A 72,089-nucleotide genomic window follows, 5' to 3' on the forward strand; every position below is an offset into this window, starting at 1 on the left:
CACCGGCAGCAACCACTCGTCGGTCTGTTGTTCTATACCCCGCCACAACTCCTGTGCGGTGTGGGGCCTGTCCCCCAAACATATGAGTTTCAGAATGGCCTGCTGACGTTTACCCCGTGCTGTGCTGAAGTTGGTGGTGTTGGTGTGTGGCTGACTGGATGAGCAGGTGGAAGAAGAGGAGGAGGAAGCTGAGTAGGAGGAGGAGGAGACAGGAGGCAAAGAATGTTGCCCTGCGATCCTTGGCGGCGGAAGGACGTGCGCCAAACAGCTCTCCGCCTGGGGCCCAGCCGCCACTACATTTACCCAGTGTGCAGTTAGGGAGATATAGCGTCCCTGGCCGTGCTTACTGGTCCACGTATCTGTGGTTAGGTGGACCTTGCCACAGATGGCGTTGCGCTGTGCACACTTGATTTTATCGGACACTTGTTTGTGCAGGGAAGGCACGGCTCTCTTGGAGAAGTAGTGGCGGCTGGGAACAACATACTGTGGGACAGCAAGTGACATGAGCTGTTTGAAGCTGTGTGTGTCCACCAGCCTAAATGACAGCATTTCATAGGCCAGTAGTTTAGAAATGCTGGCATTCAGGGCCAGGGATCGAGGGTGTCTAGGTGGGAATTTACGCTTTCTCTCAAATGTTTGTGAGATGGAGAGCTGAACGCTGCCGTGTGACATGGTTGAGATGCTTGGTGACGCAGGTGGTGGTGTTGGTGGTACATCCCATGTTTGCTGGGCGGCAGGTGCCAACGTTCCTCCAGAGGCGGAGGAAGAGGCCGAGGCGGCGGCAGCAGCAGAAGAGGCCGAGGCAGCAGCAGCAGAAGAGGTAGCAGGGGGAGCCTGAGTGACTTCTTTGTTTTTAAGGTGTTTACTCCACTGCAGTTCATGCTTTGCATGCAGGTGCCTGGTCATGCAGGTTGTGCTAAGGTTCAGAACGTTAATGCCTCGCTTCAGGCTCTGATGGCACAGCGTGCAAACCACTCGGGTTTTGTCGTCAGCACATTGTTTGAAGAAGTGCCATGCCAGGGAACTCCTTGAAGCTGCCTTTGGGGTGCTCGGTCCCAGATGGCGGCGGTCAGTAGCAGGCGGAGTCTCTTGGCGGCGGGTGTTCTGATTTTGCCCACTGCTCCCTCTTTTGCTACGCTGTTGGCTCGGTCTCACCACTGCCTCTTCCTCCGAACTGTGAAAGTCAGTGGCACGACCTTCATTCCATGTGGGGTCTAGGACCTCATCGTCCCCTGCATCGTCTTCCACCCAGTCTTGATCCCTGACCTCCTGTTCAGTCTGCACACTGCAGAAAGACGCAGCAGTTGGCACCTGTGTTTCGTCATCATCAGAGACGTGCTGAGATGGTATTCCCATGTCCTCATCATCAGGAAAAATAAGTGGTTGTGCGTTAGTGCATTCTATCTCTTCCACCCCTGGGGAAGGGCTAGGTGGATGCCCTTGGTAAACCCTGGCAGCAGAGTCTTCAAACAGCATAAGAGACTGCTGCATAACTTGAGGCTCAGACAGTTTCCCTGATATGCATGGGGGTGATGTGACAGACCGATGGGCTTGGTTTTCATGCGCCATCTGTGCGCTTTCTGCAGAAGACTGGGTGGGAGATAATGTGAACGTGCTGGATCCACTGTCGGCCACCCAATTGACTAATGCCTGCACCTGCTCAGGCCTTACCATCCTTAGAACGGCATTGGGCCCCACCAAATATCGCTGTAAATTCTGCTGGCTACTGGGACCTGAGGTAGTTGGTTCACTAGGACGTGTGGCTGTGGCAGAACGGCCACGTCCTCTCCCAGCACCAGAGGGTCCACTAACACCACCACGACCATGTCCACGTCCGCGTCCCTTATTAGATGTTTTCCTCATTGTTCCCGTTCACCACAATTTTGAGAATGGCAAATTTGGGAATGGTTTTTCTGAATGACACTATCACTAGCTTCAATGTAAGATATTCTTTTTGGGATAGATTTCAAGTAGGCCTCAAATACCAGAAACTAGTTATTTTGAGAATGGCAAATTTGGGAATGGTTTTTCAACCCAGAAAAAAAAGTGTGCTTTTACGGTCACTACAAATAACTTGACCAGCTAAAACAGTAGAGATTTGGTTAAATAGAGATGTGAGGCCTGTTTTTTTTTGCGCTGTGTGACAGGTATAGGTTTAATCACAGAATCAGATTTCTATCAGCACGCTAGCGTGTGTCTTAGGTTTTTCTGAATGACACTATCACTAGCTTCAATGTAAGATATTCTTTTTGGGATAGATTTCAAGTAGGCCTCAAATACCAGAAACTAGTTATTTTGAGAATGGCAAATTTGGGAATGGTTTTTCAACCCAGAAAAAAAGTGTGCTTTTACGGTCACTACAAATAACTTGACCAGCTAAAACAGTACAGATTTGGTTGAATAGAAATGTCAGGTCTATTTTTTAGGCGCTGGGTGACAGGCTCAACTTGCCCCTGATGTAATATATGGCCAAAAAATAACCACACTGTTGATGGTTAAATGCACTTGGGTGACACAGGCTCAGCCTGCACCAGATGTAGTATATGGCCTAAAAAATAATCAGACTGTCGATGGTTAAATGCACTTCGGTGACACAGGCTCAGCCTGCAGCTGATGTAGTATATGGCCAAAAAATAACCAGACTGTTGATTGTTAAATGCACTTCGGTGACACAGGCTCAGCCTGCAGCTGATGTAGGATATAGCACAAAATAACCACACTATCAATGGTTAAATCCACTTGGTGATAGCTTGTGCTGGCGCACCACAAGTCACAAAATGGCCGCCGATCACCCCAGAAAAAAAGTGATCTAAAAACGCTCTGGGCAGCCTCAAAAAAGTGAGCAAGTAAATAATAGCACTTCAATGATCCACAGCTGCAGATCGATCACAGAATGAAGTCTTTTGGAGGAGTTAATCTGCCTAATCTCGCCCTAACGTCGCAGCTGCAACCTCTCCCTATACTGATCATAGCAGAGTGACGTGCGGCGCTACGCGACTCCAGCTTAAATAGAGGCTGGGTCACATGCTGCACTGGCCAATCACAGCCATGCCAATAGTAGGCATGGCTGTGATGGCCTCTTGGGGCAAGTAGTATGACGCTTGTTGATTGGCTGCTTTGCAGCCTTTCAAAAAGCGCCAAGAAAGAGCCGAACACCGAACCCGAACCCGGACTTTTACGAAAATGTTCGGGTTCGGGTCCGTGTCACGGACACCCCAAAATTCGGTACGAACCCGAACTATACAGTTCGGGTTCGCTCATCCCTAATGATAAATAACAATACAGGACTCTTAAGATGCCCTGTTATTGAAATGATTAATAAAAAATTATAGGGAATGTCACTGTGGTATTTTGGATTTGGAAGCGTTAGCCAGGAGAGGCCCTGCTGCCACTTTGTTGACTCTATATAACTTCTGCCTGAACACACGTCCCTGTGACGTCCACCATCCATTTGGATATTGTAATGACCGGCGTCACGCACAGGGAGGGAAAAGGGAAAGCCCTGCCCAAGGGAGAGGGAAAGGTGGTGACCCCTGACTCACCTTGCTGCTGGCACCCGACTGCCCTGACGTCCCTAGACGGGTTCCTCACCCGTGCGGCGATCACGTGCCCAAACCCTGGCTTTCCCTAAAATGAGCCCTAGATAGTGAACGGGCCGGTGGGATCGCTAGTCCGCACCACTGACACCAAGAGGGAAACACCAGGGAGAGGACAGACAATACAGACAAACACATACACCCAGGTGGGCGACCGCAGCAGACCACAAAGGTCCAACAGGGATCCGGAGGGCAGCGTTCTGGACCAACAACCAGAGAACGCAGCAACACAGCTCCAGTGGGTCAGAATAGATGTCCAGGCAGGAAGCTCTATATCTGGCAACCAGAGAAGTGTGAGAGGGGAATATAAGGAGGTTGGGACTGCTGGACAAGGAACATCTGAGGAGAAGGAGCTACGGATCCCTGAGTGAGCCAAAAAGGGTTGCAAAGCAAACCCAGAAAGCTACCATAAGGAAACAGCCCTATCTTACATAGAGCGCGCAGCCAACCGCTGCGACTTCCTGACCCCGGGTATAACGGAGTCAGGCGTGGTTCTTGACACCTTCGTGACAGATATCTTCTCTATCAACATTTTGATGTTCTTTTCTGAGTCTACCATGTTGATCACGGTTATCGGCGAATAGAGGTTCCACGCCGGAGAGGGAGCGAGAGAAAGAGAGACCACATCCAAGGGAGATAAATGTAGGCGCAAATGTGGGACAATTTTCTGTAGCGCAAATGTGGGACAAACTATTAAAGCGCAAATGTGGGAAAAAATATTGAAGCGCAAATGTGTGACAAATTAGTAAAGTGCAAATATAGGACAAATTATGGAGGCGCAAATGTGGGACAAATTAGTAAAGTGCAAATATAGGACAAATTATTGAGGCGCAAATGTGGGACAAATTAGTAAAGAGCAATTGTGGGACAAATTATTGACGCGCAAATGTGGTACAACTTGTTAAAGTTTAAGCATTGAATGAATAGAGGTGGCGCGCATCAATTAAAGAAGAATTTCTGAAATTTTATTCCCTGTCACCTATGCAGAGCAGGGGTTTATTCATGTCCAAAATTGTAAAATGTCAACCCAATATTGTAACAGAAAAATTACAGAAATTTATTAATCTGTCTACTTGGTAGAGCAGGGGTCTATGACATCAAAAAATTGTTTATTTTCACCCAAAAATGTAAAAAAAAATTGAAATTTATTAAGCTGTCAACAAGGTAGAGGAGGAATATATTGCACCCAAAATTGGTGAATTACACCTGAAAATTTAACAGACAAATTTTTTTTCTTTCTTTACCTGTCTACTAGGTATAGCAGTGGTACATCGCACCCAAAAATTGGTGAATTTCACCCAAAAATGTAAATAAAAAAATGTGTATTTTTTTTTACCTGTCTACTATGTATAGCAGTGGTACATCACACCCAAAAATAGGTGAATCTCACCCGAAAATGTAACAGACAAAGTAGTGAAATGACATAAAATAAAATATGTAAAAAATAATAATAAATTTGATTCATGAGGTGGAGGTCCATATGGAGTAGGAGTTTGAGGAGGCGGTGGACGTAGCGCTGTTAGTGGACGAGGTAGCCAACACTGGTTTTTGGTTTTAATTTTTTTATTTTATTTAGGGTACACTCCTAAAGAGTGTGAAATATCCAAAATACAAAAATGAGCAATTGCGCTGTAGTATAACAATGGCTGGTTAAGGCCGGTATACATGTCTATTCTGCACAAGGTACGGATAAGTCCTGTGGGATCCATGCCTGGTTCATTTTAATGAACGTGAGCTTGTCCACATTGGCTGTGGACAGGTGGCTGCACTTGTCTGTGATGACGCCCCCTGCCGTGCTAAACACACGTTCAGATAATACACTGGCTGCAGGGCAGTCCAGCACCTCCAAGGAGTAAAGGGCAAGCTCAAGCCATGAGCCCAATTTGGAGACCCAGAAGTTGAAGGGGGCAGACCTGTCATTCAGTACGTGTAGGCATGTGCACACATACTGCTCCACCATGTTGGTGAAATGCTGCCTCCTGCTAAGACGTTCCATATCAGCTGGTGGTGCTGGTTGTTGTGGCGTGCTGACAAAGCTTTTCCACATTTCGGCCATGCTAACCCTGCCTTCTGAGGTGCTGGCGGTGCCCCAGCTGCGTTGGCGACCTCTTCCTCGTCCTCTGCCTTCGCCTTGTGCTTCCACTGTGCTCCCGCTGTCAGGTGGGAATGCGACCAGCAGCGCGTCTACCAGCGTGCGCTTGTACTCACGCATCTTCCGATCACGCTCCAGTGAGGGAATTAAGGATGGTACGTTGTCCTTGTAACAGGGATCCAGCAGCGTGGCCACCCAGTAAAACTTACCAGGTAAAACTTACCAGGAAAGGTTAAAAGACCTGTATAGCTTGGAAGAAAGAAGAGACAGAGGGGATATGATAGAAACTTTTAAATACATAAAGGGAATCAACTCGGTAAAGGAAGAGAGCATATTTAAAAGAAGAAAAACTACCACAAGAGGACACAGTTTTAAATTAGAGGGGCATAGGTTTAAAAGTAATATAAGGAAGCATTACTTTACTGAGAGAGTAGTGGATGCATGGAATAGCCTTCCTGCAGAAGTGGTAGCTGCAAATACAGTGAAGGAGTTTAAGCATGCATGGGATAGGCATAAGGCTATCCTTCATATAAGATACGGCCAGGGACTATTAATAGGATTCAGATATATTGGGCAGACTAGATGGGCCAAATGGTTCTTATCTGCCGACACATTCTATGTTTCTATGTAATCAGCACAAGTTAGAATGTTGGAAACTCGGCGGTCATTGTGGAGACACTGCAGCATGTAATCGCTCATTTGTGCCAGGCTGCCCAGAGGCAATGAAAAGCTGTCCTCTGTGGGAGGTGTACCGTCTGTGTCCTCTGAATCCCCTCAGTCACGCATCAGTGATGGCTATGAGCTGGTCTGGGTGTTATCCTGCTGTAAACATGGTTCCTCCTCCTCCATCTCCTCCTCCTCATCCTCCACCTCGTCATACTCCAGAACTGTGCCCTGGCTGGACAATAGTGTACCTGGCATTTGTGGGTGCAGGAACCCACCCTCGGAGCCACTAGTGAATGACTGGCCGTAAACCCTACGAAATGATCGCTCTTCCTGTTCCTCCTCCTGTGCCACATCCTCTTCCATCATCGCCAGCAGCGTTTTTTCAAGTAGGCATAGAAGTGGGATAGTAACGATGAGAACGGCGTTATCGGCACTGGCCATGTTGGTGGAGTACTCGAAACAGCGCAACAAGGAACACAGGTCTCACATGGAGGCCCAGTCATTGGTGGTGAAGTGGTGCTGTTCCGCAGAGCACCTCACCCGTGCGTGCTGCAGCTGAAACTCCACTATCGCCTGCTGCTGCTCGCTCAGTCTGCCCAGCATGTGCAAGGTGGAGTTCCACCTTGTAGGCACGTCGCATATGAGACGGTGAGCGGGAAGGCCGAAGTTACACTGCAGCGCTGACAGGCGAGCAGCAGCAGGGTGAGAACGCCGAAAGCGCGCACAGACGGCCCGGACTTTCTGCAGAAGCTCTGACATATCGGGGTAATTTTTAAGGAATCTCTGCACCACCAAATTCAGCACATGCGCCAGGCAAGGGATGTGCGTCAAACCGGCTAGTCCCAGAGCTGCTACGAGATTTCGCCCATTATCGCACACCACCAGGCCGGGCTTGAGGCTGACTGGCACAAACCACTCATAGATCTGTTGTTCAAGGCCCGTCCACAGCTCCTGCGCGGTATGGGGATTGTCCCCCAAACAGATACGTTTTAAAACTGCCTGCTGTCGTTTACCCCTGGCTGTGCTGAAGTTGGTTGTGAAGATTTTTACGCTGACCGGATGAGGAGCCAGTAGAGGATGAGGAAGCGGAGTAGGATGAGGAAGCAACAGGAGGCAAACTGAAGTGCCCTGCAATCCTCGGTGGTGGAAGGACATGCGGCAAACTGCTATCCGCCTCAGGCCCAGCCGCCACTGCATTTACCCAGTGTGCTGTTATTGAGATATAACGTCCCTGACCGTGCTTACTGGTCCACGTATCCGTAGTGAGGTGCACCTTGCAACAGATGGCGTTGCGCAGTGAACACCTGATTTTGTCCCCCACTTGGTTGTGCAGGGAAGGGATGGCTCGCCTGGAAAAGTAGTGGCGGCTGGGCACGACGTACTGTGGGACAGCCACCGCCATAAGTCCTTTAAAACTATCCGTCTCCACCAGACAGAATGACAGCATTTCAAAGGCCAGTAATTTAGAAATGCTGGCATTCAGGGCTAGGGATGGCGGGGGGGGGGGGTAGGGGGGTACTTCCTCTTCCTCTCCAGTGTTTGGGGGATGGAGAGCTGAACGCTTCCGTGGGACATTGTGGAGATGTTTGGTGACCTAGGTGGTGGTGTTGCTGGAAGATCCTCTGTTTGTGGGGTGGCAGGGGGCACTGTAACTCCAGAGGTGGATGAAGAGGCCGAGACTGCAGCAGAAGAGGAAGCAGGAGGAGCCAGAGACCTTTCTTGGTTTTTTAGGTGTCTACTCCACTGCAGCTTGTGCTTAACATTTAAATGCCTGGTCATACAGGTTGTGCTCAGGTTGAGAACGTTTATTCCTCGCTTCAGGCTCTGATTGCACAGCGTGCAAGCCACTTGTGTCTTGTCGTCAGCACATTGTCTAAAGAACTGGCACGCCAGGGTCCTCCTTGGAGCTGGCTTTGGCGTGCTTGGTCCCTTGCTGCAGTGGGCAGTAGCAGGTGTTCTGTCTAGAGGACGGCTGCTCCCTCTTCTGCTGTTCTGGTGGCTTTGTGCGACCACTGCCTCTTCCTCCGAACTACATAGGTCACTTGCATGACCTTGACTCCATGTGGGGTCAAGGACCTCATCATCCTCCACTTCATCTTCCACCCAGTCTTCACCCCTGCCCTCCTTGTCGGCCTGCACACTTTCAAAAGCCCCAGCAGTAAGCACCTGTGTTTCGTCATCATCCGAGACGTGCTGCGATGGTCCTACCATGTACTCATCTTGAAACATAAGTGGTTGGGCATCGGTGCACTCAATCTCTTCCACTTCTGGAGCAGGGATAGGTGGATGGCCCTGGAAAACCCTGCTAACAGAGTCATCAAAAAGCAGAAGAGACTGCTGAGTGACTTGGGGCTCAGACTGCTTGGCTATTTTGCAAGGGGGTGAGATGAAAAACTGATGGACATCCGCTGCAGGTGCCAACTCTGATCTTTCAGCAGGAGACTGGGTGGGAGACAATGTGAAGGAACTGGAGGCACTGTCAGCCACCCAATCTACTATCGCCTGTACTTGTTCAGGCCTCAACATTCGTAGAGCTGCATTAGGCCTGACCAAATACCGCTGCAGGTTCTGTCGCCTACTCACACCTGAGTAATTGCAAAACTAATAGACCACAGCACTCTTTCAGATACTGGCAAAGTTGGGTGAATTATGTTCTTAGGCTCCACCTCAAGAACTTTAGAAATCACACAAGTATGTAGACAGCACTCCGGGATAATGATGTAAAATACGTGGTAGTTTATTTCATTTCAGCCGGGCACAGTGGTACACAAATTGCAACGTTTTGGGCTATCACAGGCCCTTCATCAGGCATTAACAGGACCACATTCAAAGTATAGTGCTGTCTACATACTTGTGTGATGCCTACTCACACCTGAGGAAGGGGTTTCACTTGTGCATGTAGCTGGCACAGATCGACCACTTCCTCTCCCTGCAACAGAATCTTCACCAGCAGTCCCTTATTGGACGCCCTCCTCATATTTCTCAAATTTAGGATCTTGCCCTAAATGGGTGTTTAATTAATAGCAGAATAGAACGACAGTATATCAAGGTTGGATATCACACCTACAGATGCAGACTAGTCCGCAATTAAAGTTTTTTGCCAAAAATGGGTGTTTGTTTATTAACTGAATAGAACCACAGTATGTAAAGTGTGTATCTCACACGTCCTTATAAAGACTAGGCCGCAATTAAAGTTTGTTGACCAAAATGGCTGTTTTTCAAATAACTGAATAGAACCACAGTATCTAAAGGGTGTATCTCACACGCCAAGATCCAGACTAGGCCGCAATTAAAGTTTTGGGCCAAAAATTGCTTTTTTTTTCAAATTATTGAATAGAACCACAGTATGTAAAGGGTGTATCTCATACACCCTGATCCAGACTAGGCCGCAATTAAAGATTATTGCCCTAAATGGCTGTATTTCAAATAACTGAATAGAACCACAGTATGTAAAGGGTGTATCTCACACGTACAGATCCAGACTAGGCCGCAATTTAAGTTTTTTGCCCAAACTGGGTGTTTGTTTAATAACTGAATATGACAGCAGTATATAACCCTTGAATTTCACATGTGCTGATGCTGCAAGGGCAGAAAAATTGTGTATTTTTGCCCAAAAAGGGTGTTTTATTAATAGAAGAATATAACCACAGTATGTAAAGGGTGTATCTCACACGTCCTGATACAGACTAGGCCGCAATTAATGTTTTTTGCCCAAAATGGCTGTATTTCAAATAACTGAATAGAACCACAGTATGTAAAGGGTGTATCTCACAATGACATATGCAGCAAAGGCTGCAAAATTAACTTTTTGCCCAAAACAGGTGTTTGTTTAATAACTGAATATGACAGCAGTATATAACCCTTGAATTTCACACGTGCTGATGCTGCAAGGGCAGAAAAATTGTGTATTTTGCCCACAAAGGATGTTTTATTAATAGAAGAATATAACCACAGTATCTAAATGGTGTATCCCACACCGACTGATCCAGACTAGGTCGCAATTAAATTTGTTTGCCCAAAATGGCTGTATTTCAAATAACTGAATAGAACCACGGTATGTAAAGGGTGTATCTCACAATGACAAATGCAGCAAAGGCTGCAAAATTTTTTTTTTTGCCCAAACGGTTGTTTGTTTAATAACCAAATATGACAGCAGTATATAACCCTTGAATTTCACACGTGCTGATGCTGCAACGGCTGTAAAAATTGTGTATTTTGCCAAAAAAGGGTGTTTTTAAAAACCCAGAAAATTATGGCTGTATTTCTAGCTTAAATTGCACACTGACTAATCCAGATGTTGGATATTGCCAAAAAAGTGTGTTTTTTTTACTAACTGAATATGAAAGCTGTATATAACCCTTGAATTTCACACAAGCTGATGCTGCAAGGGCTGTAAAATTGTGTATTTTGAAAAAAAAGGGTGTTTTTAAAAACCCAGAAAATTATGGCTGCATTTCTAGCTTATGGATGGAGTAGAGTTAACACTCCTGTTTTCTGAGATTTCTGAGTTGTGTTATCTAATCTAAGTAAACACCTTCAATTGCTTTTCAATGGCTTTTGTCTCAAGATAACGTGATGAGTTAAGAAATTTGAGTTAAGAGCTGGAGTGCTAACCCTGCTCCATCTGTAAATTGCACACTGACTAATCCTGCAAATGCACCAGATGTTGTATATTGCCAAAAAAGAGAGATTTTTTAAAACCAGATTATTAGTGCAGTATTTCAAGCTTGGATTTCAATGTCAGAAAAGCTCAGATGCAGTGCTGGTGCACTGAGCTTGCATAAAATGGCCGCCGCCACCGCCCATCTAACTAACAGACGGATAAAAGTTATTTTTTTCTGTCACTGGCAGGATAAAAAGATTGTGCACTGCACCCACACAACTAAATGTATATAGATTGCTGAGTTAGATTCGAGTTCTGATCACAGATTCTGTCCTATTCTCTCCCTGAAATCACCAGCAGCATCCTCTCCCTACACTAGTAACAGCAGAGTGACATGCAGCGCTACGTGACTCCAGCTTATATAGAGGCTGGGTCACATGCTGCACTGGCCAATCACAGCCATGCCATTAGTAGGCATGGCTGTGATGGCTTCTAAGGGCATAGAGTTAAACGCTTGTTGATTGGCTGCTCTGCAGCCTTTTAAAAAGCACCAAGAAAGCGCCGAACACCGAACCCGAACCCAAACTTTTACTGAAATGTTCGGGTTCGGATCCGGGGTCAAAAAATACTAGAGTTCGGTACGAACCCAAACTTTACAGTTCGGGTTCGCTCAACCCTACCAGCGAGTGCAGGATAGACTGCCAGATTTGCAGAGTGGCAGCAGAGCAGGAAAGGATAGTTTATTTATGTTATCTCTAATGGGGGTCTGACATGGGTGTCTGATCTGAGGTCTGATGGGGTTCTTATCTGAGGTCTGATATAATGGTCTGATTTGAGGTGTGATTTGAACGTCTGACATGGGAGCCTGATCTGAGATGCTATACGGGGGTCTGGTCTGATGTCTGATATTTTGGTGTCTGATCCGATGTCTGATATGGGGGTCGGCTCTGAGGTCTGATATGGGGGTCTGATCTAAGGCCTGATGGGGGTCTTATTTGAGGTTTGATATGAAGGTCTGATCTGAGGTCTGATATGGGGTGTAATTAGAGGTCTGATGGTGGTTGGATTCATAGGAGAGCTTAATAGAACCAAACATGACATTAATTGTGTGAGTTGTCATGTGACTTTCACAAGTATTATGCGACCTGGCTTTTAGTTAACTGCCCAGTAATCAGTAACAAAAAAGTAGCATAATAGGGAGCAGAATAAATGCAGTATTACTACCTGAAGCAGTGTCTCATCATATATGTCTGTGTAGAAGCAGAGCTCTAGGTTTGTTTTTTTAACAATAAACTTTATTAACAACATGACAACATCACCTAGAGACAGGCAGACATTTTACATCACCAGGAGTCAGGCTGCCATGTAAATAAACATAGTGATGTGGCTACTGTAATAACATTACACAAGACTGATACATGGGCTATACCATTCTATGGCATAAAGGGATCAGCTGCCTGATATAAGAAAGGAATGTATGCAGCGTTTTAAATATATGTATATTAGAAAATGGTATGACCTAATATTATATAAGCAAGTTAAAAAAATAAAAACTGGAATACCCTTTTAAGGTAAGGCCCCTGACCTTCATGGCCTCCTGAAAGACTCACACTTACATGTCACCTCCTCACCCCCTCCAGTCTTGTGCGCTGTCTCCTGTTCCTCTTTCTTCTGGTCTGCGGCTTTTTTTTATGGATATGGCTAGGCGTTCCCCTTCAGCCACTCAAATGAGTTATTGGCTGCAACAGTGCATTTGACCACTGGAAGAAAACAAGATGGGAAACCAGAAGATGGAGGGAAGGGAGCCAGCACAGATCCCCCTAGCAATAACAATTCTGGAGCACCCACTTGGGTGTTACTAGTTGAGGGTATGTTCCTTCACAGTCAGACCTGGCACAACTAATTGGATATCTGACTGTTTAGGGACCCCCCCAACTGGTAACAGCCATTTGGACCTGCTTTGCAAACTGCTGACAGGAATTAGAGATTAACCACATTATAAATTTGATTTGGCTACTTCGCTGAAGTTCACAAAGAAATTAGATTTGTGACAAATTATTTCATCACAAATCACATTCAGTTGTATGTAGCGGGTGCAAAAACTGGGAATGGCGATCGCGCCGCACCACATCATTGAACCCCTCAGATGCCTCATTCAACACTGTTTGCAACATCTGACAGTCACAATGAGGCCTTTCAAGGGTTAGTACATACTCACCTCATCCATTTGCTCGTGGAGAGGCCATTTTGTCCATCTTGATTGAAGAAAACGCACCAAATCTTGCACGCGCTGATGTCACCTCGTCATCATGCTGGCCGGGTGCAGTGACATCATCACTAATGATGTCACTGTGCCCAGCCAGCGTGATGACGTGGTGATGTTACATGTCCACAAGCGCGAGATTTGGCGAGTTTTCTTCAATCAAGATGGCCACAACAGCCTCTCTGCGAGCAAACAGATGAGTATGTATTTTTTTGTTTTTTTACAATCATTTCAGAAAAAATTTATTTGTTACCGTGAAGCATAAGGAAATTCGGCTTCATGCCAAATTGAATTTTTCTTGAAATTCAGATTTAAGTCCACTTCGTTAACTTCGATTCGCTCAACACTAGCTGGATAAATAAAGGAAAATTATTGTACAGTGGCTCACCAGTTTTGTAATATAGATATAGGTGCTCTATAATCAGCATACCCAGAAGCCGTTTAGTGAATGAAAGTGAATAAATAGATGTGAGAAGGCACACTCACATTTGGTGTTGCGCGGAATAAAAATAGATACAAGCCGATTGTAAAAAAAAAATATATATAGGGGCACAGAGATGGACAATGTATTATAAAAGGATAAACTTTTATTTAACAATAGTACTATTAAAATGCAATTTTTTTTAAATTCTGGTTATGCATGGTACAATTAGTACAATATTTTGAACTGATAAGACTTACAAATGTTACCGCTTTAGATACCTATTACCATAGGCGCCTAAATGCAACAAAAACACCAAATCCAGTCCGGAATTTCAGGAAGACATAATTAAACAAATGTACCACCCTCTTGAAGAACAACCACTAGTTCCAGTATACAACTATAAGTCACTGAGGAAGGAGCAGAAATTAGCTCCGAAACTCATTTGGCAGAAGGAACAGTGAGGAATCAAGATCCCTGGAGATATTTATAATCTATCGCTGGACTATCAACAAATCGCTCGATTAAACAAATTGCTGCATTTCCCACAGCCCGGAACTAAGGACGAATCACGACTCTTTTAGTGAGTGATGTACCGCCCCGCCTCTGTCGTGTGGGATGCCATGTGGAGGTGCGACTGACCATGTGGGGTGCCGCATATGTCCTTGCATGGCAAAGAAACAACATACGATCCGGATGATTAAAGCGGCGTGGAGTGGTAAAGTACTGAACCCCCAATTGTGATGCAACATAATGTTTTAACTTTTAAGCATCAATGATCGTAAGAATTCCTGTACACTCCAATTGTATACTCCTACAGCATGAACATTTGAGAGAAACATAGCCTGACACGCACAGTAACTAAGTACTGAACTAAGTGACTAAGCACTAAAATACTAACTCTAACGTATTCTGCGTGCATTTTACTTTGGAGTATTCAGGGTGCATCAAACCGTAAATATCAAACCGTAAATATCAACATGGAGAAATGTTGGACTCCGGCCAAATACAATTTAATGGTATTGAAGGACAGCTTGAGATCAATATGACAGTAGGCTATGAAAGCTGTGATGTACGTGGTCTTGTCAGTGTCTTGTCTTGGATGTAGGCCCCTGAACCTGTTGAAAGTGTTCCAGGCGGTCCTGTAGTTCCTGGCAGTGTTATAAGATAAAGACTTCTGCATCAAGGATTTTGCTGAAACAATGAAAAGGTTTAATCCATCACTAGATATTGATACATCGGAGGAGGTAGCCCCATGCGGTCTGCCTCTGGCATGACCTGAAAGAAAGTTTTGAAATTAAAATGGGACAAGGCGTCTGCGGCCACATTATGAACTCCCTGAATGTGCCTGCATGCCACATGGAAGTTGTTCTCCAGCGAGAGCCAGACCAGCCTGCGGACAAATGACATTATCTGGTGTGACTGCGACCTGCCCTTGGTGATAATGTCCACCACTGTCTGATTGTCAGTGACGAACGCCACGGAAGAGTTGGCCCACTGGCTGCCCCACACCTGGGCTGCCGCTACGACTGGATAGAATTCCAGCAACGGGGATGATTGTAAAGCGCTTCTGGCTGCTGAAACCTCGGGTGGCCAGGGGCCCGCGAACCATTGATTTCCACAGATCGCCGCGAAACCTCCGGAGGCGGCGGCGTCTGAAAAAATCAAGGTGGATGCTGGCCCCAGCTGAGGAACGAACAAAGAGACTCCGTTCCAAGATGCCATGAAGTCCTTCCACATGGCCAGATCGGCCATGGCTTGGGCGTCTAAAGTGATGATGCTGTCTTGCTCGGGGGCTGAGGGGAGTAACTGGAGGAGCCTGGACATGAAGGCCCTGCCCTGGGGCATGACTTTGGTGGCAAAGTTGAGCATGCCTAGTAGGGACTGCAACTCGACCTTGGTGCACGTCCTGCTGCCTGCTGCTGTTGAGATGGCCTCCTTGATTTTTGCTAACTTCTCGGCTGGCAACCTGGCCTCCATCTTCCCTGTGTCCAAGATTATACCCAGGAAGGTAATTACCGTCGCGTCCATTTTCGAAGTTGCCACCGGAACATTGAGTTGGGCGAACCGCCGCAGCAGAGCCTGGAGCTTGCAAGGCTGGCGGTCTGGGCTTTCGATTATAAGAAAGTCATCCAAGTAATGGATCCTGGTCAATCGCAGTGGTTGACCAGGATCCAATGCAATGCCTGAGCGAACTGGTTGAACAGCCAGGGACTGCTCTTGGACCCGAACGTCAGGCGATTGGCAAAGAAATACTGGTCTTGCCACTTGATGCCATAGAACCTCCAAAGCTGTGGATGAATGGGCAGCAATTTAAAGGCATCGGCGATATCCGCCTTGGCCAACCATGCCCCCCGACCTACTTGGAGGATCAGTTGGATGGCCTCGTCTATGGTGGCGTAACTCATGGAAAACTCCTCGGATGGCACTAAGGAGTTGAGACTGGGTGTGCTGGAGCCATGAGGTGCCGACAAGTCATAGATGAGACGTTTTTTATTTGTGAACTGCTTGGACACAATACCAATGGGGTTAATCCTCCAGAGGTCGAATGGTATGAAGGGAAAGGGGCCGATGAGAAACCCCTTCTCCAATTCTGACCTGATAAGAGTCCCCACCGGCTCGGGATCCCTGGTTGCGGACAGCAGATTGGGCCCTTCCCAAGAAGTTTGTGGGAGAGCTACCAGACCCATGTGGAACCCGATAGTGAACCCGGAAATCAGGAACTGCACCAACTGAGGGCTGTGATGCTCGCGCAACAGGGATTCTAGCAGAACCACATTGACCCCGCTTAGTCAGGATGGCCTTGCTCTTTGTGGACACGCCGTCTGCGGGTGAGCCCTGAAACAGCCTGCGCACACGTGAAGGGCCCTGCATTTGTTGTAGTAACAAGCCTCCTGATTAAAATTATTACACACCTGGCTGTTGCCCAGGAAGACTATTGGCCGACCTAGTTTGTCCGTGGTTGAGCCAGGCCGTTGGAGGGACCCGGAGCTACTACGAAGGGATCTGCCCTGGGACGTGGAGGGACCTGAGTTGGGGCACCAATCAGCGGAGTGAGCGATGGACTGGCATGACGCACATGCCGGGGCCCTGAGGCCCGCGAAATGTCGGCAGAAAAGCTCCATGTCCATGGCCGCCCAGTTCGTGATGTGCTGGAATTGGACCAGTGAGGCGGCGGCTTTTGCTGAAAAGGAGCGATGGTAATCGTAGAATGCCTGCCCACCGTACTTGTGGCCCAAGTCCGTGACCCTGTAAAGGTATGTGTCCAACTCCTCCCGCCTCTCAGGATGGACAGAGCAGATGACGTCCCTGAATAAGCTAAACGCGAGGACAAACTCTGTGATGGTTAGCTTTTTGTTTAGGCGGGGATCCCTAGCTTTGAGGATGATGGACATGTCGCCGCAAGCTATGGTTTTGCTCTCTACCGTGTCATGGGTAGCTATCAGGATGGACGCCAGATTGATGTCCTTGCCCTCTAAAATATCCTTTTTGATGTTGCTGGGGATAAAGTGGGCTGGAGCTACCTCGGGTGCGCAAAGGACCCTACCTGGGGGAACGAGCCCTGCTGTGGAGGCTACAGGCAAAGGTGAGGCGGCACGTTCGGATGCCAGCCCCTGGTGGGACTCGACGGCCAGGAGTCTGGACTGCACGTCCGAGACTGAGGAGGCAATGGTGTTCATCATGGCATGTAACTGTGTCAGAGACACTTGCAAAGTGGACATGGAGACTTGCTCCAAGTCCGGGGCCGCTGGTTCAGCCATGAGCAGTCTAAATAATTCTGCTTTCTGGGCGGAAGCGGGGTGTTGGATCCCTCTCCTGATGAGTTCCGCAATCAGCTTCGCAATTGTCCAACTCCTTAGCGATGAGGAGCTGGGCCGCTCGGATGTGGGTGTCTCAGGAATGGATAGGGCTTCCTCGATGTTTGAAATATGCGACATACTGTGGCTGCGAGGTGACAAACAAAATTAATAGCTGAGCTGGAGGCCCCGTATAATATGAAGACGACACCCGAGCCGTGAATGGTGGTAAAAAAAAAACTAGGGCGGGCGAGTGCCTAGTGCTGTGAAACGGGTGCTACTGTGGAGGACCTTACCAGACTAAGGCGTGAAAAGGCGTAAGAGCTACAAGGACGTGGCTTCCGACAGGGGGTTTAAAAACATGGAATAGAACATCAAACCTGGGGTCGTACCGTAGGAAAATAATATGGATCACATCTGGAAATAAAACGTGACAGCAACAGAAAATAGTAATTAACAGCGTGAACCTGATCTGTAACAGGTAACAGATGAAATGCTATAAACGTAAGCCCGAAGCGTAACGGGAAATAAATGCAAAAGAGAAACGTAAGCCTGAAACGTGACAGGCAACAGACGTGGTACAGTGGATATGTAAGCCTGAAACGTAACAGGCAACATGATATATTAGAAACGTAAGCCTGAAACATAACAGGCAACAGAAAAAGAAAACGTAAGCCTGAAACGTAACAGGCAACAGTCATGATATATTAGAAACGTAAGCCTGAAACGTAACAGGCAACAGTCATGATATATTAGAAACGTAAGCCTGAAACGTAACAGGCACCAAATGGCAAATAATACGTAAGCCTGGGCGTGACAGGCAACAGACATGGCATGGTAAAACGTAAGCCTGTGGCGTCACGGGCAACAGATGGTAATAAATAATACGTAAGCCTGACACGGAACAGGCCACAGACATGGAAGGATATGAAGTGAGCCTGAAGCGTAACAGGAGAACAACATGATATGACATACGTGAACGTGAAGAAAAAAACGGCAATGAACATTGTGGTATGACATTGATGCGAACCTGCAGCGTGACTGGTGACAGATACGGTGACTGAAAAAGAAGTATTTACCGAAACGTCCGCAGATGTAGCAGAGGTATAGGCGGCGGTCGACTCGGACGGAACTGTTTGAGAAAACCCTTGGCTGACGATATGTGGCTAGAACAGCAGAGTACCCAGGGTCTGCAACAATAATCAGTATCGTAAGGGGGGCCCGTTAATGTCCATAGACTGCGCCATTTATAGACCCATGACCCAGGGATCCTTGTATGTCCCTGTGATCTAACGGAAATTTCTGGTGGGCTGATGATGACCTGCATCAACGAGAGGCTTGATGCATGGCAAGCGGAAGTGGTGTTGTTTTAATGAGTTGATTGTATTGTAGGACCTGATGCGGAGGGTAGCGTGTATTGCTACCGTGCGGTGTGAAGGGTTAATTTATTTAATGATTATCTATGTTGTGAAAAAGTGTTTTATTGAAATTTTATTTTATTTTTACAAGGTGGCACTCTTCCCTGCCGGCGAGCCCGAACAGCCCCGTTAAGCAGCGCCCCCCCGCCGCACCACCGGCACCGCCCCACCCCCACCGAGTGTGCAGGGCAAGTGAAGGACCGGCGATTCGACAGGAGCCAGAAAGGGGGGCGCAGATCGGAGCCTGGAAGAGGGAGCCCGAGGCAGCTAGGCCATGTGACAGCAGGGGGGAGGACGCCAACGGCGTTGCCGGGCAACAGGGACGCCGCGCAGACCGGGCCCGGGAGAGGGAGCCTGAGAGACAGCCGGCCACGTGACAACAGGGAAGGGAGGACGCCAGCGTCGTTGCCGAGCAACGGAATGCTGCGCACACCGGAGCCTGGGAAGGGAGCCTGAGAGGCAGTCGGGCCTCGTGACTGCAGGGGGGAGGACACCAACGTCGTTGCCGGGCAACAAGGACGCCGCGGCTAACCTCAAACCCGGCGTCCTACGTGACCCCCCCCCGTTCCCCGCACCGGAAGCGGGACCTAGAAGCGGAGGCCAGTCGGGAGTAGGTGAGAGACGCCGGATTGCGCTGTGCCTTGGAGGGGGAATGAATGCAGTAGAGGTAGTTGTACTTACCCGGCCGTCCAGTGCGGAAGACGGAGATCCGGAGGCACCTGACAGGACCTACTTACCTGTCGAGCTGTGATGCTGCAAGGGGCGTGACGTTCGTGGCGGGAATAGGCACCGAAAACGCACTCACCTGAGGAGAGGGCGTGCCTCCTTTTAAGTGCGCCTTCGCCCCTCCCACAAATGCAGGCTGACATGTCAGCCTTAAGCTACTAATTAGATTTTTACATTGAAGAACAGGGAAGTGACAATTGTAGGGTAATTTATGCTCTACTCTGTGCTATATAGGTTTATATAACTTGGAACAAGATTTCTGAGTAAAAAAGCTGAGTAAATCCTGACTGGACTCCTAGAAGAGACAGTAAGGCCTCTTTCACATGAGTGATACAGAATGTATCAGTGTCAAACTGATAGTTTTTCATGTAAGTTCAATCAGTTTTGCCTGCAATTGCATTAAGTGTTTCAGTTTTCTATGGCCTGATTGCATCTGTTTTACATCCATTTTTCACACAAGAAGTGAACTAAAACTGAAAAAAAAAACATCAATACTGAGCAACCATTCGTGAAAAACACATTGCATTCCGATGCCTTCCGTTTTTTATGCAGCCCATGTCCTATAAATAAATTAGGCAGTGTGAAAAAACAATATAGAACATGCTGTGAAGATGATCAATGAAAAACCATGCTCATGTGCATATACGTACTAGAGATCAGCAAAGTTTTCAAAATTTCAATTTGGTTGCTTTCCAAAAAATTTGCTTAGATCCTAATTAATTTGTCATGAATAGTATTAAATCAGGTCTATCCTGGTCTGCAGTTAAACTTTAGGGAGGATGTATCCTGGTGTACATCACTATGCAGTGCAGCAACATACAGTCAGGTCCATAAATATTGGGACATAGACACAATTCTAACATTTTTGGCTCTATACACCACCACAATGGATTGGAAATCAAACAAACAAGATGTTCTTTAACTGCAGACTGTCAGCTTTAATTTGAGGGTATTTACATCCAAATCAGATGAATGGTGTAGGAATTACAACAGTTTGCATATGTGCCTCCCACTTGTTAAGGGACCAAAAGTAATGGGACAATTTGCTTCTCAGCTGTTCAATGGCCAGGTGTGTGTTATTCCCTCATTTTCCCAATTACAATGAGCAGATAAAAGGTCCAGAGTTAATTTCAAGTGTGCTATTTGCATTTGGAATCTGTTGCTGTCAACTCTCAAGATGAGATCCAAAGAGCTGTCACTATCAGTGAATCAAGCCATCATTAGGCTGAAAAAAACAAAAACAAACCCATCAGAGAGATAGCAAAAACATTAGGCGTGGCCAAAACAACTGTTTGGAACATTCTTAAATATAAGTAAAAATAACTGTGGTGGATGACCGAAAAATTCTTTCCCTGGTGAAGAAAACACCCTTCAGAACAGTTGGCCAGATCAAGAACACTCTCTAGGAGGTAGGTGTATGTGTGTCAAAGTCAACAATCAAGAGAAGACTTTACCAGCGTAAATACAGAGGGTTCACCACAAGATGTAAACCATTGGTGAGCCTCAAAAACAGGAAGGCCAGATTAGAGTTTGCCAAATGACATCTAAAATACCCTTCACAGTTCTGGAACAACATCCTATGGATAGATTAGACCAAGATCAACTTGTACCAGAGTAATGGGAAGAGAAGAGTATGGAGAAGAAAAGGAAATGCTCATGATCCTAAGCATACCACCTCATCAGTGAAGCATGGTGGTGGTAGTGTCATGGAGTGGGCATGTATGCCTGCCAATGGAACTGGTTCTCTTGTATTTATTGATGATATGACTGCTGACAAAAGCAGCAGGATGAATTCTGAAGTGTTTCAGGCAATATTATCTGCTCATATTCAGCCAAATGCTTCAGAACTCATTGGACGGCGCTTTACAGTGCAGATGGACAATGACCCAAAGCATACTGCAAAAGCAACCAAAGAGTTTTTTAAGGGAAAGAAGAGGAATGTTATGCAATGGCCAAGTCAATCACCTGACCTGAATCCGATTGAGCATGCATTTCACATGCTGAAAACAAAACTGAAGGGAAAATGCCCCAAGAACAAGCAGGAACTGAAGACAGTTGCAGTAGAGGCCTGGCAGAGCATCACCAGGGATGAAACCCAGCATCTGGTAAAGTCTATGCGTTCCAGACTTCAGGCTGTAATTGACTGCAAAGGATTTGCAACCAAGTATTAAAAAGTGTAAGTTTGATATATGATTATTATTCTGTCCCATCACTTTTGGTCCCTTAACAAGTGGGAGGCACATATGCAAACTGTTGTAATTCCTTCACCGTTCACCTGATTTGGATGTAAATACCCTCAAATCAAAGCTAACAGTCTGCAGTTAAAGCACATCTTGTTCGTTTAATTTCAAATCCATTGTGGTGGTGTATAGAGCCAAAAATGTTAGATTTGTGTCGATGTCCCAATATTTATGGACCTGACTGTAGATAGCTAGTCCTTTCTAGTAGCTAACCAGTTACTGTGCGTCTGAAAGACAGGCAGGTCACATATATGGATGTGTGCATCATCGTGCAGGCCACCAACATTCCTAGCTAACACCTAGCTAAACAAAAAAAAAAAGCATGCAGCAGCCTTCAGTATAGAAAAAAATAAATGCTGAGCGCCCCTGCAGGTGTCCTAATGACTCTATAGTGGAACAAAATAAGGACATGGATGCAACCTATAAAGTAGTAGAGAAAAAAGGTTCCTTTACTCCATTTTATGGCAGTGCAAACACATGTGTTTGATTCCCCTCTGTTAAATGTAGAATAACTGTGCGTTACTATTAGACTTAGTTTGCACTTTACTTATTTAGTCAGTTATTGTCAGCCCAAAGCAGGTGCTGGTCAAACCCACAGAACTGGTGCAGATCTGTTCATGATACCTAATCCGAGAGTTGGCTTAGCTGCAGGAAAGCATGCTCAGGGAAAACCTGTCTAGTTGTATCCACAATTCAAGTTTGGCTGCCCAGTAGTCCAGGGGACCTGGAGTGACAGGGTGCAGTCCAAATATGTTTCGGGTTCTGCTCCATGTCCTGCTGCTGCTGAGAGGCTTCTATAGTAGTGCTCATCAGAGACCCAATAATTAAGTTGCTGCTGATGGAGCTGGTGTTGCTGCTGATCCTGCACCACCCTCCAGCAGTCATGGCAGTGGAGCATGATCTCAGTGGGTCATCCCCGGTTAGACCTTGATGAGGATAAGCAACAACAAACATAGGGAGCAACTGACCAACTACAAAGGTTGTTTCAATATTAGTTGAGTTTTTTATTCCTCCCAGAAGGTGTAAAAAAGGCCCCCATTTTGGACCGGTAGTGAGGGTCTAACATTGTGGAGAGCCAAGAGTCATCCCTCTGCTGAATGGTGATAATGCAGCTATCACTAAATAGGCCATTCAGAATGCATCTGGCCATTTGCGCAAGGGATTTGGAGGGACTTACTTCCTCCATCTCCACTGCCATAGTCTGTCTGGGTCATCTGCATTGTCTTCATCGTTGCCCTCTAGCTTCTCCTGCTCCTATTCAGTCGCTTGGGCAGATAAACTACCAAAGTATGTATGGAATTCCTGAACATTTATGTCCTCCTCCTCCTCTTCCTTTGCCAGTTCAGCCCTCACAGGACTCAGGTGGCCGTAAGATGTAGGCACCATGTCTTCTGTCCCCTGGCCAGCCAGATTTATCAGCATGTGCTCCAGGATATGAAATAGTGGAATGAAATAATTCATCCCCTATAACTGGCAAATAAAGTGGCCTCCTCCAAGGGCCTGAGAAAATAGCAGAGGGAGTGCTCCTGACCATCTGCATCATCAAGAAATTGGTCACAAAATTCCCCTGTAGGGTTGAGCAAACCCGTGGTGAGCGCAGTGACGTCACTGTAGGTCCTTTTGCAGGTCCTGAAGAAAAGAAAATACCGGCTGCACGATGAAGTGGATGAGGTGAGGTTTTTTTTTAACCCCTCAATAGACATTTTATTTAGCATTCTGTTTTAAGAATGCTATTATTTTCTGTTATAACTAGTGTTGATCGAGCACCAAAGTGCTCAGGTGCTCTTGTGCTTGAGTAGAACACTTTGCGATGCTCGGGTGCTCTACAGAGCACCCGAGCACAATGGAACTCAATGGGAGAAACCGAGCAAATAAACCAGGCACCCTCTGCTCTGAAGAGGGGAGGATGCCGGAATCGATGTACAGTGAGGGAATCCCCCAGTGTGAGTCCGCGGCTTAGGAGTCACTACTCTGACTCCATATAGTGATGGCCTTGCGTTTCCCCCGGCGTTTGTTTCGTGGCAAACTTTGCTCGTTCGCAATTCGCTAGAACGGGTGAACATATGGCAATGTCTGCCGGCGCCATATTCTTTTACATTGTGAATAACTTTGACCCATGACACATCCATCAGGTGGTACAAGACAGCCAATTGAGACATTTCAGCACATGGACCTTATAAATAAACTACCTTATAAATAAACCCGATCTGCCCGCCATTTTACATTTAGTCTTTTGCCAGTGTAGGGAGAGGTTGCTGTGTGGAGCAGGGACAGACTGTTAGGAACACTAAATGCTAGCTAATAGGGCCACAAAAGTCCTTTTAAGGACTGGTATAGGTGTGCTATCGATAGCTGTGACTTACTGAGGGGTGTAATATACTTATAATATACTTTCTAACATAAAAAGTATATTATAGTGCATTTATATTGTGCAGCAGTTATGTGCGTTTCTGCTGCGGTACTGCAGCTATACACAGGGGCAAATGCTCTTGGAACAAATAATTTCAACTGGTGTGACATACCAGTTGCCCCCCAAAAAAATTGATTGAGGCAGGGGTTTGATATACCAATAATATACTTTCTATATAGTGCATTTGGGTTGTGCAGCATTTGTTTGCTGTTCTGCTGCGTTACCTCAGCTACACAGAGTGACAAAAGCTATTGGAACAAATCATTTCAACTGGGGTGATATACCAGTTGCCCCCCCAAAAAACTGATTGAAGCAGGGATATTATATATCAATAATATACTTTATATATAGTGCATTTGGGTAGTGCAGCATTTGTTTGCGGTTCTGCTGCATTATCGCAGCTACACAGAGTAACATAGTAACATAGTACATAAGGCCGAAAAAAGACATTTGTCCATCCAGTTCGGCCTGTTATCCTGCAAGTTGATCCAGAGGAAGGCAAAAAAAACCTGTGAGGTAGAAGCCAATTTTCCTCACTTTAGGGGAATAAAAAATTCCTTCCCGACTCCAATCAGGCAATCAGAATAACTCTCTGGATCAACGACCCCTCTCTAGTAGCTATAGCCTGTAATATTATTACGCTCCAGAAACACATCCTGGCCCCTCTTGAATTCCTTTATTGTACTTACCATCACCACCTCCTCAGGCAGAGAGTTCCATAGTCTCACTGCTCTTACCGTAAAGAATCCTTTTCTATGTTTGTGTACAAACCTTCTTTCCTCCAGACGCAGAGGATGTCCCCTCGTCACAGTCACAGTCCTGGGGATAAATAGATGACAAACGCTATTGGAACAAATAATTTCAACTGGTGTGATATACCAATTGCCCCCCAAATAAAGTAATTTAAGGAGAGGTGTGATATACCAATAATAAACTTTCTATATAGTGCATTTGGGTAGTGCAGCATTTGGTTGCGGTTCTGCTGTGTTACCGCAGCTGCACAGAGTGACAAACGCTATTGAAACAAATAATTTCAACTGGTGTGATATACCAGTTGCCCTCCAAAAAAACTGATTAAGGCAGGGGGGTGAAATACCAATAACCACCTCCGGACCGCTGTACGCAGATTCGCGTTCCGGAGGTGGCAGCGCTGCGCACAATCACGCATATACGCATCATCTCGCGAGACGCGAGATTTCGCTCCAAGCCGGCCCGCGCATGCGCATCGCGGGCCGGCAAAATTCAAAGAACAAGTTCGTCACCAGCCTGCCAGCTCATTGGCTGGCAGGCTGGCGATTTTCAAAAAATCCAATCAAAAGTCATATAACAGATCATATTAGTAAATATGATCTGTTATATGGCTTGTCTGCTCCTGTGCTGGTCCTTTTCGTCGGTTGGATCCAGCAGAGGAGCAGACTGAACTGTGAGTACACCAACACTACACCTTAGCCCCAGATCACCCCCCTGCACCCCAATTAACCCTTTGATCACCCCTTTGATCGCCCCTGTCAATCACTAGTGAAAGGAAAAAAAGTGATCAGTGTAAACTGTCACTTTTTTTTTTTCACTGGTATTGACTGTTAGGTTTTAGGGATAGTTTAGGCCCCTTGGTTAGGTAGTTAGCATCAGTTAGCGCCCACCCCACCGCACCGCAGTCACTTTTATTCGCTGATTAGCGTATCACTAATCAGCATTTGTACTTTTATAGTATCTGTAAGTGATCAAAACTGATCACGGTCAGATCTATAATAGTATTAGTGTCACTTTAGTTCGCCCTCCACCCAAAACGCAGTGTTTGCCCGATCAGGCCTGATCGGTCGCCCACACGTGCGTTCACCCACGCCCGCCCCACCGCAGTGACAAAAAATATATATTTTTTGATCACTGCACATTCATTTTACACGCACTGCGGCGATAAAAAAATCAGTTTTGATATTTTTTATCAACCGCAGCGGCCTCTGGTACTTCGCTAGCCTCCCCTTTGTAAGACAGGCTTGCTTTTTTTCTTGGGTAGTCTCAGGGAATACCCCTAAATTTAGTAGTCCAAAATGTCAAACAGGGGGTATTCTTCTGAAGAGGCCTACAGGATTCTGACCCAGTCGGATGAGGAGTGGGAACCCTCATCTGACGAATCTAGCGGGTCAGAATATGAACCTGTAGAAAGCAGTGGCTCTCTGACCCAAAGTTCGGACGAGGAGGTTGAGGTCACTGGCAGCACCAGGCGTACCCGGCCCCGTGTCGCTAGACCACAGGTTATGCAGGATCCGTTTCAAGAGCAGCAGAGTGGGGCTGTCGCTGCCGGATCACGTGGTGAGGCATACGCCAGCAGCGCAGCCCTCCCTGGACCTAGTACCAGCACTGCCGTACAACATGGTGACGTGGCGAGCACCAGAAGGGCAGTTGAAGCTGGTACGGTGGCACGTGCACTAGTTACCCCGTCGCAGCCACCGCGCAGACAGGCCCGTAGAGCCCCTAGAATCCCTGAGGTGCTGGCAAACCCTGATTGGCAGTCACCAACTTCAGCCGCACCATTAGTTCCCCCTTTCACCGCCCAGTCTGGAGTTCGGGTTGAGACGGCTCAAATCGGTTCGGCCCTGGGATTTTTTAAGCTGTTCTTGACTGCGGAGCTCTTGGACTTAGTCGTGGCAGAGACACACCGGTATGCCACACAATTTATATCCGCCAACCCGGGAAGCTTTTATGCCCAGCCTTTCCGGTGGAAACCAGTCCAAGTTTCCGAACTTAAAATTTTTTTGGGCCTTCTCCTCAACATGGGCCTGACAAAAAAGCATGAATTGCGGTCATATTGGTCCACGCACCCGATTCATCACATGCCCATGTTCTCTGCTGCTATGTCCAGGGCACGATTTGAGGCCATCCTCCGTTTCCTGCATTTTAGCGACAACACCACCTCCCGTCCCAGAGGCCACCCAGCTTTTGACCGGCTCCACAAAATTCGGCCCCTCATAGACCATTTCAACCAGAAATTTGCAGATTTGTATACCCCCGAGCAAAACATCTGCGTAGACGAGTCCCTAATACATTTTACCGGGCGCCTTGGCTTCAAACAATACATCCCAAGCAAGCGCGCCCGGTATGGGGTCAAATTGTATAAGCTCTGTGAAAGGGCCACAGGCTATACCCACAAATTTCGGATCTATGAGGGAAAAGATCAGACCCTGGAGCCGGTCGGTTGCCCTGACTACCTGGGGAGCAGTGGGAAGACAGTCTGGGACTTGGTGTCACCCTTATTCGGCAAGGGGTACCATCTTTATGTGGACAATTTCTACACAAGTGTGGCCCTCTTTAGGCATTTGTTTCTAGAACGGATTTGCGCCTGTGGCACCGCGCGAACTAGTCGCGTGGGCTTCCCCCAACGGCTTGTAACCACCCGTCTTGCAAGGGGGGAGAGGGCTGCCTTGTGTAACGAAGAACTGCTCGCGGTGAAATGGAGAGACAAGCGTGACGTTTACATGCTCTCCTCCATTCACGCAGACACGACAATCCAAATTGAAAGGGCAACCCGTGTCATTGAAAAGCCCCTCTCAGTCCACGACTATAATGCGCTCATGGGAGGGGTGGACTTCAATGACCAGATGTTGGCTCCCTATTTAGTTTCCCGCAGAACCAGACGCTGGTATAAGAAGGTGTCTGTATATTTAATTCAATTGGCGCTGTATAATAGTTTTGTTCTCTACAGTAAGGCTGGGAGAACACGATCCTTCTTCAAATTCCAGGAAGAGATCATCGAGAACCTCCTTTACCCAGGAGGTTCCGTGGCCCCATCCACCAGTGTAGTTAGCCGTCTACACGAGCGACATTTCCCCAGTGTCGTTCCTGGTACCTCAACCCAACCGTCACCCCGAAAAAGATGTTGTGTCTGTAGCAGGAGTGGAATAAGGCGTGACACCCGCTATTTCTGTCCTGACTGTCCTGACCACCCTGCCCTATGCTTTGGTGAGTGTTTCCGGAAGTACCACACACAGGTACACCTAGCATAGGGATTGCATCTCACAGGACAGGCACACAGGGCTATTAGGGCCCTTTTACTCACAGCTGCTGCAAACCTCTCCTTTCACCTGGGATAAAGTGCATAACGTACTTCGCCACATCTTTGGGCGATTTGCGCTTTGCACATTGTCCCATGGGGAAGGAGAGGTTTGTTCTATAAAGGTAAAAAAAACTAAACAAAAAAAAAAATACCGGTAAGTAAAAAAGTTTAAAAAGTTTAAAAAAAGTTAATATGTTCTGTTCTAAAGTTAATAAAGTTATTGCGTTGCGGCCTGGTTTTTTCTTTTTTGTTTTGTTTTTTTTACCTTTCAGGTGGACCAACCGATCGACTAGCTGCAGCACTGATGTGCATTCTGACAGAAGCATTGCGCTGCTGTCAGATTACACGCAAGTCGGTGTATGCGGCGCTGCAAGACGAGATTTCTCCTCTGCAGTAAAAGATACGTTTGCCGAGGCATATGAGCTGAGGAGGTGGCGGTGTTCATATACTTTGGCAAACACTTTGTATATATAAAAAAAAAATCCCGGCAATGATTTATTCATCCACATCGATTGATGTGAATGGAGAAATCGGGTTTGCCAGGGCATACGAGCTAAGTGGGTATGGATGTTGGGCGGAGCTCCTATGTCCTGGCAGACGCCTTTCCCCTCCTTTTTCTTTTTTTGGCAGAGATTTTTTCATCCACATTGATCGATGCGAATGAAGAAATCTGTGCCGTTCATTTTTTTCTTTCAGCCCAGAGGCTGAACGAAATAAAAAAATTTCATTACCTGTATGCTCAATATAAGGAGAATAGCAGAAACTCCTAATGCTGGGCATACATGTAATGATTGTGGAGACCCTCAAATGCCAGGGCAGTACAAACACCCCACAAATAACACCATTTTGGAATAAAGACACCCCAAGGTATTCGCTGAGGGGCATATTGAGTCCATGAAAGATTGAAATTTTTGTCCCAAGTTAGCGGAAAGGGAGACTTTGTGAGAACAAAATCAAAAAAATCAATTTCCGCTAACTTGTGCCAAAATTTTTTTTTTTCTATGAACTCGCCATGCCCCTCATTGAATACCTTGGGGTGTCTTCTTTCCAAAATGGGGTCACATGTGGGGTATTTATACTGCCCTGGCATTTTAGGGGCCTCAAAGCGTGAGAAGAAGTCTGGTATCCAAATGTCTAAAAATGCCCTCCTAAAAGGAATTTGGGCCCCTTTGCCCACCTAGGCTGCAAAAAAGTGTCACACATCTGGTATCTCTGTATTCAGGAGAAGTTGAGGAATGTGTTTTGGGGTGTCTTTTTACATATACCCATGCTGGGTGAGATAAATATCTTGGTCAAATGCCAACTTTGTATAAAAAAATGGGAAAAGTTGTCTTTTGCCAAGATATTTCTCTCACCCAGCATGGGTATATGTAAAATGACACCACAAAACACATTCCCCACCTTCTCCTGAGTACGTAGATACCAGATGTGTGACACTTTTTTGCAGCCTAGGTGGGCAAAGGGGCCCACATTCCAAAGAGCACCTTTCGGATTTCACAGGTCATTTACCTACTTACCACACATTAGGGCCCCTGGAAAATGCCAGGGCAGTATAACTACCCCACAAGTGACCCCATTTTGGAAAGAAGACACCCCAAGGTATTCCGTGAGGGGCATGGCAAGTTCCTAGAATTTTTTATTTTTTGTCACAAGTTAGTGGAAAATTATGATTTTTTTTTTTTTTTTCATACAAAGTCTCATATTCCACTAACTTGTGACAAAAAATAAAAACTTCCATGAACTCACTATGCCCATCAGCGAATACCTTGGGGTCTCTTCTTTCCAAAATGGGGTCACTTGTGGGGTAGTTATACTGCCCTGGCATTCTAGGGGCCCAAATGTGTGGTAAGGAGTTTGAAATCAAATTCTGTAAAAAATGACCTGTGAAATCCGAAAGGTGCTCTTTGGAATATGGGCCCCTTTGCCCACCTAGGCTGCAAAAAAGTGTCACACATCTGGTATCTCCGTACTCAGGAGAAGGTGGGGAATGTGTTTTGGGGTGTCATTTTACATATATTCATGCTGGGTGAGAGAAATATCTTGGCAAAAGACAACTTTTCCCATTTTTTTATACAAAGTTGGCATTTGACCAAGATATTTATCTCACCCAGCATGGGTATATGTAAAAAGACACCCCAAAACACATTCCTCAACTTCTCCTGAATACAGAGATACCAGATGTGTGACACTTTTTTGCAGCCTAGGTGGGCAAAGGGGCCCACATTCCAAAGAGCACCTTTCGGATTTCACAGGTCATTTTTTACAGAATTTGATTTCAAACTCCTTACCACACATTTGGGCCCCTAGAATGCCAGGGCAGTATAACTACCCCACAAGTGACCCCATTTTGGAAAGAAGAGACCCCAAGTTATTCGCTGATGGGCATAGTGAGTTCATGGAAGTTTTTATTTTTTGTCACAAGTTAGTGGAATATGAGACTTTGTATGAAAAAAAAAATCATCATTTTCCACTAACTTGTGACAAAAAATAAAAAATTCTAGGAACTCGCCTAGCCCCTCACGGAATACCTTGGGGTGTCTTCTTTCCAAAATGGGGTCACTTGTGGGGTAGTTATACTGCCCTGGCATTCTAGGGGCCCAAATGTGTGGTAAGGAGTTTGAAATCAAATTCTGTAAAAAATGACCTGTGAAATCCGAAAGGTGCTCTTTGGAATATGGGCCCCTTTGCCCACCTAGGCTGCAAAAAAGTGTCACACATCTGGTATCTCTGTATTCAGGAGAAGTTGAGGAATGTGTTTTGGGGTGTCTTTTTACATATACCCATGCTGGGTGAGATAAATATCTTGGTCAAATGCCAACTTTGTATAAAAAAAATGGGAAAAGTTGTCTTTTGCCAAGATATTTATCTCACCCAGCATGGGTATATGTAAAATGACACCCCAAAACACATTCCCCACCTTCTCCTGAGTACGGAGATACCAGATGTGTGACACTTTTTTGCAGCCTAGGTGGGCAAAGGGGCCCATATTCCAAAGAGCACCTTTCGGATTTCACAGGTCATTTTTTACAGAATTTGTTTTCAAACTCCTTACCACACATTTGGGCCCCTAGAATGCCAGGGCAGTATAACTACCCCACAAGTGACCCCATTTTGGAAAGAAGACACCCCAAGGTATTCCGTGAGGGGCATGGCGAGTTCCTAGAATTATTTATTTTTTGTCACAAGTTAGTGGAAAATGATGATTTATTTTTTATTTTTTTTTCATACAAAGTCTCATATTCCACTAACTTGTGACAAAAAATAAAAACTTCCATGAACTCACTATGCCCATCAGCGAATACCTTGGGGTCTCTTCTTTCCAAAATAGGGTCACTTGTGGGGTAGTTATACTGCCCTGGCATTCTAGGGGCCCAAATGTGTGGTAAGGAGTTTGAAATCAAATTCTGTAAAAAATGACCTGTGAAATCCGAAAGGTGCTCTTTGGAATGTGGGCCCCTTTGCCCACCTAGACTGCAAAAAAGTGTCACACATCTGGTATCTCCGTACTCAGGAGAAGGTGGGGAATGTGTTTTGGGGTGTCATTTTACATATACCCATGCTGGGTGAGAGAAATATCTTGGCAAAAGACAACTTTTCCCATTTTTTTATACAAAGTTGGCATTTGACCAAGATATTTATCTCACCCAGCATGGGTATATGTAAAAAGACACCCCAAAACACATTCCTCAACTTCTCCTGAATACAGAGATACCAGATGTGTGACACTTTTTTGCAGCCTAGGTGGGCAAAGGGGCCCACATTCCAAAGAGCACCTTTCGGATTTCACAGGTCATTTTTTACAGAATTTGATTTCAAACTCCTTACCACACATTTGGGCCCCTAGAATGCCAGGGCAGTATAACTACCCCACAAGTGACCCCATTTTGGAAAGAAGAGACCCCAAGGTATTTGCTGATGGGCATAGTGAGTTCATGGAAGTTTTTATTTTTTGTCACAAGTTAGTGGAATATGAGACTTTGTATGAAAAAAAAAAAAATCATCATTTTCCACTAACTTGTGACAAAAAATAAAAAATTCTAGGAACTCGCCATGCCCCTCACGGAATACCTTGGGGTGTCTTCTTTCCAAAATGGGGTCACTTGTGGAGTAGTTATACTGCCCTGGCATTCTAGGGGCCCAAATGTGTGGTAAGGAGTTTGAAATCAAATTCTGTAAAAAATGACCTGTGAAATCCGAAAGGTGCTCTTTGGAATATGGGCCCCTTTGCCCACCTAGGCTGCAAAAAAGTGTCACACATCTGGTATCTCTGTATTCAGGAGAAGTTGAGGAATGTGTTTTGGGGTGTCTTTTTACATATACCCATGCTGGGTGAGATAAATATCTTGGTCAAATGCCAACTTTGTATAAAAAAATGGGAAAAGTTGTCTTTTGCCAAGATATTTCTCTCACCCAGCATGGGTATATGTAAAATGACACCCCAAAACACATTCCCCACCTTCTCCTGAGTACGGAGATACCAGATGTGTGACACTTTTTTGCAGCCTAGGTGGGCAAAGGGGCCCATATTCCAAAGAGCACCTTTTGGATTTCACAGGTCATTTTTTACAGAATTTGATTTCAAACTCCTTACCACACATTTGGGCCCCTAGAATGCCAGGGCAGTATAACTACCCCACAAGTGACCCCATTTTGGAAAGAAGACACCCCAAGGTATTCCGTGAGGGGCATGGCGAGTTCCTAGAATTTTTTTTTTTTGTCACAAGTTAGTGGAAATTGATGATTTTTTTTTTTTTTCATACAAAGTCTCATATTCCACTAACTTGTGACAAAAAATAAAAACTTCCATGAACTCACTATGCCCATCAGTGAATACCTTGGGGTCTCTTCTTTCCAAAATGGGGTCACTTGTGGGGTAGTTATACTGCCCTGGCATTCTAGGGGCCCAAATGTGTGGTAAGGAGTTTGAAATCAAATTCTGTAAAAAATGACCTGTGAAATCCGAAAGGTGCTCTTTGGAATATGGGCCCCTTTGCCCACCTAGGCTGCAAAAAAGTGTCACACATCTGGTATCTCTGTATTCAGGAGAAGTTGAGGAATGTGTTTTGGGGTGTCTTTTTACATATACCCATGCTGGGTGAGATAAATATCTTTGTCAAATGCCAACTTTGTATAAAAAAATGGGAAAAGTTGTCTTTTGCCAAGATATTTCTCTCACCCAGCATGGGTATATATAAAATGACACCCCAAAACACATTCCCCACCTTCTCCTGAGTACGGAGATACCAGATGTGTGACACTTTTTTGCAGCCTAGGTGGGCAAAGGGGCCCATATTCCAAAGAGCACCTTTCGGATTTCACAGGTCATTTTTTACAGAATTTGATTTCAAACTCCTTACCACACATTTGGGCCCCTAGAATGCCAGGGCAGTATAACTACCCCACAAGTGACCCCATTTTGGAAAGAAGAGACCCCAAGGTATTCGCTGATGGGCATAGTGAGTTCATAGAACTTTTTATTTTTTGTCACAAGTTAGTGGAATATGAGACTTTGTAAGAAAAAAAAAAAAAATCATCATTTTCCGCTAACTTGTGACAAAAAATAAAAAGTTCTATGAACTCACTATGCCCATCAGCGAATACCTTAGGGTGTGTACTTTCAGAAATGGGGTCATTTGTGGGGTGTTTGTACTGTCTGGGCATTGTAGAACCTCAGGAAACATGACAGGTGCTCAGAAAGTCAGAGCTGCTTCAAAAAGCGGAAATTCACATTTTTTGTACCATAGTTTGTAAACGCTATAACTTTTACCCAAACCATTTTTTTTTTTACCCAAACATTTTTTTTTTATCAAAGACATGTAGAACAATAAATTTAGAGCAAAATTTATATATGGATCTCGTTTTTTTTTGCAAAATTTTACAACTAAAAGTGAAAAATGTCATTTTTTTGCAAAAAAATCGTTAAATTTCGATTAATAACAAAAAAAGTAAAAATGTCAGCAGCAATGAAATACCACCAAATGAAAGCTCTATTAGTGAGAAGAAAAGGAGGTAAAATTCATTTGGGTGGTAAGTTGCATGACCGAGCAATAAACGGTGAAAGTAGTGTAGGTCAGAAGTGTAAAAAGTGGCCTGGTCTTTCAGGGTGTTTAAGCACTGGGGGCTGAGGTGGATAATATACTTTCTATATAGTGCATTTGGGGTGTGCAGCATTTGTTTGCTGTTCTGCTGCGTTACCTCAGCTACACAAAGTGACAAACTCTATTGGAACAAATAATTTCAACTGGTGTGATATACCAGTTGCCCCCCAAAAAAATTGATTGAAGCAGGGGTGCGATATACCAATAATATACTTTCTATATAGTGCATTTGGGTTTTGCAGCATTTGTTTGCGGTTTTGACCCACAAAACATTCTTTTTTTTTATTCGAAAATCGGCAGGGTAATGATTGCATAATATGCGAATATTATGCGATCAATACAGGCATGGGTCAAAACGAATATATAGGACTATAGAATATAGTGCTACGGTATATATTTGTTTTTAGAATATTCTTAATTTTTTTCCATCTGAAGTGAACACTGAATACTGTTCACTGCAGATGGAAAAAAATGAAGAATATTCTAAAAAATTTATATATAGCACTATATTGAATATTGTGCTATATATTTGTTTTTTTTAATATTCGTCATTATTTTCCATCTGAAGTCATGATCCCTCCCTGCTTAAGTTGCTTGTGGGCCAATGACTCATTGGCCCATAAGCAAGAAGCAGGGAGAAATCCTGTTTTCAGATGGAAAAAATGACGACTATTCAAAAAATTAATATATAGCACTATATTCTAAATATTCGTGAATTCTCTAAGTTGCGATATTCGAGATAAAAATTTGCTTTTCGCGCTCTTCTATAGGGATTTTTGTCACAGGGTAATTTTGAAAACGACAGGCAGAGGAAGAGGCAGGCCATTTTGCAGGGGTGGTAGGGGTCGGACAGGTGCACCAGGCCTGAGCCTAAGTGGGAAGTTGCAGAAGGTGCGTGCGATTATGTCAAAGGACGCACCAGAGTTGGTTGAGTTGCCCACTTAGCCTTCCGCTTCTGCACCCTCCTCTCTATCTGCACCCTCTTCACTCTCTGCTATGTGCACCCCCAAAGACACCACCACCACCACCATATCCCCTCCGCTCGAGTCAGAGGAATTATTTTTCTATCCTTTCCAAGACCTTACAGATGCGCAGCCATTCTTGGCATCAAATTAGGAAGAGGAGGTTTCAACGATCGCCACCCAGCAGTCTGACGACAGTACCCTGATCTGTCCAAGGAGGGTGGTCCCCGCTGTTGCTGCCTACTCCGAGATCTCTAATGTCAGTGGTGGTGAAGGTGACATTGATGACGTGTCGATGGATGTCACGTGTGTTGCCACGAGAGAGGAAGAGGAGGGGAGGTTAGAGTGAGAGACGGAGCAACAGATAGGGAGGAGAAGGAGGAGAAGCAGGCAGAACTTACAGTGCACAGGAGGAAAGCAGACTGCTAATGTATCTGGAATGAGCCATCCAACATGTACAGTCACATCTTGCGCTCACAGTGGCTCTGCAGTGTGGACTTTTTTAACGTGTCTGCTGCGGACAATAGTGTTGCCATCTGCTGCCTGTGCTGTCAACGCATAAGTCGCGGTAAGCCCAACACTCACCTAGGGACGTTCGCCTTAAGAAGGTACATGGCCTCCCATCACCGATCCCAGTGGGAGCAACACCGTCAGAACCCAGAAAGCCACACTTCCGGCACTCCACGTCCTGCCTCTTCTCCTCTCTCCTCCTTTTTGTCCTCCACTCCACCTTCCACCGTGCCATCGTCGCATTCATCTGGCAAAAGGCATGCTTCCATGGCCCAAATGTTCGTGCGTAAAAAGATGATGACGCCGGATAACCGTCTTGCCCAATGGCTGACTGCTGGCTTGCCGGAACTGCTAGCCCGCCAACTACTGCCATATAAACTAGTGGACTCAGAGGCCTTTAGAAAATTGGAGGTCATTGGCACACTGCAATAGAAGATCCCCGGAAGGAAATATTTCTCCCAGAAGGGCATCCCGGAGCTATATGGCCATGTTCAGCGGAAAGTGAATGTATCTCTGGCAAACAGTGTCGGTGCCAAGAAACATCTGACCACAGACACGTGGTCTAGCAAACACTGGCAGGGAAGGTACATAACTTTTACTGCCCACTGGGTGAACCTTCTGATGGCCGTCAAGCATGCAACCCGTGGCACCTGTGTGGATTTGGTGTTACCACCACGGATTGCATTCAGGCCTGCCTCTTCTTCTACTCCTCCTACTCCATTCTCTTCCTTCTCCTCGGCTGACTCCTCCTTTTCCACTGCTACCGCCTCTTCCGCTGCGCCCCCCAAGCTCCCCAGAACCAATTCGACGTGCCAGGTGAGACGCTGTGCTGCGGCTGTTGTGCCTGGAAGCCAATAGCCAAACCGGTCCTGCACTCCTTTCAGCTTTGCGGTCACAGGATGATCAGTGGCTAACCCCGCTCAATTTGAAAGTTGGTAAAGTGGTGTGCGACAACGGTGCCAATCTGCTGAGCGCGCGGAAACAGGGCAAAATGACATACGTGCCATGCATGGCACATGTCCTGAACTTAGTCGTGCAGCGATTCGTTGCCAAATACCCCGGGGTCCAGGACGTCTAGCGGCAGGCCAGAAAAATCTCTGCCCATTTTAGAAGATCTTACACGGCCATGGCTCGCCTTTCTGACGTTCAGCAGCGATACCACCTGCCCGTCATAAGTCTGATTTGTGACTGCCCAATGCGCTGGAACTCCACCTTGTATATGCTTGATAAGCTGCTCCAGCAGATACGTGCAGTTAATGACTACCTGTGCGAACTCTGCGGCAGGACAGGTTCTGGGAGCTTGTTTTTTTTCACCACGCCAGTGGCTGCCCATGTGCGACGCATGCAGACTTCTGCGGCCATTTGATAAGCCATTTGATAAGATTAGCAAACTGATCAGTCACAGAAAGACGCCATCAGTGACATCGTACCTTACGCCTTCTTCCTGAAGCGTGCATTGCGTCGTGTCATTGATCAAGCCGTCGAGGATGTAATGCTGGATGAATTCCCAGGGGGGGCTACTCTATCTGAGACAAGTCAACAGGAGTCTGAAGAGGAGTCAGAGGAGGATGGTGCCGGGGCGGAGGAGGAACAAGAAGAGCATGCATTAAATTTAGGGATCCCTGGTGTTGTCCGTGACTGAGGGAAGGAGACCGAGGACGACATTATCCTGGACGATGAGCAGGATCCAGGGCACTCCACTGCTCCCAGTTTAGTGAAAATAGGGGCCTTCATGCTCCAGTGTTTGAATAGGGACCCCCGTATAAAAAGCATAAAGGACAAGGACTAGTACTGGGCAGCAACGTACTTAGACCCCCGGTACAAACACAAAATGGCGGACATGTTAGCAGCATCACAGAGAGCTGTCAGAATGCAGCACTTCCAGGCCTTGCTTCAAGAAATGCTGCATTCTGCTTTTGCTGGCGCTGGCAGAGGAATTTCCACTCACAGAAAAACTGTTGCGGGTAACAATCCAACAGCGCATGCAAGAAGAGGGCGGTTTGAAGATGTGTTGGTCACTTCAGATATGAGATCATTCTTGCAGCCAACCCATCAACAGCCGCCCTCCGTATCCAACCTCAGGGAATGCCTAGACCGACAAGTGTCTGACTACATCGGGTTAACGGCCGATGTGGATGCTCTGAGAAGCGAGGAACCTCTGGACTACTGGGTGTACAGGCTCGACCTGTGGCTAGAGCTGGCACAATTTGCCATGGAACTCTTGACTTGCCCCTCACCCAGTGTTCTGTCCGAAAGGACTGTCAGCGCAGCAGGGGGATCGTGACCGATAAGCGCACTCGCCTAGCTCATGACAGTGTGGACTACCTCACATTTCTAAAAAAATAATGAGACATGGATCTCGGAGGAATTAAACACCTATGACGACCACAATTAATTGAATTTCCTCATGCCAGCCCATACATATCCTACAACACCAAGAACAAACAATGGTCCCTGTCTTATGTAAATAATGAGGCATGAAAGGCCTTTTCCATCCGTTGAATGCCTAATGTTTTGGGTCTCAGAGGAATGCAACACCTGTGACGACCAAGTGTTTCAACTATTATCATTAGTTTTTTTTTCAAGAGGAGGGATTTCGCTAGCCATGTTTTTAATCCAATTTTATATTTTTAGTTCTTTTAAACATATGTATTTGACCTGTAATTGCAGTGACCTTCAGTAAAATTTATATCCATTGACAGTCTAATATACCTCCAGCCATATAATCACTTGATCTTTTCTATACGGTGAATGCATAATTTTTGGGGCCTGTAAATATACTGGCCTGCAGTAAAATTGATATCCAATGACCGTGTAATCTACCTGTAGCCACATACTTGTTCTTTTCTGTTTGCTGAATGCAGAATTTTTGGGGCCTGTAGTCCACTGACCTGCTGTAAAATTAATATTCAATGACCGTGTTATCTACCTCCAGCCCATACTTACTTGTTCTTTCCTGTACGGTGAATGCATAATTTTTGGGGTCTGTAGTCCACTGGCCAGCTGTAAAATTTATATTCAATGACCGTGTAATTTACCTCCAACCACATACTTACTTGTTCTTTTCTGTCCACTAAATGCATCATTTTTGGGGCCTCTAGTCCACTGGCCTGCTGTAAAATTGATATCCAATGACCGTGTAATCTACCTCCAGCCACATAATTACTTGTTCTTTTCTGTACGGTGAATGCATAATTTTTGGGGCCTGTAGTCCACTGGCCTGCTGTACAATTGATAGCCAATGACCATGTAATCTACCTCCAGCCACATACTTACTCGGAGGAATTCAACACCAGTAATGGCCACGTGTTATCAAATTTCAACTATTATCATTAGGGTTTTTTTCAAGAGGGGGGATTTTGTTAGCCATGTTTTTAATCCAATTTTACATTTTTAGTTCTTTTAAACATATGTATTTGACCTGTATTTGTACTGGCCTGCAGTAAAATTTATATCCATTGACCATGTAATATACCTCCGGCCACATAATCACTTTATATTTTCTATCCGGTGAATGCCTAATGTTTGGGGCCTGCAGTCCAGTGACCTACAGTAAAATGTTATCCATTGACCACATAATGTACCTTGAGCCACATAATCACAATTTCTTTTATGTCAGGTGAATGCCTAATTTTTAAGGTTCGTACTCCCGTGGCCTAAAATAAAAATTTTCTAGGCTTCAACAGGGCACATTTCAGAGAATTTCCTTTTAAGACGCATAAAAATGTCCCCTGATTAAGATACATATTTTTTCATTGCAGTATATCAGAGTTTTTTTTTAACCCCAGTAAGCAAAATCCGTATTTGTGGCCTAAATTTCACAGTTACTTATGCACCTATAATCACAGATGTGCAGTATATAAAACACAGTCATTTTTCCACCCAGGTATGCGAAAGCCATATTTCTGGCCTAAAATGAACAGTTACTTATGCACCTATAATCCTAGATGTGCACTATAGGAAACAGAGTTTTTTTTTTCACCCAATATGCCCCAGTATACCAAAGCTGTATTTCTGGCCTAAATGTCACACTCACTTATGCACCTATAATCACAGATGTGCACTATATGAAATAGAGTTTTTTTTTTACACCCAGTATGCCCCAGTATGAGAAAGCCGTATTTCTGGCCTAAATTGAACAGTCACTTATGCAGCGATAATCCTAGATGTGCACTATATGAAACAGTTTTTTTTTCCACCCAGTATGCCCCAGTATGCCAAAGCCGTATTTCTGGCCTAAATGTAACACTCACTTATGCACCTATAATCACAGATGTGCACTATATGAAGCAGAGGGTTTTTTTTCACCCAGTATGCCCCAGTATATTAAAGCCGTATTTCTGGCCTAAATGTAACACTCACTTATTCACCTATAATAATTGATGTGTACTATATGAAACAGAGTTTTTTTTTCACCCAGTATGCCCTAGTATGCCAAAGCCGTATTTCTGGTCTAAATGTAACACTCACTTATGCCCCTATAATCACAGATGTGCACTATATGAAACAGAGTTGTTTTTTTCACCCAGTATGCCCCAGTATGCCCAAGCTGTATTTCTGGCCTAAATGTACCACCCACTAATGCACCTATAATCACAGATGTGCACTATGTGAAACAGAGGTTTGTTTTTCACCCCAGTATGCCCCAGTATCAGAAAGCCGTATTTCTGGCCTAAATTGAACAGTCACTTATGCAGCGATAATCCTAGATGTGCACTATATGAAACAGCGTTTTTTTTCACCCAGTATGCCAAAGCTGTATTTCTGGCCTAAATGTAACACTCACTTATGCAACGATATTCCTAGATGTGCACTATATGAAACAGGGTTTTTTTTAACCCCAGTGTCTCAAAGCAGTATTTCTGGACTTGCAGACATGCAGATATCCTTTGCTGGTGCACTATCGTTGCATAAAATGGCTGCCGATTATGTATTGACTAACTGAAGGAAAAAAAGTTTGTTTTCAGTAGTAGTTGGCTCAGGGCAGGCTTAAAACAATTGTGCACTGCACCCACAAAACACATTTGCTGTATATCGCTGAGTAAAGAAGCAGTTTTTCATAAGATTCCTCCCCGATCTCTCCATCAAATCAGCTGCAGCCTATCCCTACACTAATCCGAGCAGAGTGATGGGCGGCGCTACGTGACTCCAGCTTAAATAGAGGCTGGGTCACATGCTGCAGTTGGCCAATCACAGCCATGCCAATAGTAGGCATAGCTGTGCTGGCCTTTTGGCCTTTTAGGGTAAGTAGTATGACGCTTGTTGATTGGCTGCTTTGCATCCTTTCAAAAAGCGCCATAGAAATCGCCGAACACCGAACTCGAACCTCGGGTTCGCTCAATTCTGTTCCCTTGTTTTCATCATCTGCAGGGTCCTAGACACTATGAATCAAAGGGTATGGCATATCTTACAGATTTTTATTAGCAATGGCTAGACAAACCAATATCATTCAGATAACGATGCCATCATTTAGTTTCATTATCCATATGTTTTTACACCATGCATTTTCCCAGTCACAACACAAAATTATATGCACTGAGACAGTACAATAATTATTGGAACAAGCTGTTCCTGTTACCATAAAGATATTTTGCTCTATTCCATTGCAACATTGTGCTGAGTAACTTATGTTGTTCTACCATATAAAATAAAGTACATGTGTTTGATATTCAGAGCATTCCTCAGTCCATAATGATAAATCTAATTTGAACTCATTGCTAAGATGTGAATTTCAGTTATGTTGCCCAGCTGCCTACTGTATTTTCTTTGTGCAATTTTATCCTTTGGTTAATGTTAATGCATGTTTAGTAGTAAATACCCTTTGAGTCTGCCTTAAATTTTGTAGCTTTTTTTTTATCAATAAAATGTACAACGCTTTTGTTATGTTGTAGAATTGTTGAATATTTTGAATTCTGGTTTTAATATTCTGAATTTGTGTTGAAGCTAGAATGAATTGTGAAGACAATAATACAAGACTGGATGTTTCTTCCTCTTTCTGTTCTCCAGGGGAAAAATATAAGAAATCTTCCTTTGCATCCTTGTACACAGTGTGCCATGGATTTGAAAAAAGACGTGTTGTTTTGTTGACTGAGCAAGATCCCTTCCACCAGTGACTTGTTTCTTCAAGACTAAAAGAAAATGATCACTACTACATTATTCACTGTAGAATATCTGTTACTTTTTCAACTTAATGAATGGGAGTTCCAACCATGGGGCAAAAATATACTCAATATATGCAGTGTCCTGAAACACACTGCTAGACACTGTCATTGTGTTTCATGAAAATGTGCTTGTGTCTGCGTTCCCACAAAGTTGCATAGGGAGGGTGAGGTTCTAAAAAACTTTCCATTTTCTCTCAAAGAGTTATCTAAACTCCAGAGTTAGTTCCATGTACCAGCCTATAAAAGGAAAAGATTACAGAAGATCCAGGTAACCCAGAGCGAGAGTGAGAATTGTGGCAAAGGAAGGTAATTGTCATTTATCAGGCTTTAGCCTGCTCTGCATTTAGCGGAGAGATTCCAAGATACCAGCTGCCCAGCATAACCTAAGACAGAAAGGCCACCTGTCAGGAGTATTCCTAGAGAGTAGGGTTGAGCGAACGCGAACTGTAAAGTTCGGGTTCGTACCGAACTTTAGGATTTTTGGACCCCGAACGCGAACATTTCAGTAAAAGTTTGGGTTTGGGTTCGGTGTTCGGCACTTTCTTGGCGCTTTTTGAAAGGCTGCAGAGCAGCCAATCAACAAGCGGTTAACTGTCTGACCTTAGAAGCCATCACAGCCATGCCTACTAATGGCATGGCTGTGATTGGCCAGTGTAGCATGTGACCCAGCCTCTATATAAGCTGGAGTCAAGTAGCGCTGCACGTCACTCTGCTGTGCTTAGTGTAGGGAGAGGATGCTGCTGGTGATTTCAGGGAGAGTATAAAAGAGAGTCTTTGCTCAAAATCTGAATCTAACTCAGTGATCTACATACATTGTGTTTTGTGGGTGCAGGGCACAATTTTTTTTTCCTGCCCTGAGCCCATTGACCAAAAAAATATAACTTTAATAAGTCACTTAGGTGGGCGGGCGGCGGCCATTTTATGCAAGCTAAGTGCACCAGCACTGCATCTGAGCTTTTGGAACATTGAAAATCCTTTCTTTTTTTTGCAATATACAACATCTGGATTAGTCAGTGTGCAATTAAGCTAGAAATACAGCCATCATTTTCTGGGGTTTTAAAAACACACTTTTTTGCCAAAAACCACTATTTTCAGGCCTTGCAGCATCAGCAGTGTCCCAGTGATAAAACTGTTCCTGAGGGTGACGCGATGACGTAGGAGACGGACGTCACGCTCTCTCCTCTTCCTCTCGGGTCTCGGCCTCCTCCGCTCTCCCTGAGCGTCTCTGCGGCCTGTGGTCTCCCTCCTCCTAGACCAGGGGAACTCGATATGTAGTGCGATCCCCACTGCTGTTCTACCTCTGCCTCTGCCTTCCGGCCTGCACCCTCCTCTCCTGCTCCACTTACCTTGTGTAAGTTATGGACCTCCATCCTCCTCCCGAAGTGTGTACCCCACCTGGACGTTTTACCTGGGTGCCGGCTCCAGCTCGCTCTCCTGCCGCTGTGGCGTTCCTTCCGCTGGATCCTTGTCTGCCCTGTGCCTGGACTGCTTGTGGGCTCCGCTGCTGCCTGGGCTGGCTCTTTCTCCTTGAGGGCTGCTTTGGCTGAGTCCAGTGTCTCCGGTGTCTCTGGCCCTGTTCTCCTGTGGTGGGGTCTGCTCCGGCTGTGTCCTGGGTCTCTGGCTCCGCTTTCCTGTAGTGGGATCCTCGGCTGGCATCCCTGGAGTGGTTGGCTGGTCTGGTCTTCCTGGTGGCTTCCCTTGGCCTCTGGCTCCTCTCCTGGCATCCGTGATTTCCTGGCCTCACGTGGAAACGGGTGAGATGGTTTCTTTCTGCCTATGTGATATGTGCAGTTGGTTACCTTGTGTTTGGGCTGCCTGCGGGCTCCACTGCTGCTTGGACTGGATCTCTCTTTTTGCGGTCTGAGTCCGCTGTCTCCGGCTCTGTCCCTGTGTGGTGGGGTCTGCTCTGGCTGTGTCCTGGGTCTCCGGTTCTACTTTCCTGTGGCAGGAACCTTGGCTGGCGTCCCCGGAGTGGCCGGCTTCCTGGTGGCTCCCTTCATCCCCTGGCTCCTTTCTTGGGATCCGTGATTTCCTGGCCCCACGTGGAAACGGGTGAGACGGTTCCTTTCTTCCCTGTGTATTGTATATGGTTTGACTCCCTCTATACAGGCAGATAAAAAGGCTAACAAGGCAGTTAAAAGTTAACCGAAAGGGTACCAACGAACTCCCAAGTTATACCCTATATGGAGCAGCACTAAGGGAAGATAAGGATCTAAAGATAAAAAAAAGGGGAAAAAAAAGATGGGGAAAAAAAAAAAGGGAAGGGAAAGAAAAGAAAATAAGCAAGAAAAAGCTGAAGAATAAAATTAAAGGGCAGAAGGAAGGAGATAAAGGAGCAGAGAAAAGGGAAAAAAAGGGGAAAAAAGGAAAAAAAAAAAGGAAAAAAAAAGGGTAGAGAGGGGGGAGAAAGGGGGAAAAAGAGGGGGGGGAAAAGAGGGAGGAAAAAAGAAAAAAAATAAAAAGAAGGAGAAGATGGAACAGGCAAGAAAAAAGAGGGATACGGAATGGCTCCAAAAACTAGCAGGCGGTCGATAGACCTCTCTACCTAGAAAGCTGCTACTAAACCCTTTGAAGGGATAAAAATAGACCAATTTCTAAAGTCCCCAAGGGTTAATACCAGAGGTGGCCAAAAGGACATTACTTCTAAAAGGATTGATAATATTGAGGTGATGGAGGCAGAACCACAAAAACCCTCTGGATACCCCCAAGGGGAAGGGGGAGCAGAGGGAGAAGACATGATTAAGGTTGATTCCACCTCGCTAAAAGAAATATTAATGGCAGTGAAACAGAATGGGGACTTAATACAAGGCATTACAATCCAACTCGGGTCAATCCAAGTTGAGGTCGGACTGATTAGAGACGATCTGTCAAAAATCCGTGATAGAGTTAATAATGTGGAGAGCTCTCTGGTCACAATGCAAAATGAATCTCAAAAAATAAATACCGAGGTCTCCACCCTGAAGATTGATTTCAACCTTCTTAAAAGAAAGGTAGTGGATCTCGAAGATCGGTCACAAAGATATAATGTGAGAATAGTGGGGGTTCCAGAATGTGCGGGAGATAAGAACCCTACCCAATTTATACAGTCCTTGATCCTGGAGAATTTTGGAAGGGATTTTCTTTCAGCAATGTTCATGGTGGAAAGAGTCCATCGTGTCCCGGGGGGGAAACCAATCCCTGGGCAACAACCACAAACACTCCTTGCTAAGATGCTCGTCTCAAGGGACAGAGATATGGTACTAAGAAGGGCGAGGGAATGCCCCCCCGTTCTATACGAGGGGAACAGACTGGCCTTCTTCCCCGATTTCTCAAAGGATATCCAGGAAAAGAGACGCTCGTTCATGGCTGTTAAAAAGAGGCTAAGAGAAAGGGACATTAAATATTCACTTATTTTTCCTGCAAAACTCTGGGTTATTTTTAAAGATACCACTTTGTTTTCGACACTCCGGATAAAGCCGCGGATTGGCTTGAACATAATAATATGTGATTTAACTATAGACGGAGTGGCTGGGATGAATAATAATCACTAGAGTTAGTTTATAGTTTCATTTTCTGTGTTATCCTAGTAGGGAGGTTCCAAGCGGGGGGGGAGGGGGGGAATATGAGAGGGATGGTCATAGGTGAGAAATCTGCTGCAATTTGTGCCGGTGATTACTAGTATGGGGGGGGCGGGATGGGTTGGGCTTTGATGCGTGTTTTTTTTTTTTTTTTCTCTATAGTTGACAATGTCCATCAGAATTTTAACCTGGAATGTTAGGGGTCTGGGGGACAAAAGAAAGAGACAAGCGGTCTTCGACATGATGCGCATACATCTTCCAGCGATTGTATGCCTGATAGAAACACATCTTACTGGGGAGACCTCAAGGATGGTCACCAGGGGATGGGCTGCGCAGACGTATCACTCGACCTTCTCTAGTCACTCTAGGGGAGTGACAGTCTTTATTCATAAAACAATAGAATTTCTTTGCGAGGCGTCCTGTGTTGACCATCAGGGAAGATTTGTCTTCTTATATTGTAAGCTGGCCGGAAGGATGTGCATTCTGGCATTTGTCTATATTCCACCTCCATTCTCGTTCTCAGTGCTGAATTCTCTGTTAACATTTATTGACAAATGGCCAGAAGGCCCCACATTGATTATTGGGGATTTCAATTGTGTTATGAACCCGACAGTGGACAGGGCTGCTCTGGGTGTGGAGGGAGATGCCCCTGTGCAGGGATCCCCCCTGGCTCGCTTCTGTTCCGAGGCCGGGTTTCAGGATGTTTGGGGAGGTCTGGGCCAAGGGAAAAGAGTTTTCTCATGCATTAGTAAATCAGGTAGATCTATGTCCAGAATAGACCACACACTGATTAACAAAAAATATGTACGACATGTAACACAAATGAAGTACGAGACTAGGTCACTCTCGGATCATCTACCGATACTCCTTGAATTCTGCTTGGCCTAGGATAAACAAATAGAGAGGTCTCCCTTTATATTAAATCCCTATTGGCTATCAGTAATAAAGGATCATGAAATAATACAAAAGGCAATAAACCAATTTTGGCTAGCTAATTGTGGGTCAGCTAAAATCAAGTGGTATGGGACACTTTCAAGGCCTATATGAGGGGTATAATGTCAGTCATATTGCAAATTAGAGAAAGGAGTACGGGAAAAACGAGACATATTTAAAAGAACAAAGCATCCTCAGCTACATAATCTTTTTATATAAATACGACAGAGAAAATAGGGAAAATATGCAGAAGACTGTACAAGCATACTCCGATTTCTTGCTGGATAAGGCACAACAGAGCCTATTCTTTAAAGGGCAAAATACTTTACTGAAGCAGGCCGCCCAGGAAAACTGTTATCTAGTTCGATCTCTAGCCAGGAATCCCAAAAAAATATAGATAATATACGACTGCCCCATGGGAGGGTGGTTAGGGGACACAAATCCATAGAGAGGGCCTTCCTTGATTACTTTTCAGACCTCTATAGAGCCGATTGTAAGATTACGGATGAATTGATGGAGTCCTATCTTGATGGTATAGTTTTTCCCACTATCACCTTGGCGCAAAGGAAGGTACTTGAGGCCGATCTCTCTATCCAGGAGTTGGAAGGTGCAATTAAACTATGTGCCGGTAACTCCACTCCCGGCTCAGACGGACTCCCATACGAATTCTATGTTAGATATAAGGAGGATGTTTTTCCTAGATTGTTGGAGGTCCTTGCTGAGTCAGTGGGGGAGGGGAACCTGCCGGGTTCAATGATGGAAGCGGTAATAATATTAATTCCAAAAAAAGGTAAGGACCCCATAGATATGGGATCCTATAGACCGATTTCGCTGTTGAACGCCGATGTAAAGCTCCTGGAGAGGATTTTGGCCACAAGACTTTCCGGGGTAATCGCCTCCGTTGCCCACCCGGACTAGAACGGTTTTATTCAAAATAAAGGTACACATCATAACCTTCACCGGCTTTTTGCTAATATACAGGCCCCTGGTGGGTCTGCTCGCTCCATTCTGTCTCTAGATGCCTCTAAGGCCTTTGACAGGGTGGAGTGGCGGTTTCTGTGGAGGGTCTTGGCGAGGATGGGCTTTGGGGAAAGATTTATAAACATGATCAAGGCACTCTACAGATCCCCTACGGCCAGGCTGAGTCTCAATGGGAGCCTTTCTTTGAGCATTGATCTAAATAGAGGTACCCGTCAGGGTTGCCCACTATCTCCACTCCTATTTGATATCTACATTGAGCCCCTGGCCCTGGCTGTTAGGCAGGATCCTCAAATTAAAGGTTTTGGAATACTAGGAGAGGGAGATCGTATTTCTTTATACGCGGATGATGTTCTTTTCTTTGCAGATAACACAGAGATAACTGTCCCAAGAATTATTCATACTGTTAAACAATTTGGAGAGGTATCAGGTCTGGATATAAACTGGTCAAAGACCATTTTGATGCCAATAGACTCAGTGTCTCAAGAGGGAATCCTGATAACCCAGCTAGATTAGTTGATACCTTTCAATACTTGGGTATGACGATATCTCCCAAGGTTGAAGATTCGGTACATCTCAACCTGACCCCATTGATAACAAAAACGAGAGCCAAAATAGGGATTTGGCTGAGACTTCCCTTATCTAGAGCGGACCGGGTTTCACTCGTAAAATGGTAATTCTACCCCAATTTCTCTATGTTCTTAGGAACTTACCTATCTGGATAGAGGATAAATATTTAAATTAATGGAAAGATAATTAATGATTTGATCTGGGGAAGAAAACGAGTGAAACTCAAATTGGAATACCTTTATAAGCCTTTGGAACGTGGGGGCTTAATCTCCCATGCTTTAAAGGCTATTTCATTGCGCCCCAGTATGGACGTGCAGCGAATGGCCAAATAGTATTTTTTTTAGAAGCCTAGTAAGAAGCTCTCCACACGATAATATATTTACGCTTTTGGAATCTGGGTTGTTGACTAATAGGACCGGGGGCATAGAGGGACTATAAAACTCCTAATGAAAATATGGGCTGTTACTAGAGAATGGTTGGGGGTCAAAGGATCACTCACATTCGCGCCTCTTTGGCACAACACTCACCTACAGATATTAGATGGTATAGCAAAGGATCAATTCTGGCAAAAGAATGGGATTCTTTCCCTGGCACAGGTTGTTAAAAATTTAGAAATTAAGTCGTTTGTGGAACTATCACATAGTGTAGAGAATTTGTCATGGTTTAGGTATTTCCAGCTTTGTTCGGCACTTTTTAGTTTGGATGATAAATCACTGTTAGAAATAGATAATTCCTCCCTGTTAAATGAGAGGTTTGGGAAGGCACCAGTAAGAATGAATATTTCACATATATATAAATTATTAATTAACTCACGGTTTCTTGAGACACAATCACCAGGGCAAAAGGCCTGGGAGAGGGATTGCCCAAATATACAAAGTGTAGGGTGGGGGAGTATTTTTACTAACCCAGATGTACAGGGTGGGCCATTTATATGGATACACCTTAATAAAATGGGAATGGTTGGTGATATTAACTTCCTGTTTGTGGCACATTAGTATATGTGAGGGGGGAAACTTTTCAAGATGGGTGGTGACCATGGGAGGCCATTTGAAGTCGGCCATTTTGAATCAACTTTTGTTTTTTCAATAGGAAGAGGGTCATGTGACACATCAAACTTATTGGGAATTTCACAAGAAAAACAATGGTTGTGCTTGGTTTTAACGTACTTTTATTCTTTCATGAGTTATTTACAAGTTTCTGACCACTTATAAAATGTGTTCAATGTGCTTCCCATTGTGTTGGATTGTCAATGCAACCCTCTTCTCCCACTCTTCACACACTGATAGCAACACCGCAGGAGAAATGCTAGCACAGGCTCCAGTATCCGTAGTTTCAGGTGCTGCACATCTCTTATCTTCACAGCATAGACAATTGCCTTCAGATGACCCCAAAGATAAAAGTCTAAGGGGGTCAGATCGGGAGACCTTGGGGGCCATTCAACTGGCCCACGATGACCAATCCACTTTCCAGGAAACTGTTCATCTAGGAATGTCGGACCTGACACCCATAATGTGGTGGTGCACCATCTTGCTGGAAAACTCAGGGAACGTGCCAGCTTCAGTGCATAAAGAGAGAAACACATCATCATGTAGCAATTTCGCATATCCAGTGGCCTTGAGGTTTCCCATTGATGAAGAATGGCCCCACTATCTTTGTACCCCATATACCACACCATGCCATCATTTTTTTTGTTCCAACAGTCTTGGAGGGATCTATCCAATGTGGGTTAGTGTTAGCGGTGGTTTTGTTTGTTAACTTCACCATTCACATAAAAGTTTGCCTCATCACTGACAAAATCTTCTGCGTAAACTGAGGGTCCTGTTCCAATTTTTGTTTTGCCCATTCTGCAATTCAGTGCGCCGATCTGGGTGATTGAGATGCTGCAGTAGCTGGATTTTGTAAGGGTGCCATTTGTGAGTAGCTAATATCCGCCGAAGGATGTTCGACTAATGCACTCTTCAGTGACATGCGGCGAGTGCTACGTTGTGGGCTCTTGCTGAATGAAGCTAGGACAACCACTGATGTTTCTTCATTAGAGATAGATTTCATGCGTCCACATTTTGGCAAATCCAACACTGAACCAGTTTCACGAAACTTAGCAAGCAGTTTGCTAACTGTAGCATGGGAGATGGGTGGTCTCGTAGGGTGTCTTGCATTGAAATCTGCTGCAATGACCCGGTTACTGCGTTCACCAGACATCAACACAATTTCTATCCGCTCCTCACGTGTTAACCTCGGCGACATGTCAAACAAAGAGAAACTGTAAATAACTCATGAAAGAATTAAGTACGTTTAAAACCAAGCACACCATTGTGTGAAATTCCCAATAAGTTTGATGTGTCACATGACCTCTTCCTATTGAAAAAACAAAAGTTGGATTCAAAATGGCCGACTTCAAAATGGCCACCATGGTCACCACCCATCTTGAAAAGTTTCCCCCCTCACATATACTAATGTGCCACAAACAAGAAGTTAATATCACTAACCATTCCCATTTTATTAAGGTGTATCCATATAAATGGCCCACCCTGTACTTTCCCACAACTTCAACCATGTCCTAATACATTTCAATATTTATCATAGATTATATGTTACCCCTACTTGGCTTAACAGGTGTGGAATAAGACATTCCTCCAACTGTCCTCGATGTGATACTGCCGGTGCGGACTACATACATATGATCTGGGCATGCTCAGAACTCGGGGCATATTGGAGTGGTATCAATAGGTTCCTTATTTATAAATTAAAAACACAGATTACTCTTGAGCCACAATTGTTTTTACTGAATGATCTCTCGATACTAACTAGTCATAAACCCCAAAAGATTCTACTAGGGAGAATATTACTATTGGTCAGGGTCCTGATTAGTCGGAGCTGGTTTGCACGGCAGGCCCCAGAAGTAAATAAATGGATAAATCTGGTTAACAAGGTGAAAAACTACTAACGGATTCTCTATAAGCAGAGGGGTGGAATTGAGAAATGGGCTAAGATATGGGACGGCTGGTAATTCTGATAGGACTGCACAACTTTAATTTATCCTAATTGAAGACGCACCTGGGTTTTTGGGGAGGAAAATAAGAAAAAAAATATTTTTACACCAAAAGGTGTGCTTTTGGTGGGTTTGGAACTAATGGTGGTCTTTGGATGGCACTATTACTGGGGATCTGCGGATGACGGACACTGTTATGGGGGGATCTGTAGATGACGGACACTGTTATGGGGGGATCTGTGGATGACGGACACTGTTATGGGGGGATCTGTGGATGACAGACACTGTTACAGGGGGGATCTGTGGATGACAGACACTGTTATGGGGGATCTGTGGATGACAGACACTGTTATGGGGGGGATCTGTGGATGACGGACACTGTTACAGGGGGGATCTGTGTCTGGCACTGTTATATATGTACCATCCACAGACCCCCCACCCCATAACAGTGCCATCCACAGACCTCCCCCAGCCCATAACAGTGCCATCCGAAGACCCCTACCCCTTAACTGTGCCATCCACGGATGTTATCCACAGATTCCCCCCCCCCCCCCCGCCCCGCCCCGCCCCGCCGCCCCAGTATACAAATATAAAATGCCTTATTCAATTAAAAGTGATTACACATGCCCCCTCACTCCTAATAGTACCGTACATCCTAATAGCTTCTGTACAATGCCGGCAGGCAGGCCGGGCGGACGGCGCGTCACTCACTGACGTCACTTGCCTGCGCTGCCTGCTTTATTCATAAAGTAGGCAGCGCAGGCATGTGACATCAGGGAGTTACACTGCCGCCCGCCCGGCCTGCCTGCCGGCATTGTACAGAAGCTATTAGGATGTACGGTACTATTAGGAGTAAGGGGGCATGTGTAATCACTTTTAGTTGAATAAGACATTTTATATTTGTGCAGCACTTGAGTGGCGGGGCGGGGCTATAGTACAGTGACTGCACCGCCCCGCCGCAATTGCCGGCCCGCAGCTCCTCCTCCCAGTCCCTCCCCCGCTTGCTCGTACATCGCAGACTGCGATGTTAAACTGTCAGCATTCACCCCATAAGACGTAAGGGCATCCCCCCCCCATTTTTTGGGGAGAAAAAGTGCGTCTTATGGGGCAAAAAATACGGTATATTCTTTCATTAATAAAACACCCTTTTTGGGCAAAAGACACAATATTCAGGCCTTGCAGCATAAGCACGTTTGAAATTTATGGGTTATATACTGCTGCCTTATTGAGTTATTAAACAAACACCCGTTTGGGCAAAAAAAGTTTTTTTGGCAGCCTTTGCTGCATATGTCATTGTGAGATACACCCTTAATACATTTGGGTTAGATTCAGAGATTTGAAATACCGCCATTTGGTGCACCAATCTTTAATTCAGGCCTACTGTGGGTCAGGCCGTGTGAGATGCACCCTGTATATACAGGGCTTATATTCTTTCATTAATAAAACACCCTTTTTGGGGCAAAATACACAATATTTCAGGCCTTGCAGCATAAGTACGTTTGAAATTCCTGGGTTATATACTGCTGCCATATTGAGTTATTAAAAAAACACCCGTTTGGGCAAAAAAAAGTTTATTTGGCAGCCTTTGCTGCATATGTCATTGTGAGATACACCCTTAATACATTTGGATTAGATTCAGAGATTTGAAATACCGCCATTTGGTGCACCAATCTTTAATTCAGGCCTACTGTGGGTCAGGCCGTGTGAGATGCACCCTGTACAGGCGATCGTAGATTGGGTTGCTGACAGTGGATCCAGTTCCTTCACATTGTCTCCCACCCAGTCTCCTGCTGAATGACCACAGTTGGCACCTGCAGCCGATGTCCATCAGTCTTTCACCTCACCCCCTTGCAAATCAGCCAAGCAGTCTGAGCCCCAAGTCATGCAGCAGTCTCTTCTGCTTTTTGATGACTCTGTTAGCAGGGTTTCCCAGGGCCATCCACCTTGCCCTGCCCCAGAAGAGGAAGAGATTGAGTGCACCGATGCCCAACCACTTATCTTTCAAGATGAGTACATGGGAGGACCATCGCAGCATATCTCGGATGATGACGAAACACAGGTGCCAACTGCTGGGGCTTTCGAAAGTGTGCAGACCAAAGCAGGGGTGAAGACTGGGTGGAAGATGATGTGGAGGACGATGAGGTCCTCGACCCCACATGGAATCAAGGTCATGCGAGTGACCTATGTAGTTCGGAGGAAGAGGCAGTGGTCGCACAGAGCAACCAGCACAGCAGAAGAGGGAGAAGGGTGCAAAAGCGGAATGGCCATCCTCTAGACAGTACACCTCCTACTACCCAGTGCAGCAAGGAACCGAGCACACCAAAGCCAGCTCCAAGGAGTTCCCTGGCGTGGCAGTTCTTCAGACAATGTGCTGACGACAAGACACAAGTGGTTTGCACGCTGTGCAATCAGAGCCTGAAGCGAGGCATAAACGTTCTCAACCTGAGCACAATCTGCATGACCAGGCATTTAAGTGCAAAGCACGAGCTGCAGTGGAGTAGACACCTCAAAAACCAAGAAAGGTCTTCCTCTTCTGCTGCAGTCTCGGCTTCTTCATCCACCTCTGGAGTGACAGTGCCACCTTCCACCACGCAAACAGAGGATCTGCCAGCAACACCAACACCTGGGTCACCAAGCATCTCCACAATGTCCCACGGAAGCGTTCAGCTCTCCATTTCCCAAACGCTGGAGAGGAAGAGGAAGTACCCGCCTACCCACCCACAATCACTAGCCCTGAATGCCAGCATTTCAAAATTACTGGCTTTTGAAATGCTGTTATTCCATCTGGTGGAGATGGATAGTTTTAAAGGCCTTATGGCTGTGACTGTCCCACAGTATGTCGTGCCCAGCCGCCACTACTTTTCCAGGAGAGCCATCCCTTCCCTGCACAACCAAGTAGGGGACAAAATTAGGTGTGCACTGCGCAACGCCATCTGTGGCAAGGTATACCTGACTACGGATATATGGACCAGTAAGCACGGTCTGGGCCGTTATATCTCCATAACAGAACACTGGGTAAATGCAGTGGCAGCTGGGCCTGAGGCGGATAGCAGTTTGGCGCATTTCCTTCCACCACCGAGGATTGCAGGGCGCTTCAGATTGCCTCCTGTTGCTTCCGCCTCCTACTCTGCTTCCTCATCCTCTACCAGCTCCTCATCCGGTCAGCATAATACCTTCACCACCAACTTCAGCACAGCCAGGGGTAAATCTCGTAGCAGCTCTGGGACAAGCCGGTTTGACGCACATCCCTTGCCTGGCGCATGTGCTGAATTTGGTGGTGCAGAGATTCCTTAAAAATTACCCCGATATGTCAGAGCTGCTGGATAAAGTGCGGGCCGTCTGTGTGCGCTTTTGGCATTCTCACCCTGCTGCTGCTCGCCTGTCAGCGCTGCAGCATAACTTTGGCCTTCCCGCTCACCGCCTCATATGCGATGTGCCCACAAGGTGGAACTCCACCTTGCACATGCTGGCCAGACTGTGCGAGCAGCAGCAGGCGATAGTGGAGTTTCAGCTGCAGCACGCACGGGCGCAACAGCACCACTTCACCACCAATGACTGGGCTTCCATGCGAGACCTGCGTTCCTTGTTGCGCTGTTTCGAGTACTCCACCAACATGGCCAGTGCCGATAACACAGTTCTCAGCGTTACTATCCCACTTCTATGCCTCCTTGAAAAAACTCTCCTGGCGATGATGGAAGAGGATGTGGCACAGGAGGAGGAGGAAGAAGAGGGATCATTTTGTAGGGTTTCCGGCCAGTTATTCCCAAGTGGCTCAGAGGGTGGATTCCTGCACCCACAAACCCAAGGTACACAATTGTCCAGCCAGGGCACAGTTCTGGAGGATGACTAGGTGGAGGATGAGGAGGAGGAGATGGAGGAGGTGGAACTATGTTCACAGCAGGGTGGCACCCAGACCAGCTCATGGCCATCACTGGTGCATGACTGGGGGGGATACAGAGGACACAGACAATATACCTCCCACAGAGGACAGCTTTTCGTTGCCTCTGGGCAGCCTGGCACACATGAGCGATTACATGCTGTAGTGTCTCCGCAACGACCGCCGAGTTGCCCACATTCTAACTTGTGCTGATTACTGGGTGGCCACGCTGCTGGATCTCCATTACAAGGACAACGTACCGCCCATAATTCCATCACTGGAGCATGATCGTAAGATGTGCGAGTACAAGCGCATGATGGTAGACGTGCTGCTGGTGGCATTCCCACCTTACAGCGGGGGCACAGTGGAAGCACAAGGCGAAGGCAGAGGACGAGGAAGAGGTCGCCAACGAAGCTGGGGCATCGCCAGCACCTCAGAAGGCAGGGTTAGCATGGCCGAAATGTGGAAAAGCTTTGTCAGCACGCCACAACAACCAGCACCACCAGCTGATATGGAACGTCTTAGCAGGAGGCAGCATTTCACCAACATGGTGGAGCAGTATGTGTGCACACGGCTACATGTACTGAATGACGAGTCTGCCCCCTTCAACTTCTGTGTCTCCAAGTTGGGCACATGGCCTGAGCTTGCCCTTTACGCCTTGGACGTGCTGACCTGCCCGGCAGCCAGTGTATTATCTGAACGTGTGTTTAGCACGGCAGGTGGCGTCATCACAGACAAGCGCAGCCGCCTGTCCACAGCCAATGTGGACAAGCTCACTTTTATAAAATGAACCAGGCATGGATCCCTCAGGACTTGTCTGTACCTTGTGCAGAATAGACATGTATACCGGCACTAACCTGCTATTGTTATACTGCAGCGCAATTGCTCATTCTTGTATTTTGGATATTTCACACTCTTTTAGAGTGTACCCTAATTTTAAAAAACAAAATTAAAACCAAAAACCTGTGTTGGCTACCTCGTCCTCCACCGTCTCTTCCATCTACGCCGCTATGTCCACCGCCTCCTCAAATTCCTACTCCATATGAAACTCCACCTCATAAATTATTTTTTTTTTTATTTGTACGTATTTTATATAATTTCACTACTTTGTCAGTTACATTTTCGGGTGAAATTCACCAATTTTCGGGTGTATAGTACCACTGCTATACCTAGTAGGCCGGTAAAAAACACCGTAATTTAAATTAGCAACTCCACAGGAGGACCGCACACCCCGACGGGCGTTTCGGTGGAAACCTTCCTCTGGGGGTGCGCGTCGAGTTGTGCGGTCCTCCTGTGGAGTTACTACTTTAAATTACGGTATGTGACTTTTCATACTTACATTGCATCCATTACTACTGTTGAGCCTTTGATAGGATTTTATCATGCTCTTTTTCCACTCATATGTGGCTTGCACATGCACTTTATCATGATATCTGTTGCACTTTACTAAATAGTTATTTACTCAATTGATGATATATGTACCTGCAGAGCTGCTACTGTTTAACTGCTTATTTGTGGTTTGCACTTGCACTTTTTATATATGGCATTTTCTGCCTCCATCGATTAAGATATCCACATTTTTTAGGTTTTTCACTACTATACCTAGTAGGCCGGTTAAAAAAAATAATTGTCATTTACTTTTTCGGGGGAAATTCACAAATTTTTGGGTGTGATGTACCACTGATATACCTAGTAGGCCATTTAAAAAATAAAAAAAAATTGTCATTTACATTTCCGGGTGAAATTCACCAATTTTTGGGTGTATAGTACCACTGCTATACCTAGTAGGCCGGTAAAAAATAAAAAATTTGTCATTTACATTTTCGGGTGAAATTCACAAATTTTTGGGTGTGATGTACCAGTGCTATACCTAGTAAGCCGGTTAACAAAAAAAATTAAATTTCAGTTACATTTTCAGCTGAAATTCAACAATTTTTGGGTGTGAAGTACCACTGCTATACCTAGTAGACAGGTTAAACAATAAAAAAAATTGTCATTTACATTTTCGGGTGAAATTCACAAATTTTTGGGTGTGATGTATCAGTGCTATACCTAGTAGGCCGGTTAAAAAAAAAAAAATTGTCAGTTACATTTTCAGTTGAAATGCTACAATTTTTGGGTGGGAAGTACCACTGCTATACCTAGTAGACCGGTAATATAATTAAAATAATTATTGGCAGTTACATTTTCTGGTGAAATTCGGCATTTTTTGGTGTGATGTACCACTGCTATACCTAATAGACCGGTAAAAAAAAAAATTGGCAGTTACATTTTAGGGTAAATTCACCAATTTTTGGGTGTAATACACCCCTGCTCTACCTAGTTGACAGCTTAATAAATTTCAATAATTTTTATTTTACATTTTCGGGTGACAATAAACAATTGTTTTCTGTCATAGACCCCTGCTCTACCAAGTAGACAGGTTAATAAATTTCTGTAATTTTTCTGTTACATTCTTGAGTTGACATTATACAATTTTAGACGTGAATAAACCCCTGCTCTGCATAGGTGACAGGGAATACAATTTCTGAAATGCTTATTTAATTGATGTGCGCCCCCTCCTTTGATTCAATGCTTAAACTCAAACAAGTTGTACTACATTTGCTCACGCTCCCTCTCCGGCCTGGAACTCTGATTCCCCGCCACCTGTGATCACCATGGTAGGCGCATAAAAGAACATTGAAAGTTGATAGAGCAGATATCAAATTGGATCATGAACATCACGGGGACGTGCGACATGGTGGGGCAGTAAGTATGCACACGTCTACACGAACTAACTGACAGGGGTCAGCCCATGCAACTTCTGGGTCTCCAAATTGGGCACATGGCTTGAGCTTGCCCTTTACGCCTTGGAGGTGCTGGCCTGCCCTCAGCCAGTGTATTGTCTGAACGTGTGTTTAGCACGAAGGGTTATATTTCCCAATGTTTTGGGGTGTACCCTAATTTTAAAAAATAAAAATACATTTTAAACCAAAAAGCAGTGTAGGCTACCTCCTCCTCCTCCACCGCAACTTCCACCTAAACCACCACATCCACCGCCTCCTCAACCTCCTACTCCATATGGACCTGGTTCTCCTAGATCAAGATTATTATTTTTTATTTTTACGTATTTATGTTATTTTAAGTCATTTCCCTATCCACATTTGTTTGCAGAGCACTTGCCATGCCCTATAACTACATATTGACGACATTTTCAGCCCTCTAGCCCTTTTCAATGACATTTTTACAGCCATTTTAGTGCTCAAAAGTTCGGGTCCCCATTGACTTCAATGGGGTTCGGGTTCGGGGTCAAGTTCGGGTCCCGAACTTGAACTTTTTTCCGAAGTTCGGCCGAACCCGTCGAACCCGAACATCCAGGTGTCCGCTCAACTCTACTAGAGAGGATACCACAGCTATTGTGAATCAAAGTATATGACTATATAGTACAGTAGAAATAGTGCATCCCTCCAGCCTGGAGAAACAAGAGAGGAACATTGATTGCTGTAGAGGAAAACAACCCCTTATACAACTTTTGGGAACTAACCTGAACCATTGTAGAAGCTGCATTGCTGTAAATTAATTTTGTGCACATTGATGACCTCTGGATCAGCTTCAATAAAGTACTGGGAATTTGTTAATATAACTTATTGTGTGAACTCGACACCTACTTGCAGCCAACACTCTGTTTCAAAACAGGTAATGAATTTGTTAGACAGGTTTTTGCTATTGTCTGATTGCAAATGAGCATAGGGCCATTAAGGTGTGAAATTTGTTGTTGGGGAGGAGCTTTTGTGGGAGTGCGTGTATATATAGCAACATAGTATTAGCTTGCCTAATTATAGCTTGCATCAGTCTCAAAGTGCAGCATTGCTAAGTGCATTGGAAATATTCAGGAGACTAACTTAGAGCTTTTCCACTGTAGCAGAACTTTAGCTGTGTTTTTGGTGGCTACTCAGACACTATGCTACAAAACAGCAGAACTTCAGCTGTGTTTTTGGTGGCTACTCAGACACTCTGCTTTAAAACAGCAAAACTTCAGCTGTGTTTTTGGTGGCTACTCAGACACTCAGCTTTCAAAAAATAACTTCAGCTGTGTTTTTGGTGGTTACTCACACCCTCTGCTTCAAAACAGCAGAACTTCAGCTGTGTTTTTGGTGGCTACTCAGACATTGCTTTAAAACAGAACTTCAGTTGTGTTTTTGGTGGCTACTCAGACACTCTGCTTCAAAACAACAGAACTTCAGCTGTGCTTTTGGTGGCTACTCAGACACTCTGCTTCAAAACAGGTAAGGACGGGGGGCGGAGCCTGCACCGGAGCTAGATGGCAGCCTGAAGTGCAGCTCTGCTGTAGGAGACTCCCTCTCAGCCTTATATAATTGGCAATTTGGATCCAGCATGGTAAAATAGGTGGTTACAGATCCGCTGATGCACAGGGACACTCTAAAGAATCGATCCCAAGCGAATCCATGGAGAAATTCATAAAGAAAGCCGCTCAAGCACATGTGGCTAAAGAATCTAAGATGGCGCCCGGCTGCTTCTGAGAAGGTAAGGGAGGTCTCCCCTGGGGCCGATACCCTACCCATCTCCAGATCGTTCCTGAAAGACACCCTGCTTGAAGAGCTAGAACCGCTCAGAACGGATCTGGCCTCCATAAAAGAAGACATGCGTCAGATTAGGAGGAGGGTTGAAGTTTTAGAGGACACGCAGTCAGCAATAATATCGCATCAGAGTGCGGTATCCTCTACCCAGACCCTGCATGCAGAAACATCTGAACTCTCTGTATACACTCCTGGAAGATCAGGAGAACAGGCAAAGACGCAATAATTTGCGCTTTAGAGGCATCCCTGAAAATGTGGGTACAGATGACATACATGAGGCAGTTATGAACATTTGCTTGCAACTACTGGGCCCAGATTCCTCACATGAAATCATCATTGAGAGAGCCCACAGAGCACTTCGTCCAAAGCCTCAACCTACAGAGCCTCCAAGAGACATGATCTGCAAATTTCTCCATTATCCAGTTAAGGATGCGATACTAAGCAAAGCACGTAATACCCCGCAGTTGATTGTGGATGATAGCCCTATTACAATCTTTCAAGATCTGGCCCAATCCACTTTAAAGAAAAGAAGGGCTTTGAAGCCACTTACTGACTGGCTACCCAATAATAAAGTTCTGTACAGGTGGCTATTTCCTTTTGGAATATCTTTTCTCTATAACGGTCAGCGAGTTTCCATCTCTTCATTCCATGACCTACCCAAAGCATTTGACGTCTTGCAAATCAACCATCTTCCCATTGAAAACTGGGACATTATTCAAGGCAATACTTCATCATCCAACCTTCCTTCAATTGTCCCGTGGGAGACGCCGCGCCCTGCCAAGCCCCAAAGATCAAGAAGAGGTCGCCATTCCTCCACGCCAAGACGCCTTCCTCTCACTGAAGACTGAGGAAATCCTTGCTTAAATAGATGGGACCATCTATCTCCCATATATAAGTGTCATCTATATTACTATCTACTAGTATTCCTATTAGGGATAATACCCCCCTGGTTTAATGTTTAACCCCTTGTTTTATTAGCAATATGCCTTACTTACTTACCACCTATTTCTGTACCTAGCAGAGATCCAATCTCTAGATTCCTATGAGGGAGATACACAATGTTACAACACGTTGTGTACTATTTCCCCCTTTTCCTACTTTTGGAGCGTAATTGCTCTAATCCTCAAGGTTTATACACCGTTCATTGCTATGTTCCTTATTTTATGTTCCATCTTTTTTTTATTATGACAGGTGTTTTCAATTACCTAGGATGCATTCCCGAAGTGGGAGGGGACGTCTCTTGAACCCTGATGCTCCGCCTAAGGAGGCTAAGTACCTTCATTTTCCATTCACACAGAACATTTTTGAATTCCTCAGCTGTACACGGTTAGACATTCCATTGATAGATGGCTGACCTGTGTATAGCTTCTTTTAATGTTAAGGGTTTTCACGCCCCAGCCAAACGTTGCCAAATATTCACACATATGAAAAAAGAAAAATGTTCAGTTCTGCTGCTTCAGGAGACACAGTTTAAACTTAACAAATATCATAACCTTTCCCTGATCTCTATTCCCACATTGGTATCATTGTGGATACAATTCTGCAGCATCAAGAGGCGTGAGCATCGGGTTCAGGAGTGGCCTTCCTTTCACATATATATCACACATCCAAGATGTAGAGGGTAGATATATCTTGCTAAAGGGAACTATTGCCAATCAATTATACACTTTTGCAAATATATATGCCCCCAATGTTAACCAGGTGCAGGCTCGGACTGGCCCACAGGGGTGCAGGGGAATCCCCCGGTGGGCCCCTGAGCAAGGTTGGCCCCTAGTCTCCCACCCCCTGCACAAGTGGCACATAACACATTAGATTTAGTACACTACATACATATATTCAATTTACAGCACATCAACCAGCTTATGTTCATATAAAAAACTTGTTAGATTATTTATTATATTTGAATGTATCCGTACGGTGGGCCCCCAAAATAAATTTTACTGGTGGTCCCTAGGTACCCCAGTCCGACACTGACCAGGTGTCATGGTTAGATGAGGTACTCTCCCTTCTGGAGACATATAGGGAGGGTGTAGTGGTGCTTGGAGGAGATATAAATACTGCACTGGATCCTTTAATGGATTCAACATCTAAAAAGTCGGCAATATCTACCAAGGCCCTTAGACATCTTAAGAGAAAATTTCATCAAGGTGCTATGTTTGATGTCTGGCGTCTCCTCAATCCCTCCACACTGGATTACACCTTCTTTTCGCCTCCCCATAAATCATATCATAGACTAGACTACATATTCTTGTCTAAGGAACATCTAAGCTTATGTACTCATGCATATATAGGCAATATGACCCTATCAGACCATGCGCCTGTGTTCATTACTATTCTTACTCCCTCACTAGAACCCCGTGCATCTACTGTATCTACTAAATTAACAACTTATATCCACAGAAGAAAACTTAAAGGGCGTACAAACCTTATTAGAGGAATTCTTTTCCCTTAACTCCCTCCCCGAGACCTCTCCGCATATATTGTGGGATGCCCATAAGGCATACATGAGGGGCCAATTTATTAGCATGGGAGCCAAAATTAAAAAAGAGAGGAAAAAAACAAGCGGATGAACTTTTATCTCAGATCCAGCAAGCCCTATACGAAAACCTTGTGTAGCGGTCGCGTACACACACACACACAGGGGGGAGGGAAGTGACCACTGCGCTCCACCCTTACCCCTGGCCCTGCCTACTTACCTCGCGAGTCCTAATGACAGGGGACAACTGGACGGCAATCCCTAGCTTGGAATAAGTGCAGGGATGACAGACAGACAAACAACAGAACGCGAACGGACCGAGTCAATACCAGGAAAGCTACAAAGTACAAAAGGAGCAAGCAGAGAATTGTCAGGAGAAGCCGGGGTCATAAATACCAGGAGAGTCGTGAAGTACCAAAGGAGTCAGCAGAGGATCGTCAGGAGGAGGCCGGGGTCATAATACCAGGAGAGCAGCAAAGTACACAAGGAGCAGGTAGAGGATCGTCAGGAATTCAGCAGGAGGTAAGGACGCCAGGAAATACAACATCACAGGTGAAACCTAAATTAACAGGCAACCTGTGGCCAGCAGGCTGCCTGTATTTATAGTGGGGAGTGAGGGTCATGTGACGTGGCCAGCGTCACATGACCGACAGACCAACCAGTCGAGCACCGAGTGATCAGCTCGGCGCTCAAGGCAGACTTAGGAGCAGGGGGCCTCGCAGCTAGCAAAGCCGCCCTGGGAACGAGGTCAAACACAGATCCTTGCTCCTGAAGCTAAGCAGCAGGTCTGCGGCTAATGGGAGACCGAGTGCACCTTCGGAACCCCGTTACAGTACCCCCCCTTTTACGAGGGGCCACCGGACCCAAGACTTTAGGCGATGGCCTTTCAGGGTGTTCTAAATGAAATTTTCGAACAAATCTAGGAGCATGAACCTCCCTGGCAGGTACCCAAGATCTCTCTTCAGGTCCATACCCCTTCCAGTGAATCAGGTACTGCAAGGAATTATGCACCTTCCTGACAGCCACTATTTTAGATAGCACATACTCGACAGCATCATTAACAAGAACCGGCAGAGGCGAGGCTTTCGATGGTACTACCGGTTCAAAATATTTTTTAAGCAGAGATTTATGGAACACATTATGAATGTGGAATGACTCGGGCAGCTCCAACCTAAATGATACCGGGTTAATCACCTCCGTGATCTAATATGGTCCAATAAAACGAGGAGCAAACTTTTTAGAATCTACCTTAAGAGAGAGATTCTTGGAGGACAACCATACCTTATCCCTGCATTCACTAACTACTCAAAAAGTGGACTACACCTGTGTCACTATTGCCGCAAATCAAGGTAAAACCTTGTTACATCTACTGCTGCCGTCCTGACAGGCTAAGGCAATCACCAGCTCAGCTCAGCTCAACCAGCTTCTGTTGGTCTGACGGCTTCAGACGCCTGCGTCACTAACCCAGCGATTCATTACCTGGCTGGACACGTGAGACGCTGAGTGAGCTTGTCTGAAATCTTGCTCCGCAAGCGAAAAAGTAAGTGGAGCACTGCCTAACAGTTGCGGCTAAGATCTGTTACAGGTTATGTGAATGCAGAACCTCTCTTGATGAGAATACAGCAAGGACATTTTGTAATCTTTGTTTGAACTTTTGTTTCAATCACCTGGCAAATTGCTATCCATGTCCTGGACATACAAGCGGTTCATTTGAATATCTCTTGCAGCCTCACTCTAGCCATTTGGTCCTATTAGGAGCACTCCAGATATATAGGATTGTGCGTGAGCTCCGCACTTATATACCTATATTTACACATGTATGCATGTTGTATGATGGTACAAGTCATTTAATTTAGTGTATTAATAAAAAAATTTAATGCAAAAATACTGTGAGCCAGCCTATATTTCTATTGATTTGATCTCTTTTTTCAGCTGGTAACTGAAAGGCTGAGCTCCAGTAGTTTGCTGGTGGAGCCTTTTCTTATTTGATAAGAGTAAAAAACAGAGCCCATCTTTCTTGACGGGGATTCAACCTCTTAGCAGACTCGAGAAACATAAGGTTTTTATGGTCAGTGACAACAGTTATACAATGCCTTGCCTCCTCCAGAAAATGCCTCCACTCCTCAAATGCCCATTTAATGGCCAGCAGCTCCCTATTCCCTATGTTGTAGTTTCTCTCCGTGGGAGAGAATTTCCTGGAGAAGAAGGCACATAGTCTCAGGTTAGTGAGGCTAGCAGGACCTTGTGAAAGGACTGCTCCTGCGCCGTCCTCGGACGCATCCACCTCCACAATAAAAGATTTCTCCTGATCAGGCTGGATCAGAATGGGAGCGCTACTGAATTCTTTTTTTAATTTTTCAAATGAAGAAATGGCCTCAGTAGACCAATTCTCCAAATCCGCCCCTTTCTTAGTAAGGTCGGTCAACGGTTTAGCAATTACGGAAAAATTCATAATAAATTTACGATAGTAATTGGCGAAACCTAAGAACCGTTGTAAGGCCTTTAAGGATAAAGGTCTTACCCATTCCTTAATTGCTAGTACCTTACCAGGATCCATCTTGAAGGCGTGAGGAGTCAGAACATGCCCTAGAAACAGAATCTCCTGTACACCAAAGACACATTTCTCTTGCTTAGCGGATAGCTGATTCTCCCTCAACACCTCTAATACTTGTTTAACATGAGACACATGGGATTCGAAGTCAGGAGAGAATATCAAAATGTCGTCAAGATAGACAATAACAAATTTACCTAAGAACTCCCTAAGAATGTCATTCATGAAGTTTTGGAACACAGCTGGGGCATTGCTGAGTCCAAAAGGCATCACCTGATATTCAAAGTGTCCTACCGGAGTATTGAACGCCGTCTTCCATTCGTCTCCCTCCTTGATTCGGATTAGATTGTATGCCCCTTTCAGATCAATTTTGGAAAACAAGGTTGCCCCCAGAACCTGTTTAAATAAATCCGGAATCAATGGGAGGGAGTATCTATTCTGGACAGATATTTTATATAATCTCCGGTAATCGATACATGGTCTAAGACCACCATCTTTTTTCTTAACGAAGAAAAACCCCGCCCCCATAGGAGAGACAGAAGGTCTAATATGCCCTTTACCAAGGCTCTCCTTAATATAATCTTCCATGGCCTTGCGTTCGGGCTTAGAAAGATTATAAATTCGCCCCTTAGGAAACTTGGCCCCCTCTACTAGCTCTATAGTACAATCATAAGGTCTATGGGGGGGTAGAACCTCCGGGGTTGGTGATGAGAACACATCAGAATACTCCCTAACAACAGTGGGTAAAGTATCAGACTTTACTGAGACTCCAGCCTGTACCACGGACAAGCACGAGTCACACTTAGGCCCCGATCTCACCAACTCCCCATTGGACCAATCTATAGTGGGGTTATGTAGTCGGAGCCAAGGCAACCCTAGTACCACCACAGCCGGTAGGTTCTCCAGGACTAAAAGGGAACATCTCTCTGAGTGGCACACACCCACGATTAGAGAAATCTCCGAGGTACATGAGCTCACCGTACCACCAATAAGAGGAGTAGCATCAATAGCCATGACATGGAAAGGAGTTGGTAAAGCAAACATTGGAATACCCAATCTTACAGCATACTCAGAGTCAATAAAGCTGGCCGCTGAGCCAGAATCAATAAAGGCCTTACCCGGCCATTTATCTACTCCCAGAGAAATCGTAATGGGTACCAAAAGCTTACATTTATAAAAATCAGGGAGTACCTGGTCTTTAGGTTGCCTTGCCTTAGGAGACTTGACAGAGAGGACCTTCTTAGGACACTGGTTGATCCAATGGTCAGGATCTCCACAGTAAAAGCATTCTCCACGTCTGCGGCGAAGATTCCCTCGGGTCATGTCAACCTGCATGGGTTCCTCGGTGGAGACCTCAGCATTGTCTCTGGGATAGGCCTCTGGCTGGACCAACATCTGGGAAGAGAACTGTAGTTCCTGTCGTCTCTCTCTAACCCGTCGGTCAAGTCGGACAACAAGGGTCATAATCTCCTCTAAGGTCTCTGGAAGTTGATAACTGACCAGAAGATCCTTTAAATTATCAGACAGACCTGACCTTAACTGACTCTTCAGGGCTGATTTGTTCCATCCTGAGGGGACACACCACCTTCTGAATTGGGTGCAGGTAGATTGCCCTGAACTAGTGCCTTTAGAGCCGCCTCGGCTACTAGAGCCCTGTCTGGCTCATCATAGAGGGTACCCAGGGCCTGAAAGAACCCCTCCACAGAAGATAAACAACTGGCGCCAGCAGGTAAAGAGAACGCCCAGTCCTGGGGATCACCCTGTAGACGGAAAATGATAATGCCCACGCGTTGACTCTCGGGGCCAGAGGACACGCAAACGGAAGTAAAGTTTACAATTCTCCTTAAAAGAGAGAAACTTCTTCCGGTCTCCAGAAAAGGGTTCTGGGAGCTTAATCTGGGGCTCAAAATGCGGACTGGAGGCCTGAGAAGTGGAAGAACCTTGCCTTAACTCAAAAGAACTGAGTTTTTCCCCTAACTCCTGTACCATCTGCGTCATATTAGAGACATGGCCAGTCAGGGTCACCAGAGGATTCATTATACAGTGGTTATTGGGCCTGTTAATCTGTAGCGGTCGCGTACACACACACACAGGAGGGAGGGAAGTGACTACTGTGCTCCACCCTTACCCCTGGCCCTGCCTACTTGCCTCGCGAGTCCTAATGACAGGGGACAACTGGACGGCAGTTGGAATAAGTGCAGGGATGACAGACAGACAAACAACAGAACGTGAACGGACCGAGTCAATACCAGGAAAGCTACAAAGTACAAATGGAGCAAGCAGAGAATTGTCAGGAGAAGCCGGGGTCATAAATACCAGGAGAGTCGTGAAGTACCAAAGGAGTCAGCAGAGGATTGTCGGGAGGAGGCCGGGGTCATAATACCAGGAGAGCAGCAAAGTACACAAGGAGCAGGCAGAGGATCGTCAGAAATTCAGCAGGAGGTAAGTACGCCAGGAAATACAACATCACAGGTGGAACCTAAATTAACAGGCAACCTGTGGCCAGCAGGCTGCCTGTATTTATAGTGGGGAGTGAGGGTCATGTGACGTGGCCAGCGTCACATGACCGACAGACCAACCAGTCGAGCACCGAGTGATCAGCTTGGCGCTCAAGGCAGACTTAGGAGCAGGGGGCCTCCCAGCTAGCAAAGCCGCCCTGGGAACGAGGTCAAACACAGATCCTTGCTCCTGAAGCTAAGCAGCAGGTCTGCGGGTAATGGGAGACAGAATGCACCTTCGGAACCCCGTTACACCTTGGGTCTTCATGGAGCAGAGTGATCTTGGCTCGAGTTCCTCAGGCCTCTTGGTGGGAATGGGGAATTTCCCTACGCAGGATAGACTTCTCAATCCGATTGTTAAGTCGACACTGTTAGCATGGAAATGGCTCCAGTCATCACAACACGCTATACCCCTTCCGTCACCCCTGATTCAGATAAGAGACATCATGGCCCACGCTTCTTCTGACTTAAGGGATTGTTTACCTTATTCAATTAGGAACTCCACAGTTCCGATACTCTCCTTATATGGTGAAGAGGGTACAATGTTGAACAATAAAGATATCTTGCATATTTTCCCGGATTGTAAACCCTTTCCTCCCCTACTGTCCTTTTTACGTTCTTTTATTGCTAAACATATTCCTTTGGAAGCTCTTTTGCGCCCCCAAACGTGGTTTGAAAGCCTATTAATTGACCACTCCAGGCACAGCAAACTGATATCCCAACTCTATAATAAATTAAATACTCCTTTGACCCTGAACAAACCGGCTTTTATAGGCCTATGTGAGAGAGATCTAGGGACTGCCTTTTCCCAAACCGAGGTCTCACAACTCTTAATGCTACCTCACAAGTCATCCAGATGTGTCCAAACCCAGGAAAACGGTTATAAGATCCTAACACGTTGGTATAGGTCCCCTGATATCACTTGTATGTACAGTATGAACGGTTCGGGCACATGCTGGAGATGTAAAGAACATAGAGGTTCCTTTTATCATATCTGGTGGGCGTGTCCTCTAATACAGGAGTGGTGGACCGAGATTTTCAACAATGCCAACAAAATCTGTAAGTTGGTAATTCCAATATCACCCCAATTGGCCTTATTGGGATCAAATACTCCCACCTCTAAAGGGACCCCCACTCGGCTTTTCTATTGTATGCTATGTGCCGCTCGTCTCCTAATTCCGAAATTCTGGCTATCTCCAGACCTCCCGTCCATATCTCAATGGATAGGGAAAATGGATCAGATATACAGATTTGAGGAGATTTCGGCTTGGGAGAACCGTAGGATTAACTACTGTAGATCTAACTGGAGTGCCTGGAGTACATATAGAAACTTTATGTAAACCTTCTCTCATGTAGGCCCTTGTCCTCCAAGGATAAAAATACTATAAAATATATTAACAAAATATAGTAACAACATGGAAACTGTGTGAAATATGAAAATGTGAAAGTTGCTATAAGTAATGATTATTACCTCTAAATTTCCTATTATTATAACGGGAATATTGCTGTCTAACACTTGTCATAACAAATGTTACTATTATAACATATACGGTACTACATATGTATGTTTTACATTTTTCTCAATAAAAAAAAAAAGGACTTTGTTAGACAGGTTTTTGCTATTGTCTGATTGCAAATGAGCATAGGGCCATTAAGGTGTTACATTTGTTGTTGGGGGAAGAGATTTTGTGGGAGTGTGTGTATATATAGCAACATAGTATTAGCTTGCCTAATTATAGCTTGCATCATTCTTAAAGTGAAGCATTTCTAAGTGCATTAGAGATGTTTAGGAGACACTCAGGAGATAATCTGGAGGTGAATATAATCTAAAAAAGTAAGATTTGTTTGTTTAAAGTCTTTCCCCTCTATAAAGTGGCAGACCTGGTTCTGTGCAGAAATTGTGCTTTTATTTCATGTTCCACTCTTCAGAGGTTTGGATGCTGTCTGATCTGTAGACAGCTCTTCGTAATGCAGCAGGAAAACGCATTTTTGAAATCTGAGATTTGTAAATTAACTGGTAAACAAACTCAGGCTGGGAATGTTGCAATGCCACTGCCACAGAGGCCTCCTAGAAATGGAAGATGGGTTACTGCAGGTTCTGGTAGACTTAGAGTTGTAGATAGAAGACATCTCCCACAGTCTGTGGCTCTCCATAATTCATTTGAAGCACTTTCAGAGTGCAAGAGCAACATGGAGGATGGCTCAGGCACAGTGGGTGAGGAGCAATCATCTCCTATGCCTAAGGTATGCAAGACCTCAGCCAAAGACAAAAAGGATAAGATGAGGACTGATAGTAAGCAGCTGTTGGTGGGTGATTCTATCATAAGAGGTGTGAAGTTTGAGGAAAATGGTTTTGTGAGATGTCTCCCTGGTGCTACCGCAAGCAGGGGCAGACGACATATCCTTATTATTGTTAAGCAAGCAAATCAGGAAAGGGAGGTGGATGTTATTGTCCATCTTGGGACAAATGATCTGGCTTGCAATGAGGTTTCAAAGGTGAAGGAAGCTTTTCACACACTTGGTAATGATATACGGGAGGTTGCATCAACTGTTTCATTCTCTGCAGTTCTGCCTGTGCATAACCTTCAGCATGATAGGCAGATGCGCAGGAATTCAATGTATGGCTTGGTGAATGGTGTCTGAACCAAGGGCTTGACTTTGTGTCTCATGTTGGCTCTAGTTGGAATGGAAAAGAACTGTACAAGAAAGATGGTTTGCATCTTTCTCTCAAGGGAAAGAATGTCCTCAGTGAACAGTTCAAAGTATTTGCTAAGGAGCATTTAAACTAGGAAAGGGGGGAAAAAGAGTGATAATCCAGCAGTCCGACTGCCCCCCGGAAAAATGCTAGAAGATGTCAGTAGCACATAGGTTAAGAAATGACAAGCTCAGAGTCTTATCTACAAATGTTCGCAGTTTAGGGAATAAGATCAATGAACTTGAGTCTATAATGGCATCTGAGAATATAGATTTAGTGGCTGCTACTGAGACGTGGTTCAATGAGAGTAATGACTGGGATATAACAATACCAGGGTTCTTTTTATATAGGAAAGACAGAGAAGGGAAGAAAGGGGGAGGGGTGGCCCTGTATGTGAAAGATAGCATAAAATCTAATATAATACAAGTTAGCAAGGCCAATTTAGAGTCAGTTTGGGTTACGTTGCAGCTTGATAATCATAAGGTAACTCGTGTAGGTGTGTTATACAGACCACCTGGCCAAGTCAAAGAATTAGATGATCTACTAGTTGAGGAAATATCTAAAATTATATTGAAATGGGAAGTTATCATTATGGGAGACTTTAATCTTCCTGATGTAAACTGGAAAACCAAAATAGCTAGTTCTGGCAGGAGTACAGATATTCTAAATTCCCTACTGGGATTACCTCTACAGCAAGTAGTTGAGGAGCCAACCCGGAAGGAGGCCATTTTAGATTTTTATTATTCACAAATGGGAATTTGGTATCTGATATTACTGTGGGGGATCTAGAGATTACCAGTCAGTGTGGTTTACTATAAGTACAGTGACTGAGTCACACCACACAAAAACAAAAGTTTTAGATTTTAGAAAAACTGGCTTTTAATGGTATACAAATCCCTATCAGACTGGAACAGTTTCACTGGAGTCCATGAGAAATGCGACTACTAAAAAGTGGCACTATTGAAGGCAACGGATAATTGCATTAGGCTTGTCAGTAAAAACAAAAAAAGGAAGAGACCACTGTGGTACTCAGAAGAAGTGGCCAAAATCATTAAAAACAAAAAGATAGCAATTATGTGGTCGCTGATGGTGCTTGCGAAGGTTCAGGTGCAGGGCGGGAGGCATCTGGGCCTGCACCTTCGACAGGGAATTGGCCAGCACGTAACACAGGCGAAGAGGAGGCAGTTGTGTGACCCCCAGACACAGATTGTGGACCCAGGCTTTTGGCCCACCTATTATGGTGCTTTGATGCCATGTGGCGGATCATGCTGGTGGTAGTGTGGTTGCTAGTGTTCATGCCCCTGCTCATTTTTGTATGGCACAGGTTGCAAACTACTATTCTTTCATCATCCAAACTTTCCTAAAAAAAGCGCCAGAATGCGGGACACCTACCCATTGGCAAGGGAGATTTCTGCAAGGGGGTGCTCCGTGTAACAGTTGCGGGCCTGTTTGGTGTGGCAGGCCTTCTCCCTTTTGCCACCCCACTGCCTCTTCCAGCCAGTTGCGGTGCTGCAGATCCCTCCCCCTCTGTACTGCTCTCCTCGCTCGGCTTGCCACCTTCCCGGGTTGGTTCAGTGACCTTATCATCCACAACCTCCTCTTCCACTTCCTCACTCTGATCATCCTCCTGATTTGTTGACCTAACCACAACCTCAGTGATTGACAACTGTGTCTCATCCTCTTCTTCAACCTCTTGAGACTGTAATTGCTGTTGAGTTATTGGCAACTGTGTCTCAACATCATCCACCTCATTAAACAGTAATTGCCGTTCCCCACTGTCATCTTTTTGTGACTGTGGATGCTCAAGAGTTTGGGTATCAGGGCACAAGATCTGTACCTCTTCAAGCATGCTTGGCGAGAGGGCTAAATCAAGGAATGGCGAAGAAAAGAGGTCCTCGGAATATCCGAGTCTGGGATCACTTGTTTGGCCAAACTCTCCATGGTGGGAGGAAGGAGTATCAAGACTGGACTTGGTGGAAGACATGGTGGTGCTTAACAGACTGGAAACATTAACCTGCTGCAATCCAACCGACCACTTGGTCGCACTGGTCTAACTTCAAGAGTGGTGTCCTGCGCCGCCCTGCAAACTGGGACATTAAGCTAGGTATCATGGATGACTGTTTTTCTTGTGCTCTGGCAGCAGGCACAGTTTTAACGCGCCCAGGGCCACTGCCTCTGCGTGCACCATCAGCATCACGGCCACTTCCCCGTCCAGGGCTGGCCTTAGGTGTTCAGGCGCCCTGCGCGAGCTAATCTTGTGGCGCCCCCCCCCCCCCCCCCCCAATTGGGACCCATAATGCTGCTACATGATACAATAAAAAAATATATATTTTTAAAAGAGAGGCCCTTTTAAGTATAGATACAAAAGAAATGC

The sequence above is a fragment of the Bufo bufo genome, chromosome 3, assembly GCF_905171765.1.
Source record: "Bufo bufo chromosome 3, aBufBuf1.1, whole genome shotgun sequence".
In the NCBI taxonomy this organism is placed as follows: Eukaryota; Metazoa; Chordata; class Amphibia; order Anura; family Bufonidae; genus Bufo; species Bufo bufo.